Below are 72,089 nucleotides of genomic sequence, written 5' to 3'. Positions count from 1 at the left end.
AAAAAAAAGCTATCATTTAGGAAGACATCAAGACTGCAGGCTTCAGCCAATTTGAGCCTGTGGCTGCAGTTTCAGAGTCACACCATATTTACCTTTCAAGTATTCTTAGAGCCATTAAAAGGAGCAGTATGGTTGCCAAAAACTTAAATTCTGCCTTTCCAAAGGATATATTTGACTGCATCCCGCTTCATATGGTGACATGCTGAAATTAAATTCCTGGCCATGCTTTGAGCATGTTAAAACCCAAGATTCCATCACACTGAAAGGCTCACCAAAGACACAAGACTCACCGTTATGTGTTATAGCAGTATGGAGCGCTGCTTCAAGGACAGCTGATGGTTTCATTCTCTATGGGAGATGCTTGGATGGAGTTCCTGAATAAGGGCCACTCCAGCCAGTCAAGAAGCACATCACAAAAACAACTAGTCCTAGAGCTCTGTTACAATCCCCAGAAAAGGAAAATTCCCATGGTAATGCCTTAAGAATTCAGCTGGGGAGAATGGGAAAGCGTGCATTATTAAGTAACTGTCAACAACATGAGCAAGCATTATGCATTATGCCAACTAGGAGTCTAATTATGTCTATATACACAGACACATACACAAACACACACAGGCATATATGTATACATCTAGGTAGAACAGCTTCTACTTTTCCACACTGCAACTCCTGCAATTATTTCCACTTAGGAAGCCAATGCTAAGATCTCTCTATCCCTTTTTGAAAGAAAAGGCCTGATTAAAAAAAAAAAAAAAAAAAAGGCACTTCCTGTTGTGAAAGTCTGTCCTGAAAAAATATATCAACTACAGCCTTACAGCCTGCAGCGTTAGACTGGAACTTCAACAGAAACAAACAATATATGTAGGTATGTACCTATACATATTAAGATAAAGATATGATTTATCATAGGCATTATGCTGGGACACAAGAAAAAAGAATCAATTATAAGAGAAAAACATTCCAAATACTGAATTTAAAAATCTTGGAGAATAAGGTCTCTCCCAGTCTCCAGAGAGTTTTCCCACCTCTGAAACGAATTACAGAAGCCAGAACACAAGAATTAGGAGATAGTAGAGCACTACTCTTTAAAACGCATTTGAAAAACTAACAGCCAAACTAGATTATGAGTGAACTCTACTACAAGAAAATATTTTCTGAAATATAACACAATGGTGACTACTTCTGAACTTTAAATAAACAGTACTACTTAACCGTAAAATAAACTCTACAGACTCTTGCAAATAGCTCCATCAACTTGCATTAAACAGCATACATGTCTTGTGGCAAGAGGTACACCATATTCAGTGCTGAACTTAGCTATTTTAAAAATTAATTAGGCAATTATACTCATGGGGAAACTGTTCTAGTAATTTAGCTGCTTAATCAAATCCCAGGTACCAAATTATGGACCTGATCCTGCAGTTCTTATTCAAGTCAAACTCCTATTGATGTCAGTGGGAGTTTTGCCTAATTAAAGATCAGGACATACGCGTGTGCGAGCTTGCTTTTAAACGACGGCTTTGAATTTAGTCTTAGGAATACGAGTATGGCTTTGAATCCCAAATCGCTGCCTACAAGTTTCTCACGTGAGACTGTGGGTATATTAATATATATTTTTCCTAAGTCTGGCTCAGATTAACTTCCAACAAAAGTCTAGAGATTTATCTAAATTCTTACAAGGCCCAATGGCAAACTGACCTAGTTTTGATTTTTTTTTAAACCAATTAGATCCTGTTACAAAGCAAGAAGAAGGTTGTAAAAATATTGACTATGGAAGATGCTCAGCAACACTTACTGGGTTTGTATCATTGTTCTGCTCATCTCAGTCCACACAACTGTCTCCACAGTGCTAGATCAGTAACTTTGCTTATGCTGCTCCAAAAGAGACCAGCTCAAACACAAGAATTCTGGGTGATGTGCCCAAGTCTCTTCGGAACAGGCTGTAACACCAACAAGCAAAGAGGAGTATTTGGGGGGGTGGGGGGGAGGGAGCAGTAGGAACAGGGTCCTTCCTGAAGCTTTCCATGCCAGTCCCCAGCTGCTCTGTAGGGTGCACTTTGGGCAGGAGCAGGCTGTGCTCATGGGGTCATGCCAGAGAACTATCTTCACCCCTGGCTGCTCATTCTGATGCTCCTGACTATATCACAGAATTTTCTAGGTTGGAAGAGACCTCAAGATCATCGAGTCCAACCTCTGAACAAAACATCAAACCTGATGCCTTCCGAGCGGCTGTACTGACATACTCTGCTGATCTTGCTTCTTAGATGCCTTGGTGATGTGTCAAGGGGCACACGCTGAAGCGTCACAAGCTGGGAAAAGGTAAACCAGATTCAGTCAACACGAGATGAATCTGGTGGAGCAGAAGATTGCTAAACACTGACAGTTCCCTGATTAGTATTAAATTCTTAAAGGGAAACCCCTGTCTGCAAAAAAGCATGGGAGTGGGCCTATATCACACATCCTTTCTGCTCAGTGGTGAGGAAAAGCAAACCTCTTTTCCATTTAAGCATAACAGGAACAGCATTCGCCAGAGAGCACTGGGTTGTCTGCTCACTTGCTAAGTTACATCCCTAAAGTGGGAAGGACAAGAGCTTGTGTGTCTGAAGATAGAAGGAAATCACACTTCTGTCTAATATACTGAGGCAATTGACCATGAAAAGGTTACATGTTAGGAAATAATTATCTCTAGACACAGCTACTGACAGGGTCAGCGTCCACAAGGATTATTTCCTCCTAACCCAGCGCCTGCTGCCTAGAAGGGAGGTGGGTCTCAACCAGCCATATCCTGCACCGCTCCCTGGCCCCACATTCCACTGATGCTAATGGCACTTGTGCACTGAGTGGCCCAGCAGCTGAAGCAGATAACCAGGAGTGAAGGGGTTAAGTGCCTGTCACAATAGAAACCTCTGGGGGCACTTGACCTTTTCACATTTTTTATTCAGGAATGAGCATTTTGTGCCTGTTTGAGGAAGTTCATCTACATTTGTCCTCATTCTTCACTCTGTTTGCGTATTGTCCCTTCCCTTCGCTCAATGCCCAAGTGTCCCATTAAGTACTGAGCAACCTCTGTTGATGAATATGAATTTAGGGCAAAGTTACAGGGGGGACACAAATACTCCACATTGATCAAGTGACTTGCAAGGAATTTTAACATATTCAAGGCATATGTTCCTGCTGAATAGCTTCCTACACATATAATACTCACCTGTCAGTACGTTCATATGAAGAGGAAGAAAATCACACTTATATGAGCAGAAGCACTACACAGGCTGGAACAAGACTGACAAGAGCATTAGGTGTTAAAATACTGAAAAATTCTAGCAAAGGGCACTGACTTTCACATGCAAAACAGTGTGCCCCTCAAGAGAAGGCTCGATGATACCTGCCCTTGGTCTTTCATTCAGCAATTAGACTATGAACTCCCCTGTCCCTAGAGAGAGGGTCTGCAAACCTCTCTGGCAGCAAATCAGTCAAGGAGTCTAAATCCAGAATGAGTTTGTCACCGGCTGTTTCATTTAGAGGCAGATATTCTAAAAAGGTAAAAGCAATATTCAAGAGCTTGATCCTGCTGGGATCAAGGAGAATTTTGCATTGGCTTAAGTAAGAACGGTCTCTAGTCTCAAAGCACGTGTGTCCAATTTGTTAATGTTTTGGGTTCAAATAAAAAACAAATCTCCAGTCTTCCCTGCATGGGAGTTTTAACCACATTCTTCCACTTGGGGAGAGCATCAGGGCTTAGACAAGAAAGAGTTTCTGAATGATCTAAGTGAATTGTCCTGAGGAGACTGGCATTACTGTGAGCTTTGAACAGAACTACAGAGGGTCTTTTATAGATGTACTCCAGAGGGGAGATCCTTAGATGGGTCCTTTAATGCCTGCCCCCATATGTAATCCAGATGAAGTTCTTTATCAGATGGGGCCCGGATCTTGCTCCCATTAAAAGTTCTGCCACTGAATTCAGTGGAACAAATCTATTTGTCTTAGATGCTTATACAGCTCCCCTTATCTCAGTGCCTTAAAATAATTACCCTTCATTCTTTCAAGGAAAGCGAATATTATTTTCTCCATACTTGGCACATGGAGCACAGCCAGGCCAGGTGACATGGCTGTGTGTGTCATGGACATCCAACACCAGGAAAGGACTTCACTCCAGGTCTCCCAAACCTTAGGCCAAAGTACTATCCCTCCCCTTGCCACCAGCAGGAAACCACCTTTGCTAAATTGAGACACAGAAGTCAGATTAGAGCAGCCAGCATCCTTCTCCTGTTTGGACAAGGAGGAACAGAACTACACGACAGGAAAACATGCAAGTATCTCTCACTTCTTATTTCAAGTACAACTGGTCTCCTTAAGGGTACCATGTCCCCGGCCTTTCTCAGGCACAGATACATGAACAGGAGTTTGCCCATGTGCACTAAATGATGTCATGCTGTGTTAACACACCTGCACACGCAAGACATCACAGCACCTCCTGGAGAAGCAGCGGCATACTTGGCAGCTTAATGGCATACCTGCCTATAAGCTATCCAGCAGGCTGCTGCACCTGACAGCTACTAATAACCATTTAGCCCATGGCCACTTGAGCATTAAAAAGGAAGGCATTCTGAAAGCAAAATCACCTTCCTGAATGTTTGTTATTGCTTACACTTCTGTTAGTCCCCAGAGGGGCTCTAACTGGGAATCGTGCCAGCTGGTCCCTGTGCACTGGAGGTTTTGTGTGCACAAACCCAGAGTGAAGGCTGTTAGCATCAAAGGGAGCCTGGGTAGGTGATGGAGGGGTTGCCAGCAGACTTCAAAGCAGAACCCAGGTTCCCCATTTCCAGTCCAATACACTGCCCAGTGGCTCCCTCTCCATTTTCAAGAGTACTGACCCAAATACATAAATGAAAGCAAGCACATGTTGTTTATTTCCAAGTTTGAATGGAATGGTTTCCCCTGGGCTCCGTATTTCTTGGAATTATTTGAACTGGAAATCAATCTGCCTGTATTCACTATTGATTTATTTTCTAAAAATCTCTCATCCCTAAAGTAACAGTGCCTTTCCATGTCTCAGCCTGCTGTTTAGTGACACAGTAATCTAAAAGCTATTGATCACTTGGGTCTCTACAGCCATAACACATCTTCCTAAGTGCCTTCACATAGGACTATATTTGCAACATGAGTACTATAAACGGCAGGGTTGCTAATACAATCAACAAAAATATTAATATAGATGTTAACACTTGTGTAGTAACACAATGTGGACAAGGGACAACAGAGACTAGCATCAGGAGGAAGCAAGTATGGGCATTACGACTGAAGCTGCATTTCTCTTTGAACTCAACATAGGTTGTAACCTAATTTCAGTCTAAACAAGAACACAAGGCTGGACATTCATCAAACTTCCCCCTACCTGAGCAGAAAAATATCAGCTCTGGAAAGACCAAGACAGCCTCAATCTGCTCCAGCAATTGTAGTTGATTCCAAGTTTACTTGTAGTTCCCATAATCCTGCATACACTTCTGCTTTTCTACATTAGCAGCTGGGGTTGGTGTCCCCACAGAAGCCTGGCTGAGCAAGCAGTTTACACCTCCCAGGAGACCTGCTGTTGCAGAAGTGCAGTGTCCTGCACCTCTTACTACTTTGAACAGATACGGTTAGAAGGTAGCATCTTGGAAGTCAAGATCTTCATTACCTTTTTTCATGCTTCTCCACAGAGTCTACAACCACGAACATGAGAGCTCACAACTCCAACTGATCTAAAGACGGACAGCACAATAGCTCATGTGACCATCAACATTACTGCCTCTGGGCCTGCCTCTGAGTCACTCAGAAAGAGCCTATGCTACTTAGACTTGGTCCTGCTCAAGTAGAAATATGAATAAGTACGTCAAATTAAATCAGAAACGAGGTCTCCAGGGACAAGCATCTAGTGCATGACTCCAGCTGAGACATCCCAAGAGATACAAATTCAAATTGGAAACATTGCCCAACAGAGAGATAATGTGTCTACAAGTCAATAGCTATCAGTGTTCACCACCTTACCCAACAGAGCAGCAGTGAACTGCAGCTGTCCAGTCCTCTCAACCAACAAGAGCTGAGATGTGCTTATTTTACACAGCATAACTCAGCTCTGCAGCCTGGACTCTGCTCCATGCTCTGTGCGCAACGTTGCTTTAGTGACCAAAACAGAATATTTTCTCCAAAATGCAACACTGATCATAGCATCAGGACAGCTCTCCCTGACACTGTTAAGCAGTATGCCTGGAGACAGCCTTGCTCAGTAATTTTTCCAGAAGCAGCTTTCAGGAGACATTTGTAACCATTTAAAATTTCCCACCCAAGGAGTTTTGCACTTGTCAGTTTACCTTATGCCACAGGTTTTTAATTTAGTTGTACGGGAAGAAATTTTATATGCCTCAAATTTTATATGTTAATGCCAGATGTGAACACACTAGCACGTGTTCTCTTGCTCCCCCATGCTGCACTTCTTGGGAAAGGATGCTTTAATGCTGCAGCTCCAACTACTCAGGCAATCAGTAAAACTAGTGGCAGACCTGGAGGCAGAAGTCCCTGTTCCTCAACATTTCTCAGTGCCCTGAGAAATTCCAACTGGCAAGACAATCTGCTGGCACATACCTCCTAACCTTCTGAGCACAAAATACCCCTAGATGCAAAGGGACTGAAAACTAAAATTTGATTTATTAATTATGAAAGTCAGTAAGAAAACTGCTGAAGATCGTGTACTTTCTATTGCACAATGAGAATGCATTCTAGGTGCTTCTTTGTACTGGGAGAGTTAAGAGTATTAATGCAAGCAAGCTTTAAATAAATGCAGGTGCCAGAATTTTTCTATTATGTAGACCTGAAATGAATGAACACTAAAAGGTGCAACTTTTTTTTTGAGTACCATTTTCCTGCTTTAAATTGACTACCTTCTTTGTGCATTTTATTGTGTTTTTGTTTGTTTCTTGAAGAAAAATATTTTTGCAGCTCTTCTTGGTTATTAAAGTGTAAGTCAATATATGATACCATTTGCTTTTCTGGACTTCCAGCATTCTTCCCAATGCATCCCTGAAGAGGAGCCATGCAACTCCAAACTCCTATAATACGATAAAGCATCGGAAATAACAATGCTTGTTAATGGTGTTTATAAGCTTGCACATGTTAAACTACATGCAGTGTTTTCTTGCTAGCAGCAGTGACCAAATATTGCTGTCACTAGCAGAGTACCAAAGCCTTGGCTAGAAGAGACGGCCTGCCAGGAACTCTGCCTTCCCCAAATGCACCTCTCATTTTCGCGTTTCTCCTTTAGCAAGAACTGTCCCTGTGCGTTCTAGGAAGCCGGACAGGCCCTGGGGCCAGCCAAGGTGGGTGAGCAGGCAGAGCAGACCTCCCTTCTGGCCTCACTCTGTATCAGCAGGCACCCACGACCTGCCTCTGCCCCAACTTAAAACACTATGAACTAATCCACTTCAGAGCAGAGTCCATCCTTAACAGGACACTTCTGCAATTCAAAAGCACATGTGTTTGCCTCCAAACAGCCTGCTTCAAGTATTCCATCAGCATTATAACCTTCAGCAAAGCGGGGGGAGAAGGGGCCCAAGAGCAGCTCAGCATGGTAGCGCAGAAGCCACGGAGGGGCCCATTTCAGTTTGATTTGTTGCGGCACTCTAGATGCAAGATGAAATCTGAGAGATGAAATCTGAGCAATTTCTTGCTTCTCTTCTTTCTGGACAGTATATTAACACTATAAAGAAGGCTGAACAGTGGGGCTTCCCAACTCCATTATTGTCAAGGCTTTCAAAGGCAGTGGCTGAAATGCCCAGTGCTGTCTTTGTTGCTCCTGGACTCAGGTCTTCGCCATGTTGCTCTCCTGTCAAACCGCAAGGCCGAGCAAATTAAAAATAAGCTTTCTCTGGAGGGGTGGAGGAGGGGAGAGACATGAGAAGCACTGCCTGAGCCTACACACAGTGCCCGCCACATTCATGCTACTCTCGGGTTCCTTATGTAAATAGGGGAAGCAGAAAAGCCTCAATAGATGCCAGTTCTCCTACCTGAATTCCTGCACATGACTTTCTAAGGCACCAGTGTGAAGCCATGCCGTAGCCCAGGGTGTAAGTGGGTACTGCTGCAGTCCAACCAGAGCTGTCAGTCAGTCTGCTGTACCTACCACCAATCACTCTGGTCAGAGATAAACACAAAATGGGTTATTTTCCACCTCTAGGAGAGGGTTTTCTTGTCCCCAAGACCTATGACAGGCTTGTTACAGACCATTTCAATTCGAATCAACTTGTCAAGAAAAGAAAGTGGAGAAAACGCATTAATTAAGTAGCTTTACTCATGCAGAAAAGCTGCCAGCATGAGCATTTTAAATTACCTGGGCACACCTAGTGGATTTGCATTCCCTTGGCACAGCTTTGCTCTGTCCCACAAAGCATCATCCACCTCATACTTCCATCTGAGCGAGGAACAAAAGGGGCTGACAGCCCAGCACCACCTTCCCTGGTTGGGGGCTAGTGCCCTTTCCAAGGGATTTTGTGTTGGTTTATGCAGAAACCTCGCTCCTGCTAGATGCAGGGAGAGGGAGTTTGGATTCTTCTGTAGAAGTAAAGACTGAGGCAAAAAGAGGCCTTCCAGAAACAAAGGAGGTGGAGCTGTGGCTGGCAGGGGGGTAACTGCATGCCATTGTTAAATATTAACATAAAATAAAGCAGTAGAAATGGATGTCCATCAGCAGAATTAGAAGGAACTAAGTGAGTTTAAGAACAAAAGGTTTACTTATTTAAATTACAGGAGATGAAAAACAGCTGGGAATGCAATTTATAGCACAAAGTACAAAGCTACAAGACTGTTAAATGTAATTATATTTCAAAGTACTTTTTCCCCTCCATTTTAAACTAAACATGTACAATCATTTTAACTAAAATAAAGCTAATGACAACATAGCCTTTAGATGTTCCATCCTGTCCCTCAATTGCTTTTCAAATTCAGCTCATCCGTTTGCATTAACTAAATAGTTTGAATCCCCCCTCCAAATAGAGGTCGGCCTTTCAAATAGGAGACTAAAGCTTGAAGAAAGAAAACCACTATAAGCAGATCATTATTTTTAAAAATTACCTCTTACTATTCAATTCATGGACCTTCGATTATACTTTCATATTTGTCTATCACTTCTCTGCACAAAGGACGAATAGAAAAGTAGCTGACTAATTAACTTTAGTATATGTTACATTTGATTTGTACATTTGGTCACAGCAAAGACGCCTATCACTAAAGATATTTAAAGGTCCAAGTTCTATTTTCCACTCAAGAAAAAAGAAAACCAACATTCAGTCTCTGGACCAAGAAGGGCCTAGCACTGAGATGTAGCCTGCATCAAGGACTTGGGTTTCACAATCACCCTGTACTGCCTTTATTGTGCCTCCACTATTACCTTCAACAAAGCCCTCCAGGTGAAAATTCTACATCCACCTGAGACACTGGTATGGTTTTTTATTCTGGAAAGCCACTGTTTGGCTCCACTGCCCTCAGGAGCAGCATACCAAATCTTAACTGCACTGGGCACCAACCAAAGTGAGACCTGTCTATTAAAGCTATTTTTCATTTCAGGTGTTTCCAGCACTGAATCACAAAACTAGGTCCTGCCCTGCAGAGCACTGCACCCCCTTCTGCCTCTTTAAGTTGCTTCTTGTGCCTTACCTGATGAGACCCTTTATTTAGAAGACAGTGGGTTCTACCTCAGCATAACAAAGGGTTTATCACCATCCTGCAGTGTGCATCTCTAATGGTCACTGCTTAAGGCCATAAGAGTTTTAAATTTAGAGCTAAGAAATGTTTTCCAGCAAATCAAAATGCCAGCATCACCAGCTTTATCATGACATTAGCTTTTCTGCCACCACCACCACCAACAACAAAGTTCAGGAACTCTTATTACACAACAATATTTTATGTTCACTAAAGTTTACTTCCAACATAATTTTGAGGCTTAAAATATGTTCAAGAGCTAAATGAAACCCCTTTTGTTCCACTTCAAAATTGTTTCTTTCAAAATGAAATTGCTTGCAACTCCTTGCTGTGACAAACTTTTTCTTGTTTTAGGACAGCTTAAAAAAACGTAACTTGCTTCAGATGCCAAAGAGCTGCCAAAGGGAAAAACAAAGTCAGCTACTTGGAGAGATTTTTTTAAAGTTAGGACCATACTTTGAATGCTCTGGGCTGCAACAAGCCATTGGTTCCGATTCACCTAAAAGAATACCCAGTGCTACCAGCTTATGCTAGCAAGCTATGAAAAACACGTGCACACATAAATTAGTTTGCTCTTGTTCTTGCAACAGCCCGTACCAGATGTTTCAGAGACACAAGAAGCCTTGAATTAGACAGATGTGAGATAATCTACCTCCCACTATGGGTGTCTTCCTAATCCCTTAAAATCTGAAGCAGAAGGTTTAGTATCCTTCCAAAAACACTGCAACAGTTTGTTTGCCTGAACTATTATGAAGTAGAAATCTAGCTGTGACACATTTTACAGGTCCTGTTCTCAGTTACTTACAGCTTTGCCAAACTTTGGAATGAAAGTTTCATTCTAGGTACCTTTCTTGGGCTAAGTATTTGCATTCTATTTGATAGCTCCTGCGAGAGATATGTAATCCTAAGAAAATGGCTTGAGAATTGGACATCACTCCATAAGCACTTTAACAAATTCTTGCTTGCCATTTTAAAGCACAAACAAATTCCCAGCAAAACAGTCACTTAAATTACACTACAGGGACTTAGCTGTTGTCAGGGCTGTGCCTATTGCTAATTTGAAAGAAAGGGAAAAAAAATAAAAATCACATTTGTCCAGGTTATAAATCTTTGGGGAAGAGAGATTCATCAGAGCTCTTTTAAAGCACCATCTGCAGAGAGCAGTCTCCAGCCTGGCTCAACAGGCTGAGCTGAATTTTCTCTTCCCCAGCTCCCCACAGCAGCAGGCAGAAGAGCTGAGGCTCTGGTTGTTGCCCCTCCCAGGATCCTGCTGCTTCTGGTACCAGCACAACATGAACAGGCTGCAGAAAATATGGGCAGGGAGAACCACATCTGGGAGAGAACAAATCAGGGAGAAACACTGAGCAGGATAAGTTGGAAGCTGATAACTGCAGATGAGGGATTGATGCTGGGGCTAGGAGAATTGCCTGAGCAGGTCTCAGGGACAGCATTCATGAGAGAGAAGAGACACAATGACATGGTCACGATGACTGTGGACAGGAACAGATGCAGCAGATACTTGGCTACAGTACTGGGCAAAGAGCATATGAGAGCATGGGACAGGACTGGCACAGGGAAAAACTGTAAGAATCATGGAAAGAGGACAAAGCTCAGAGACAGGGAGTGCAGCAAGACCACTTTACTGCAGGGACCAAGATGGAATCAGAGGTTCCTCCATTAGAAAAATATATTCCTAAAAGGTTTCAATCCTCCTTGGCCAGTTCACACATTACGGTATTCGTGTGTTTTTCAATTTGTTCTATTACAACTACTGAAGAGGCATATAAAGTCTGTCATAATGTGCAAGTCTTGATTACTACAAAGTTGCAATACATTGATACAAACTCATCAAACAGTAGCCCCTGAGAGAAAAAGCCTCATCACCTAAAAGTTACTGCAATGCCTTGCATAGAGGTCATGTCAGCATCACATAGACAGCCCCAATGCTGAATGTTTCTTCACTTCCATACAAATAACAACAACAAAAATATCTACTGTTAATTTGTCTAGGCATTTCATTCGATACCAAGATCTTGGTAGGGCTCACTTCCAGCCACTTCTGGTGGCCATGGTTATACACACAGTTTTACTAGCTTAACACAATATGCCATCTTAGATCACTTCAGCCAACAAAAGTAAAAGGCTAAGCAAACAATGTTTTTGTTTAAAGTAAATCTTAAACAGATTAGGAACTGGTTAAATTTAAGATCTCTGCTGGGCTACTCCACAGAGTCTTTTGGTTTAAAAGTGAAAATACACACCTAGACAATCCACAAGCAAGACAGTTTAGGCCAACATACTACAGTAAATAAAGAAAGCTGGATACTGAAGTACTTGCAGTGACAAAAATGGAAGTCAGTTCCTAAAGTTTAACTGCAAACAACATGTGAACAATGTAAGGAGGTTGAAAAACAATTATTATTGCCCTGACTGGAAAAAAAATATTAGTTCCCAAATTACTGCAAGGAGAGATATCATGTTATTAAGACATTGGTAATTTTGCAAAATGAACTATAAAATATTCAGTATAATAATTCCAGATATACTGTGCTCAGCAAAGGAGAGTTCATGTTGTTGTTTATTTTTTAAAGGGATGCATGTTCTTGTTTGTTTTGTTTTTTATTAGGCTTGTTTGAATATTAGTTTGTTTTTAAAAGCCACAGCTCTATAGAAGTCTGACCCAGCGATGGCAGGGGCACAGGCCCAAAAGCACACGCTGCCTTCCCCACCCCCCCATGCTGCCAGGCCACCAGGTGCCTCCAAAATTCCTTTCCTGAAAACAACAAGAAAATAGATGATGGGAAGGATGAGACTATGTGGTATCATATGGTAACAGGATGAGGCTATATAGTAACTATATTGTTCCATCCTGGACAGCTACCAGCCCTAGCACTGATACCACTATTGTCAAATTGTGCAGGGCGATTACTGTAAGTGGGACCACGATCCTTGTGTAGATTACCTGGTGAAGAAAAATAGCTTTAAAATGTCCTTAAATGACATAGACTCCACTACTATTGAATAAAGCTATACTAGGTTTCTCTGAATTACACTTACACTCCAACATTTTCATGTACTTTCTTTTAGACGGGTACTTTTTTTTTTTTTTTTGCCCTGGCTACCTTTTAAAGTTTATTGCTAATTTTCCAATTTGTTGCATCAAAAAATCCCTGCAAACACTGTTACAAACCATAGCTAAGCATCTGCAAGTTATAAAATATTTAAAAGTTTTACAGTTTAACCTATCTATTGGCAATAAAACATACTCCAACACAAATGCACTATTTGAGACAGATGTTTGAAATATGAATGAATGCTTGAATATTCAGTTTTAAATACTCATGATAAAAGAAGCTGCAGAGACATGCCATTGATCTAATACTTGTTTGCACATTCCTTAGGGCTATGCATGAAACATAATGGGATTTCTATGTTCCTAAACAACAAAAGGTGTAAAAATGCCTTTTCAGTTGCAAACTTTGTTCATTTATTCTTGTGGCAAAAGAATGCAAATCTTAAGTCATTTTTTGTGCACTGACATCAAGTCTTTCTCACACAAAAAGTTACTTAAAGAAACAAGAAGAAAGTTCAGAATAAAGTCATGCTTCCTCCCCCACTTGTCCCTTAAAGAAAAGGAGAGGGGGAGAGAGAGAGAGAGAGAGAAGGAAATTTCACTTAACTCAATTGTACCTGCCAGCTAAAAGTGAAGGCTGCTTAAGTGAATGACCCTAAGCTATTAGGCCTATATGTCATTAATAAGAATGGGTTTGCAAGGTCCAAGTAAAATATTTGGTTCGGTATATTTAGGGATTCAGTACATCTACTGCATGCATTTATGTCCCAGCTTTGTAGTTAAGTGACAGAACCTGCCCACAGACAAATGGCAAAACAATTTTCTTTACATTAAAGGCATGTAATAGCTGGTAGTTTATAAACATGAGCAAGAAGTTACTGCATACCGAGTAACATTTGCTGTTAATCCCTCTAATTTTGCTTTTTCAATCTTATTCGTAGAGTGGAAGTGGAGGGAAGGGGAGCTTTTTTTTTTTTTTTTTTTTTTGCTATGAAACTGCAGACATTTAAAATTAATATTAAAGGAGGAACTGAAGGAATGGGCTGGTGGGATGTGCTTGCAAGGAGAAGTGTAGGGAAACAGTGTTAATGTCAGAATCAATCCTTGAGCTATGAATAACTTAACTTCAAAGCTGATGTTACTGTCTGACGGAGCACCCTATGTCTTCAAGGAAGATAAAGCCACATCTGCAGTCAAACCAATGTTTAATTCAGATTACGCAGAACAATACAGAATCTTGACTGCAGCCAATTAAACTAAGCTTTCACTGACTGATAAAAATGTCATTTTGAGTCCTTTCTGTGCACAACAAGAAACAGTTTGAGAGTGTTACAGTTCTGAATCCACACTTATTGACCTAAGACATTTTTGTACTTAGTACATCAATACCAGGATTTCAATTATGACATTTTATATTCTCCTTTCAAAATGGGAAGGATATCTACTTCTATAACAGGGGCAAGCTCTCATAGCTCTGTAGGGACTATGCAGAAGTACTAGGAACATTTTCCAATGAAAAATGTAGTTGCTGTAAAAACGTTAAAATAAGGTAAGGTGATACTTGGAAAGTGTAAAATACTTTGCTCAGGCATTGTCCATACATTGAGGTGCATTTCTCCGATCAGTCTCACAGCTGTAATTCAAGAGAGGTTGGCAAATCCAGGCTCTGGTCCTGCACCCCAATCACGCACCCGCTGATCTGTGGTGCCCCATGGGAGACACAGTCTGGTCTAGGGCCCGATCATACATGAAGAACAAGGATGGTTGTCTCCCAACTCACACTCCTACAGAGTAACACACCACATGAAGTGGCATGTAATAGCTGTGCTGTTCAGAAACAAAACATTGCAGGTTAGCTTTGGAAATTGTAATGAAGCATTTCAGTTAAAGACTTCAGAACGAAGCACTGACTCCACTGAGTCACGGTGTTTCAGAATAACAGTTACCGGCGCTGTCAACAGTAAACACAAAAGCATTCAAATCCAAGAATTAATGGTTAATCCAATTTAAACTCTGAGATCCATTTCCATGATAGCAGAACAAAAAATCATAGGTAACACATGGGTGTCCAGACAACTACAAGTTAGCACAGCTGTACATCAAGACAGGGTGGTCACAAGGCAGTCAGATGGAAGTGACAGCACCTGAAAGTTTGAAACACTGCACTTCACCACTGCAGAAAGAAGCTAAATGATTACACTATTGATCACATTCAGCTGCAACTCTTCCTCACTGCCCTATTTCTAAAAGGCTGGCCCCAGTATTCTTGGCCAGCTTGTTGAAGAGTTACTTTCCCTATGCCTCAGACCCCCACCTGTAAAACTAAAGGAATTTCATCCCTGCCCTATTCACTGCTCACCTGTCCATGCAACAGCAAACTCTCTGGGGGACAAGGACTGCAGATAAATCCTCAAATTGGGGTTGTGGCCTTTACGAGTACCAAATACAAATAAAAAAAAAAATCATACGGAAGTAGTGAAAGACTGACCAACACCTGGAAGGGAGCAGAAGTGTGAAAGCAGCTGCATCACCTGAAGTCTAAACTTTGCCATTGGTATCAGACAAATGGCATGCAAGCAATGTTAACTGCCAGCAGTAAACTTCACCCATCGGCAGCCAGAAGTGAAGGGAGGGAACAATTGAACTAGTTTCCATAAATCCCGGGATATTCTAGCTAACCACGCAGCTGTACAATTGTAGTGTGCAGGCTGGTTTCTGTGATAAGAGAAAGACAATGTTACAGGTAGTCAACATATTTCAAAACACACTAGTGTATTTCTTCAGTATTTCTTTCTTTCACCCTCATCCCGATTCTGCTTATCAAAATGTAAAACGCACGCAGGTGACATCATTTCCAGGGGCAAGGTGTCCTGGCCACCGCTCACACCTCAGCCAAGCGGAGCAACTGGCCGTGCAGATGTCCCAGTCCCTCTCGTTGGGGCACACACGGCAGAGGAGAGCAGCGAAGAGAGGAGCCGGCTTGCTCAGGAGCTCTTCGAAACGGACAGCGCCTGACGCGATACAGAGGGATAAAAGGAGAGCGATAAACGCTGTTGTTGTCAAGAAAGAGAAGAGTGCTTAAAAAGGCTTTCAAATAAGCAATTTCCCCTCTCATCAGTATCCTCTTGACTGCTAAGCTCTCTCTTTTGTCTCCTACCTTGAATGGTGATCAGCAATGCATGATTGGCCAAGGGGCATCAGCTGTAAGTCTAACACCAGCCAGCTGAAGCCTCCGCAGAAAGGAAGACTGCGCTCCTTAGGACCTATCCAATTCGTAGAGAAGGAAGAAAAGACAAAGCGTGACAGCTTCATCTGCCTTGCTTGTTTTGGCAAAGGATATAGGATTTACCATCCCTTATATTAGGCTTGCTTAGCATCCCATCTCTGAAACTAATCAGGCTTGAATGTGCAGGCGCCAGAAACCGCGCTGCCAAGCAAGTTTCCACCCTACAATCCTTAATGAGATTTTGGCTTTTATCCTTAAGGATGAGGGTCAGTAGCTCTTCCACTTTGCGTGCATCCTGACTTCATACAACTGCACTGCAACCAAGAAGTTTATTCCTTGCAAAGCATGTAACATCTTCTGGTCACATTTGCCTTGTGCTTCAGCTGAGTAGCACATGCCTAATAGCAGCCTGAGCACAGTCAGAGCACGCACTGAGCTAAAGGTCAGCAAAGATCAGCTTTACATTGAGTCAGAAGTGCCATGGCCAAAAGGTGCCAACTCTATCCTAGCAAGCTTGGTTTCTCACTAGGATCTTTCTCACTAAGATCAATTTGCTTGTGATACTTTAACATTGTTGTTTAACCTGGCTGCATGCTGAAGGGCTTTCCAGAGTTGATGTTAGCCATGCAGAGACTCTAAATAACTTCTTCACTGATCCATATATATTCAAGTATAGGGCAAGCAACAAAGTGGGAGAGTTTTTATGAAGTGTTAGAAATTTGCAGTAGTCATCTTACAGCAATCAGAAGGCACCTCTTTTCACAATACTCAGACAATGTGTTTTTGGCTATATAACAATTTTCACACAAGATTGTTTTGACATACAGCTGTCTCCAGTTCAAGTAAGTGAATCATCTTGGACTGCAAAGCAAACCCACTCTTCAGCCAAGGAGCCACTTTGCCCACCACAGAGTTGATCTTTACCATAAGGTTTTGTTAACTGCATGTATTATTGTTATTACTACAATTACTTTTAAGTTTTGGAGCGACTCCTTCTGCTGTAGCAGCTTCAGACTTGGCAGTTCCCTTTCCTCCAGTAGAGCTGCACCTTATTTTTGAAGCGACACAGGGAGGTGGAAATGAAGAGTAAGAGTGCTTTTCTGCACCTTGGAAGGCCTATAGCGTGAAGAGCCTAGAAGTGTTAACAGAATGATAGTACAGACTGTACAATGTCAGTAGATGCTTCACAGCATAGGGTTCTGACCAAAGAAATTCTACTTCTGGGAGAAGACTGGATGGAAAAAGGGATTTGAAGGCTACCAGAATGTGTACCTATCTGCAAAACAGTAAGCAATTTGCAGGACTGCTGAGTACTCACAGAAGCAAATGAGACCAGTGAGGGATCTGCTCCGAGCATACCAAGAGTACAAATTAGTACAATTCTGTGGTCACACACATTCTGTTGGACATCCCCATGGGTTAGCACCATCTCCACTCCCTTGTTTCTACACACTGTGTTATCCTCTCAGCTCAGTGTTGGCATGAAGATTTATACTTGCAGAGTGTTTACAAGCCAGAAGCATTTGAAAAGAAAAAAACTTAGTAACTGTCCACAGTCCAGGATCTCCATGGCATGCTGTAGCAAGGCACAAGACCACATGTGGAGTGAGAATAGAGAAGCAATGAGCGCTTACACAGCCCATATATACCAATCCTGTTAGATAAAGAAATCTGGCATGTGAGCCTTGCTCATGGCTCACACAAGGGGGCTCACTGACAATTGCATAGGCAAACTTAAGTGATTGATTTAATGCAACCCTAACATTTGATAAATACTGGGAACTGTCTTCAGTATTGCCCCAATAAGGTAGGCAAATGCTCGGAGAGCTGCCAAGTTGCTGAACTTCCTCAGTTCAGAGCTAAGCTGCATGCTCAGCTATGAGGAACAGCACTATTTTCCTCAGAGTATTATACCAGGAGCTAACTGATTACCAGCCTGTTGCCATGTTATTTCTACCAGGGCCACAGTCCCCTCTCCACAAGTCTTAGAAGACAGAATAAAGTTTTAACTGGAACCAACCTTGCTACCGGCAATACCAGCTACTACTAAAACTCAAGTGAGATGCTACATTTGAAGAACATCTTCCAGAAGGCGCACTTTGTAAAATTAAGAGTGCCCTTTGGTCCAAATCCCAGCACATGTAACTTCAGTTCATGCCTTCACTTCAGACTCTAAGATTTTATGTACTCAAAAAACAAACTGCCTCCTCCATAGAAGGTTCTTCATCTCTCTGTTGGTCCTTTCACAAGATACAGCTTCCAAAGATTGTTTTTCCTGATTTACACAGATGATAACCACAATTACTTATCATTCACATTCTCATAAAGCCCACAGTGCTATAGGCTACATACAGACCACCACTGTACAAAGCAACACAACATCAGAGAAGAGACTCCCTCCTCCTCTAGCTCCTCTTCCAAGTATCATGGTGTGTTACAAACAAGGCTCTCCTTGCTCCTTCCACTAGGCATTGGGTGGAAGAGTTGCACAAGTTCGCATCCCCATACCTCCCCCCCAAAAAAAGGACACAATTGTGCTTTCTAAGTTTATGTTCAGCTTTCTAAGTTTATGTTCAGCTACACAGAGCTCCCAGATTTTCTTAATTATCCTCCTGAAGGGCAGCAGTTCAGGACACAGACCCTTTCCTTTACTCTTCTCTAACAAACATTTATTTTCAAAGGTATTTTGCCAGGGGAGGGAAACAAAAGGAACACTATTTTTTGTTTAGAAAACAGGAAAGAAACCTACAGAGTTTATGTAAAACAGAGCAGAAATTAATAGTCTGCCACATTTTGTGTGGTCATTTTTTCTAAAGAGAAATGTTACCAGGATGATTCTCTGAACAATTACAACTTAACAGAGACATCACATATCCTATTTGCACAAATAATTACACATCATTTAGATATCAGTCTTCCTTCTCAAGGCATCACAAGGGAGTCTGTTCACTTTTTGAGCACATACAACTCCCATTAACATTAATGAGAGTTACTCACATGTACCGGATGGACAGTAGATCTCTTGAGAATCTCTTCATTCACCATACCATGGCTAGGGAAACAATGGAAATGTAACAAAGGCAGACCCTAAATCAAGGACAATTCAGCCACTGAACTGCCATACCTGACTTCCAGTGTTTCTCCTCACTGTGCCCCCTGCCTTATGAAGCATTGCTCTGGCACAGCTCATCATGCTCCCTAAGAGCTCATCTCCATCTCTGCACACCCCAGAGCTGGTCCTGCCTTGGGTTTTGCTGGAAGAACCCACCACATTGCCAGTAAGTGTGAATCACTTACTGGGGATCCTGTTTCTCAAATGCTAATTAGTGGATCAGATTCAGATTTTCAGATTATAATTTTTTATTTGGACCTTTTCAGATTTTGCATCCACTGACAAACAGAGTACCATAGCTAGCTATTTTTGCCAGCAGTTTCTGTTAGGGTTATGTCAATCAACATCATTGTTCCTCTGTGGTGTTAGTGCCTTGAGAACTGACATATGCGAAGGAGAGCAGAAGTGCTAATGCTTTTCCACACGAGCGTGCCAGTCACATCACACTGAGACAGTACTAGCAGGTCTCTTAACCCCTCCTTTTCCATCTCTGCAGCCCTGTCACAACTGTTGAGTACTGAACAAGCTGCTGTTCTCAGCTATGCCAGTGAGAAAAATATATTTCCATGTGCTATACAAGCCTTATGCCTACTTATAATTCTGCAGAAGCTCTGAGGGAAGGAAGATGGTAGTGTCACTGTTAGAGCAGAGGAGCAGTTATCAGGGGTTTTAAGCCCTACACCCACTCTCCTGTTGGGAAACAAACCCTTTTTTTCAGTGTCTCAAGCTCTAAAACCGTGATTGCACTACTTCTTGTTTATTTAGAAGAGTACTGAGAAAGCAAACAGTATTTGTGAAGGGTATGTAAAAAGTAGAAGTGCTTGGTATCCTTGTGTGTCTAAACTACGACTTTTATAAATCCCTTACAATACCCCTTTGGTCCCTTGCTTCTGTTTCACATCCAAATCCCTGAAATGCAGCTCCAGCTCACTTGCCAGCAGGAAAGTAAACTTCATAGGAGTTCACCAAATCAACAGAATTTTGGTGGGAAGTGAGACACTTCAGAGTCACTAAAGATGTCTTTATATAGTAGGACATGCTAGAGCCTGAACCTCACAAGCTATTATAAAATTATCACACTTAATTCTTCGTTTTTGTTAGTAGGCTCTGTGCTCAATAGATAGAAACAGCACTGACTTCACAAGCTGCATCTTCCTGCACAAACTGGATCCCTCTCTACAAATGCTGTCAGTGATATGCAGTGCTGTTTTGTGTCCTAAGAAGTCCTTCACTCACATAAACTCCTAATCTAAATATATCACTTTCCATGTCTAACACTAGTTGATAAATTGTGTTCCCTTTATTTGTGCCATTCCACAGACATGAGACTTGGTAAAGAACTTTCTTCTGAGCAAGTTAAGCCAGATTTAAGCTGCTTCAAAATGCTGATTAGGCTTGCTTGTAGTTCACCCCTCAGAGGAAAACAATATTGTATAACCTAAGAAAACATAATTGGAATAGACTCCAAAGAGAAATAGAAGCAATGTTTACAAAATCTACTTGGCTTGTCTTTTGCTGGTTATCACAAAAGTAGAGCTTACCTTTAGAAACAAAATAAAACATATGCCAGAAAAAAAAAAAAAAAAAAAAAAAAAAAAACAGCTTCCAAGATCATGATGCCATATTAAATTCTTTCCCAAGCTCAATAAACTATGACTTATAAAACTTGTAAAATCTTTACTAGACTCTTGACAGCTCCACATGTGTCTGTGGCAAGAAGAATGGAACCTTTTGCTAAACATCTGCTAAACCTTGTGTCTTGGCTAGAATGACTCTACCCAATAGCAGCAGTCTAATGCGTGCTGACTGTGGTCCGGGACTGTGATGGAATCTGCCTTTCTGCATGAAAACACCACGCTGCTTTGCTGTGGTGCTCTGTCATAGCCTGCATTTCCAGCAGCCAATTCCAATAATAGCGCATAATGGCACATCTCTTAGGGCAGTTGTGCTCAGCATTGATGCACTGTTCATCACGGGCTGAAATCATACAGCTGGCAGCTATGTTTTCAAAGAGGATGCACACCTTTTTTTGAAGAGCCTCCATTTGTACATGCTGCTTTGGAAGAGAGGAGCCCAGTAGCCTTGTTTGTGAGCAGTTAGGGTACAAATCTAGAGGACAGCTTAGGAACTGCTGCTAACTTTAGCCTAAATAAATTCCTGAGAAAAATCAGAGAAGAGAACTTAAATATGCTAATTTGTGCAATATATACTAAATAGAGGAAACTCTCAATTATTTAATGATATTCTCCTATTCTACACAGTGAGGACTTCTGTTTTTCCAGGACATGCAAACACATGTATGTTAAACAGTTCTACTCATATATAACCAAGTATTGTGATTATTATGTCTCATCTTATTAAGTTCACAGTGTCCTGTCATGGCTTGAAACCCAGAGTACACTCAACCAGGAAAACTCCCCAATTTTTCTGGGGGCTCTCACATCTCCTTCTGAAGTATTTTGCAATGGACAGTGCCAGAAACCAGGCATCTGGCTAGCAGCAGCTTAGGCGTGGTCTGGCATTTCCTATTTGATCCTCTATGGGAGATCTTCAAGAATATTTCCTTCATACAATTGTCATTTTCCTTAACTGAAGTTGTTCTATAACTCCTGACAAACCTCCCAAAATTTAAAATAACTTTATTCCCCCATTGTAAAGCCTTTTATTTTCTAAGGCCGTTCCCATCCTAATATTGGAAAAAAAAATATATATAAATATAATCTGAATACTTTACCTGGGAATACAGCAATACTTAAGATAATCTTTCTGGCTTGTTCTTCAACATGTGATGCATCATAGGACATGAAATTCAGAAGCATTTCTCCCTGTATATCACACATACTTTCACTTACTGGGATGTATTTTGTTTGTTTGTTTGGAAACTGGTATGACATCTTGACAGCCTCCTCAAGAATATCTTTCAGAAAAATGTTCACTATACCAACAATGCTTACCCCCCACACCTCCCTCCTCTGGAAAGCAAGAAGATTGGAAGACAAAAAGCATGTCTGCATTCTTGCAAGGAAAAAAAAAACTCTCACATCTAAAAAAGAAAATACCATGGCAATCTGGGAAATCCAGTGCACTGGAAGATGAAAGATAAATTGTGTTATGTGAATGTTGCACATGTTGTTGTTATTATCTCCAAGAGGAGGACCCCATTGTGCTTAATACTACACACGCTCAAAGTAACAGGCAGTTTCTACCCCAGAGGCCTCATAACCTAAGATAAAAGCAGTATTGTTGTCCCCTTTTTATAAAGGGGAAGTGGCACACCAGAAGATTCAGCAACTTGAACAAGTTACTCAATGAAATGGCGGATCAGAGAATTGAACCCAGATTCTTATGTCTTCATCCCCTGATTTAATCCACACATCATTACTCAACCATTTTTAATTAAGCAGCAACATCTAAGCTTCAAACAAGTACCCATGATTATTTCTATGTAATGAGAACGCAAAATGCTTTGTCTATTGTTCATTCTACCATTACTTTTAGGTTCCTGTAAGAGTAAAATTGTCCAAAAGATGCTACATAGCCACAATGGAATCATTTGTATTCAATTCACATTCAACTCCTGTGACACATAGAGTGCATTTCTAAGTGGAATACTTTAGTTCTACCTTGGTATTTAATTTTGTAGGCCAGTGTAAAGGATTCATTTGAAAAGATTTATGCAGTTAGTAAAACATGGGACATGGTTATAAGACACTGTGAGAGCTTTTAACTGCAGGGACATTAAAAGGGGAAGAAGCTCAAAAATGGCAAAGATTAAAAAGTAATGTTAAACACAAAACTAAAGGTGTTTGGTAGGTGAAGAAAGGGAATTTGCTGTAAGAGGTACAGAAGCTGAGGAGACAGAAGATGGAAAGAAGATACAAAGGGCAGACAACAGCAACTTGAGGAGAAAGAGGAGAAGAGGGGAGTCCTGGTCTGAACTGTGTAGTACACGGGAAGTAAGGATGCAAATACTTGAAAGTTCTTGTTGATAATTTACATTCCATGAGTCCAAGTTTAATTGTGTATTGCCATGTAATTATTGCCAAATGAAGGAAGAATCCCTCTCCTAAAGAGTCCAAATGAAAGGCTGAATTGTAAAGAACAACAGACTACAATGAGAGTGGGTGCCTTGGGACAGCCCCCAAGAGGGAATACAAAGACTTCTGCTTCTGTGTTACTATTCGAAAAGTTACTTCAGGCAAGAGAGCTCAGAAGTGATCTGGCCACTGAGTACAAGTACAAACGCTGGTGGTGCGCAAAGAACTGGGACAGCATTTACTGCACGAAGAAATGAGAGTGCCCAAAAAAGGCTTTGCTAAAGAGAAAGATGAGTCAAAGGATTGGCCTAATAAAAACAAATTACTTACATATTCAAATTCAGAGCACTGACATCTATCTTTAAACAGGCATGTAAAAAAATATTACATGCAAGTATAAGCAGCAGCGATATTATGATTCACAGCTGGTCACAACTTAGAAAAAAAATTACAACCACTGGGAATAGACTAAGAGCAGCTATTATGTTGCCCAAGAGCCTGACACTAAGAACTCAGTTGATCAAAACTTTCTGGAAAAAAAAAAAAAAAAAAGGCAGCACGAGCCACGTACCTTGAAAAATTATGTATCTTAACAACTATCCCAGCCAGCAGCTTCAAATTCCCACTTCATCTCACAGTATAAAATAAGCTGTGAAATCACACACTTAAGAAGCTACCTAAACATTAGTCCATTTAATATCTGAACCCAAATCAACATTTCAGGAATCTTGAAAATGTTTTCTTATCTTACAAAATTAGAGAAAAAATAGGACTTAAAACACAGGAAGGATACAAGTTCTCTGAAAGCGCACAGAACTGTATTAGGCTTTCTAAGCCTAAAATTAATCTGAGAGCAAATTCACTCATGTAGAACAGCTGATGAAACGTACAACATGAAACTGCAACCTTAGAAGAGTTAACCCTGGGCCTAATAGAAAAGCCAAGGCAGAGGATGACATTTGAACAGCAAGAAGGCTAGACAGGAAGCTATACCCTGGGGAACTGTGAAGTTTGTACAGGACGAAGAGAATGAAAAATCATAATGAAGTTCAGATACTTTCAGACAGGGAAAAGCAATACAATCTTGCCAAACTGGATGGGTTTAGGCTGGAAAACAGCCTCTCACAATCCAAGAATTGCTTGAATTGCAGCAAATTCTTCCAGTGATTTTAAAGAAAATACAGACTGAATTCTACTCTCATACAGTGAGCTTTACCTTCATAAGACAGCAATCAAATTTGATTTGCTCTCAATATGTGATCAGAGCTTTGTTTTTGGCCCTGTTTGAAGACAACTAGTCATAAAAGGTCAAACGTATAGAAGGAGGGTGTAGGGTTCTCCCAGCAGACCAGACTACTACTACTTTAACCTGGAGGTCACCATAGCAATCGGAGCAAAAAGCTAAATATGTTTGAGAAAACACTGAATTCAACTCTTAAGAGAACTGATTTTCATTCCTCCATCTTGAGCAGAGACTGGGAAGTGCCTCCCACTGCAGCTCTTGGGACCTAGGGGAGTAAGAGTCAAACAAAACAGTATCAGAAACTGAGATTACATTGAATATTTTGGAAGTGTACGCGAGTGGACCATTATTTTCACTGGTGGCATTAAGCCATTCTCCCAGCCCAGTTACAATCACTGAGTTTTAAATCACTGAGTTCCATTTATTTCTATGGACTTTCACTCTTGAAAGGGTAAATTTACTTCCTCTGTTTTTACGAAGAAAAGTAGATAGGGTTACATAATAGTGCTAGACACCATATTTGGCAAATTAGGGAAGGGTAAAGCTATGTTGCATTACTGAAGCTGTACAGGAAAATTTCTTGGGTAATGTCTAACATTCAACTTTATCAGTTCTGACAACTGTCTAGCTTTTCAGCAAGAAATCCTAAAACAAATATTTTAAATTGCTACCTCAATAAAATCAAATTTGGAGAATTTTTTTTGGACAAGCCTTTTAAAAAAAAAAAAAAACACACACCACCACCAACAAAAAATATGTTTGTTTTCTCCTTTTTAAAGAATAGAACATTTTCTTGTTAATTTTCTTCAAAGACTAGCAAACATTTTTCTGAGAAATTTCAACTAACTCTAGAGAGTAGTTCTGGAAAACTCACTCTTCCTATGCAAACTGCTATTCAGTATCAGCATCCCCACATAGCTATCTTAATCCTCTGCTGAATGAAAGTACACGTGAAAATTAACAGAAATTTCTGTCAATACATTCGTTTTCTCCTGGGAGTGCTGCAGCAGCTCGAAGTCTACCTTCCTTTCTGTGTTATTTTAGTTATTTTCTGGATAGCAGCATGTAATTTTTCGATACTACTAAGTTTGAGAGAAAGATCACTCATCTCTCAATCTTCTCCTTGATAATTTATCATCTAACGTTTGGGAGGAAAAATAATATAAAAAGAGAAAAACATTGTATTCTCTCTGGAGAAGTCAGATCTGGGACACTATACTAGGAAAAAATAATTGGTCCCATTATTATCATTGTCTCTAGCTTTACACTTAAGGGAGAAATATGTCTGAGTAGCTGGTTACATCAGCAATGGAGATAGAGAAAGAAGAAATTCCCACAGTGCGAGCAAGGCTTCACACACTTAGAGAACGTGACCACACACAATACACATTACAGTGGAGAAGAACAAAGCAACCTCAGGAAATGTCCCTGATTGTTTTCAGATGATTAAGGACATATGCCAACAAGCCTCTCCTTGTTCAGGGAACCTTTGCAACTTGGGTAGGTCAAATTTACATAACACAATTAAAGATATCGAGTGGTTAGGGTCTATATAAAACTTGCATTCAGAACAATGTCAGATGCAAGTTTCAGACAATTTTGTTGTTTCCGTCCAATTCAACCCAGGGACAGCTTTATCTCTCAAGTTAAAAGAGCCGGGAAGAGATTAAAAGTCAGCTTAGCTAATGTAAATAGCCAATTTACATTAACGTCAGCCATTTGTTTCAGAATCAAAACACACACATACTTCAAGCAGTAACAGCAGTTTTAGAAAACAGCATTAAGCTGGCATGAATGTCAGGCTTTTGAATAAAGATGCTGCCTCTTCTTTCAAAAGCCTCTGCACAAAGACCTAGAGCTTTCTGGATGAAATAATATCCCTCCAAAAGCTGCCCTGAGGTTAGCAGGAACTCTCCGGGTTGTTGCTCTTTGCAGCAGAGCAGCCAGCACTGCCTGCACCAGGTGCTGAGCAAGAGCAGCCATTGCCAGCCCCAAAGGCTTCCACCAAGCTCCACAGCGGGTGAAAAGAGCGCTCCTCCAGCCACTGCCGATTCTGTTATCGCCTCAGAGCTCATCCATAGAAGAAGTTTCAACTTGAGTTAACCTACTGCCAGAATCACCTTGGTGTTAGGTCAGGAGTGCCAAAGGCAGGCTTCGAGAACAACTCACCTCTACAAGGATTGTTCACGTCTCCTCTCCCTCCCCTGGTCAGCCAGCCTAATAGAAGGTATTATAGCTCCCTACAAATCATTCAGACTTCTGTAGAGAAGCATTACAAAAATAATGCTTCAAATGCTACAAAGAAGCACTAAAAAAAAAAAAAAAAAAAGATAAACTAAACATAGTACTTGGAGAAAAATGTAAGGCTTCCTGTAAATTAAACTGAACCTTTTTACATAATAGATCGCTCACAGCTATTTGTAAGGAAGTGACAAAGCTGCTGCAGATCTTAAGATATTGTAGCAAGGTTCACAGATGCACTTATGTAAATATTTTCTGACAACTCAGCTGCTACTGAAAACATTTTTGAAGTTATCAAAAAGAATTTAAAGTATTTTCCACTCTAGTCATTAACTATGCATTTGCAAAAAGGCTCCATCAGAACTGCTGAGCAAAGGATCCCTTATGCAGAAGGCACAAGTTAAGACAGCAATGCTTACAAACTTGCCACCAAAACCCAAAACCCAGCACTGCTGTCAGAGGGCAGTCCACCATCAGCTCCATGGACCAAGCCAGCAAGAAACAGGTTTTCACATTCAGAGTGATATCACCCACCACACAAGGATCCCCCTCATACTATAAACTGGTTGGGCTGCTAAACCGGGAGGGGTTTCCCACTCATCAGGCTGCCAGATACAACACTAGGCCAATTCAGCCAAGGTAAAGTTATACAGTCAGAGAGCAAGGGCCAAGGCCTGACCATGACCAGCTTTTGCCACATGAAAATATTGAAACAGAGTGCTTTACCCCAACACTGTTATCTCTTTCTTGGCATTATAAAGCAGAAATACTACATGGCCTGGCAGTGGTCCATTAGCATATGTATATATACCGTCACATATGCATTGCCAGTCAGCTGCAGTTTCTTTTGGAGCTTTTCTCACCAAACACTTAAATTGAATAATTTTTACTGTTAAGAATGTACAAAAAAGACATTTATTAAATAAAGACCATACAAATTACAGACAATGAAGAGCAGCCCATTAATGGTTTGTTACCTCTCTAGCATTCCTCCAGGAATCATTGTGTGGGCACACCAGATCCAAGACTATTAAATTCTCTATTTAGGTCTCAGATTCAAGACAAAAAACTTTGTGAAAACATGTCTGCAGACAGCTCTCCTGACTGGGTACGCTCCAAGCCACCTCAAGCGTATGAGACAAGATATTACTGCTGTCAGCAGGAACTAACATTGCTAAAATGAGTTTTGCTATAGCTCTGTTTCAGTTGGCACAATGACTTGGTGCTTGAGGCTTGATACTGGTTGCCTGTTTTTTGCCCAAACAGCACATCCTTTGCAGGGTGAGGGCAAAGGATGGGACATACCCGCACTGATAGGGAAGGTCAGGTGATATAAAATTGCCAGGAGACCACATCTGAGGTACAAAAACTGCTTGACAGCTCCTCAACCATGTAATTCATTCATTTTCTCACAGCTGCAGAACGCATATCTCACAGCAAAACAGATCTTCAGGGCAATCTGCTTTCAGAGTTCAATACCACATTGCACTAGGGATGCTTAGAGAAGTGTAAAAGACAACTGGACATATTTACAGCACCATCTCCTGACCAAAGTACCCAATTAATGATTAAAAATCATACATTACAGCCAAAAGAAAAAAAAAAAGTATTTAAATCAATTTACCTGTGTGTGTGCAGTCACGTTTCAACCCCATACAGAGATTTGTGCAATGCTTGTTATTCTACTAGAATTGATTCATGTCTTTTTACTTGGTTCCTTTTAATTGTTATTTGATTTCTCTGTATGGGTGAGAAGTATTTATAATACCATCCACTGCACCAACAGATCAGGCAGGTCATGCCATCCTGGGGAGATGAAAGATTCTTCTCTCCAGAGAAAAAGCCACATTTAAAGCCAGGGAATGGTCCATTTCTTAGCACACTCTCTCCTGACTATAAAAGGGAGCGTAGGGAGTTTAACCCTACAAACACCCCCCACCCCCAGGCTTTTCCTGTGTTGTCTGAATATGCGCATACAAGTTTGAGTGCTCTGGCACTGCAGCTGTGACACATTTTTTCTATAAAGGTGCTCATGCTACAGAGCAGCAGCAGCAAACACTGCACTGGACATACCTCCAAGTCCTTCCCCACAGCGATGGGAAGGAGTCTTCATGTTATTGAAGTCCAAAACAAATTCGTCAGTGACTACAGTGGGGCTTGGATTTCACCCTAGTTTTAAAGGAATCTCATTTTTGGCTGGCACAATTTCAACTCTTTAATTCCCAGAAGCTCAACCACAAATCCCTCTTCTCCTCCCACACAGCTGCTCCAGAACTCCCTGAGCTCCTCTAAGGCAGCAGCTGAGCAGGCCTCCTCAGGAAGACACAGGGCTTTGCTTGCAGGAGATCCCCATCTCCCCAGACCATCTCCCAGCTCCAAAAAGCCAATTTGTAAAAATCTTCACATTGATTAAGAACAGACACTCCCTGTGAGCTTACCAAACCTCCACCCTCCCCAGGCTCTGCACATCACTGCCCACAGCAACTCACTCCTTGCTTTTCCCACACCATGTTCAAGGGAGCATGGGCAGAACGGAGCATGTGGAACCTGGCACAGGCAGGGCCCCTGAGACCACTAGCTGTGAGAGGAGTCCTCAGCCTAGGAATGTGCAGCAGTCCCATGAAGCCACAGCACTGGGTTCTAGCTCAGAGCCTGACCCTCCCCAACATTTGTTTTTAAAGAAAGCAGGTATTAGAAACAGATAAAATGATCACAACGACAAGAAGAAGATAAACCAGGTACTGCCCAGCCAATAATTAAGAACCCTGCCTTTTGGTTTCCCCGAGTCTTGCAAATACAGAGCTTATCCCAAACATCTGGCCATCAAGCACAGAGATGAGACAAACAGCCTAACAGAGGGATAGATGTCAGAGACCAACAAAGCAAAATTTAACGTGGCAAATAAAAGGTCGAATGCAGCCTCCTGAGAAGAAAGTGTCACTGTGACTGGGAGGAGAAAGGAATGGAAAAGTCAAAAGATGTTTTCAGACTGAGAGCCTAGAAATACATCTACCAACCATCCTCATGCATTAGCACGTTTATTTTAGGTGTCTTTGACAAAATCTGGTAGTCCCAACAAAGCAAGCAGTTGGCATGTCAGGGAGACAAGGGCACAGCACTGCCTGTAGGAGCAACCACCCCCAAGAAAACCATGTTGTTTGCTTTAATGTGGCTGGACATCACATTGGTTACAGCAGCTGTTGGTTTGTTCATGAACCAAGCACAGCTCTAACTGGCGGGTCATGGAGGAGTTAAACCCTCGTTCTGCAGAGGCTCACCATGTACTTTACACTCAGTCACCCACTGGCTATGGAAATACTCCAACACACGCCAGTCTTTAAGGGATGGGGGACTCTGTGCAGCTCTGTCTGCTAGAAAAATCAAAATTCCTGGGGCTTTTTTTCTGGCCAGTCTCATTACTTTTTCCTCATGGCGCAGTAAAGCCTAGAGAGGTTTCAGTCAGAAACTGCGGCCATTATGCACTAAATACTGCTACACTCAATAGCAAAAAGGCAACCCTTGACCGGAGCACTTCCCTCCCTAATATGAGACACTGGCACAGGGAGAGTCACAAAATCTTTCTGGAAACCCTTGTTCTTCCCTTGGGAAGAACAAGATGAGAAGATTTCGTAGTTAAAAAACATAGCACACATTGTAATAATACACAGGAGTCGACTCTTAACTGTTCTGTTACGACCATAATAAGCCTCCCAGGCCAACCCAGTGTCAAGCAACACACTCCAGTTGGGCACTGGCAGGACTTCTTCACCCTTTATGTGCTCAGAACAGCACTGTGCCACCTCTAGGCCCCATCCCTGCTGTGTTACATCAAGGGCTGTTTGCTGCCATGTCCTTGCTTCACCCTGAGCCACACATAGGGAAAAAAAAAAATTAAAAATCTACCCGTGGTGAATTTTTTGTCCCCTGTGGGCTTCCACCCACCCAGCAGTACTGATGTCCAGTCAGGGTCAGTCAGCTTGTATCTGACCATGTATTCTTACCAGTCATGTGAAAGATCCCCACAAAATTTCTTTTAATAACTTCTGCTTCACAGATGTTACACATCTTAAGGCCCCCATCACAGCACAGCATTCAGCAGGGAGCTGCCATCTCATTCAACACACAACAAAACAGCAAAAGTCATCCTGTTTGAAGCAGAAAAAAAACATCCAAATCACAAAGCACTTCTAAATAGGACCCACACAGCAGCTCCCAGGGGCAAGACAGGGCACTGAACCCTTTATGAGTCGCAGCTACCTGTCTGCATGAGCGAGGGCAACTGTCCCCAGAGCCTTTGCTCAGCAACATGGTGACCAGCCCCCTGGGATGCTATCCCCCAAGGCCGTTGCAGCTGTGGGGAATGGACTTGCCTCAGTAAGAGCCTGCCACAAAACACAAGCCAACATGCAGCCCCACAGACCCTGGGCTCCAGCCACCTAACCTGGCTCTTTGTGTAGAGGACACCCCCACTGTGCCTGCAGTCCCATGTGCAGAGGAGCCCTCCGTTGGCTTGGTGCCTTCTACCTTCCCTGTTTGGAGCTGTGCTACCACTGAGGAGGTGATTAGGTCCTTCCCGAACCCTTTGCAGGCTGCTTTCATTGATGTGCCCCACAAACGTATTCTACCTCACTTGCCAAAAACATACAAGAGCTATAAAAGAGGAAGCCATCCTTCAATAGCTCCTAAAGTGACTTTTGCTCCCTTCCCTATAAAGCTGCAACATAAATTAGGGCAGAGATGGGCTGCTAAGGGAAGCTCCTTTGTCCCTGTTACATTAGAAGAGAAACATAATTGTTGGCTTTCCATCAGCCAGCAGGAGCAATGGCTACAGTGCCATGCCAAAAGGATTAGCACCTCTCTGTACTTCTTTGTGGACAGCTATGATCTGCTGTTCTCCAAGTCAGTGTTTCTTTATTACAGCATCTATCAAAAGAACACCATTCATTGTTTAGAATATGCTCCTTATTTCACATTGGAAAGGGAAAATGATAGGAACACAAGGGCTCAAAGTTTGGAAGATGAAAAGGAAAACACAATAAAGACAGTCGTCTTTGAGCTTACGAGACTGTGACATGTCACAGCTGTAAGCACTGAATCATCTCCACGGTATACCTTGTGAACCACTTCCACTTCAAAAATAAAAATAAAGCGCTAGGTTTCTTTATGTGCTTGATAAAATCTGCAGTGCATGGCATTGAGTTGTGTCACGTTATTTCCCTCACAGGTGACCTGGGAGGAGTTTTTAGAAAATCGATTTCTGTTTACTTTCATATGTTTCTTTACAATGGATAAATAAAGTCCGAAGGATCCTTCCCTCCCTCAAAATCTCCTTCCGTTCTCACCCACTGCCCTCAACCTACTTTATTTTTCAACAGCATTAGGAACATTAAATACAGTCTCACACCTGTATATTGACTGGTCTCACACACATGTTTTGATGTGTTCCATTGGATGGAAGGACTAGGAACAGAAAGCCAAAATTTGTCTTTTCCCATGCGTTTATGAGAGCCCAATATTACGGCTGCCTCACAGGCTATCAGCCAGCTCCAGTGCCTCCCGTCCAGCCAGCCACAGCAACAACTTGCACAGCTCCTGCAGGTCCTCCCGTGCTGCATGGCTGCTGTGATGTCTCACCATACCAGCCTGCAGGCAAAGCAGTTACTGTTGCACAGAGCTATGCATATGTCCACCCGTTCAGATTTTCAACTGCAGGAACTACTTCAGGTGGGGTACTAGGCAATAAACATCCAGGGCGAGCCTACCGGTTCTTACTAGTAGTGGCAGAGCTGATACCTGGAAGGTTCCTGCCTTTGCTTCCAAGGAAGAGACAAGCATACAAAAATCCCCCAAACCAATGCAACATCCAGAAAGTAAAGAGTTAGCAACTTGTGTATTTCACCTGGACATTGAGCTTCATTATTTTTGTGTCCATATGACTGTGAGGTAGAATTGGCCCTCTCTCCACCAGAAGGTTCAGAAAGACGAGCTCTGAATGCTCACATGGAACCAGTGACCACCATGACAGCCCAGCCTTCACTCTAACAGCAGCACAAAGGATTTCTCACAACCCTTCTTGCCCAAAATCCAACAGCAACAGGATGAGCATATCCTGAGCCTCTACAAGTGGGCCTATAGATGAAAACATTCTGCCTTGACACTGAAATTTTGAACAGCAATGAATTCACCATATTCCTCAGCAAAGGATTCCAGCATTAAGCACTCCTGATATGAAAGATGTACCTTTTTGAGTCTGTATATTCCTACCTCAAGGAATTGGGCTGCATTATGCCTTTCTTCACAGGGCCAAAAAGCATTCTATTATGAAATATCTGCTCCTATGTAAGTAGGTGCAAACTATAAGCATCCTACAGAACCTTAGTTTGTTTGATCCAAAGGTGTCTACCAGCATTTTACGTGCTCTCACAGCTGCTCTGCACCTGCTGTAGCATCCTTCTTAGAGGGTAAGCACCAGTACAGCGTCACAGCAAAAACTAATCCAGTAATTCCCTATCTGAATGAATGCCACTGGCTGGTAGCCTTTTCCAAGAATTAAAAAGGTGCAAAGACCTCAGTCATTTGGATTCAAAACTTGCTCCTTTACACAAGAGCAGGAAGCCAACAGGGTTTACTAGGTTGGGTGGGCAAGTGCACTCAAATCCTGAGTCTTGGTCTGTTTCCCCAGTGACTAGCATTTCTGCTCCTCCCTCATTTCTGCTAGAGATGAGGGAATTTGGGCTGTTTGAACCTGCCAGCTGTCCCTGTTAATGGTATGCTTTTGGGCTGCACCTTCCCTGGGAGCCAAGTCACCCGCACTCAGTGCGCTGCTCCCCACCCTGCCACCATGCCCAGACATTCAGCCTTGCAGCAGCCATTCCCCGACCTTCTTCACCGATAAGTACAGGTATATCCAGGTCTCCCTAGTTTTGTTTGCAGGGGCAGCTGCTGTCTCTGTATGGGTTTACCCTGGTCTAATCAGCAATAAACGGCCTAGAGGCACAGACCCACTTGTCCCCACGCACCATGAAGCGGGGAGCTGCAGAGAAGGGCCCGGTTGCTGCTGGGTCACTAGCCCAGGGCTGCCCGCAAAGCGTGGCAGGACTCCCCCGGGTGACTGGCTGAAGGAGTTCTGAGAGCCAGAACAAAGCCCAGAGCACTAACTATCTAACTGGTAATTACTTTCTGGTGAAGACTGAAAAATGGGTCATTAAAACCATATTAAACCGTTTTCATTAATACAAAAACCTGATTTACATTTTTTTTCCCACAGAGCCATTATGTTCCAAACACACTGCACGGATGATTTGTTTAATCACAACCACATGGAATAGCAATTTTAAGGGCCTGTGACAATCACTTTTTTAACCAGGAAACCTGGTTTGCAGTAATTGTCATGTTTTCTGTTAGCCACCCTTCCCACTGCTGTCATAAACCTGCTTCTTTCTAAACACACTGCCTTCCTAGTTGCACATAAAAGCAGCACAATCCACTGATACAATTAATAACACTGAATATTTAGGTCAACGTCAGTTCTATTAATTTTATCTCTTAAAGACTCGCACATTTTCTAAACAAGTCTAGCCCTTTGGGGGGTTAAACTGTAATTTGCAGTCTGGTTGCAAGTCCCTATCACATAATAGATCAATTAGGTTGAACACTCTAGTATATTAATCTTATTCACACATAGTAAAGGCAAATATGGCTAATTACTGTATTACAATATTGCCTGCTTTTCCCAAATATGTATTAAGGAAAAGGGGAGTTTATTACATTGAACTATCAAATAAAATTATCTTGATATTAAATTGACAGTGAAGATGAATGCTTGTATTAATCCATCTTTTTTTCCCCCTTAAATCAATATCCATTGGAAGATCTGTTTATCATTATTAATGTGTTGGATCTTTAGGAGACTGTTTCATATCAAGAACTCAGCACTTCCACTTACAGCAGTTTCATCACGGCATTCTGTTAAAGAGTAGCTCAATTTCTTTTACCACATCTATCACCTTTACGTTTGTATTTTCAGGTTATGAATTAATGGGTATGATTTCAGTGACTCCAGAGAAATACAGGTAGTTATCCAAGCCTATTTTCTGTGACTCTCCCTGCAAACTTGCATGGCCAGAGGGCTTGTCTCTATGATGAAATTAATTGAACTCAGTTTTCAAAACTTCCAAGTTGATCAAGATTGGCACCACATCTGAGCGGACAGCGGAAACAAGGAAGACTCATGGTCAGCATTAAGTTTACCCAAGGAAAGCTGAAGTGAGCCTCATTGGGACTTGTCCTTGTCTGCACTCACTGATTAGCAGATATCAACTAATTCCATCCACGGGCTCATAATAAAATGGGACAAAAAAGTACTGTAAGTAGTCACCTAGTCTGCCTCAAGGCACTATGAAAAATTAGTTTAGATGCAACTAAATATCCTATCAGAGACCTAATTCTACTCCCTGTTCTGTCTCTGATCTGCTGTGAGACCAAGTCACTTCTTTTTCCCCTCCATGGTGATTTCCCCAGCTCATCTCACTTCATTCCCACTCAAGACCCCAGAAGGCATGAATTCTCCCTCCCACCTGCATGGCACCTACTACAATGGGTCTCAACAGGAACTGGTGCTCTAGGCATCACTGTTGTCAGATGTTACACACTATTAGTAGCAAAGACAGAACACAAATTAAAAGGATGGCTTGCTTAGAGCTTCCTTTAATGGTTTGCACATTTGAATCTTCCAGCAATAGCTCACAAGCTGTGAATTTGTTAAAGTGGAAACCAGGCCAATAAAAATAAAGACAAAAATCTAAATGCTTCAGCTGCTGCAACAGAAGTCTTGTATGAAACACCTGACAAATGTGGAGATTAATTTGTCCATATAACAGACAGTAAACTCAACAAAAATGTTACTTAAAAAAAAAAAAAGGTGCTATTTCCTCCACCCTGCTGCAGCATATGGAACAGCTTGGGTTTCCAGACTCATTTTGTGGGACACCACTGAAAACAGGTTTAGTTTTTCGAAGAACATGCAAGTGTTTATGATAAGCACCTATACATCCCAGAAGCCAGTCACTCTAAGACAGCCTCTACACCACACGGAGCACGTTGGTGTGATTATTTATAAGGTTCCAGATACATGCATGCTCCCACATGCAGGAAAGAGGCACAGCCATGGAGGATGCAGGAGCCAAAACATTGATTTCCTGTCTTTGGCTGACATCATGGGTTTACTATCTGCTGTTGGAAACATCCTTGCTTGAAAGCATTTACCAGACTTCTTGTATCTCTTCTTTACAAGCTTTGTGAAGATACGCTACTCTCAGGTGATCCACAAAATAAAATGTTCCATAATTGATTCTGTTGAGCTTACACAGCTGCATGCATTATAAATTATTTCTGCCTTGAAAAACATTATAACATAGTCTGAGGCTACACTTGGTCTTTTCCACTCATGACTGGAGCTGTTCCCAGCTAAAGCTGCTTCAAACATGTAGCTGTTCCATACGCAAATCTCATTTCTAGAGCAATTCATCAAATGTCAAGGATAGGTGGGGTTCTCCTTCTCCTCCCACAGGCCCTCAACTTAAAACCCTCCCTAGATTTATTTATTTTTAATGACTATCAAGTCTAAAGAGTACATGGCCAAAGATATCCAAACGTTTGCTGTGGAAGACCCAGAATACAAGTAACAATGCAGAAAGCTTTTGCTATTTGTTTACTTATCCTATTTGTTTACAGAGGAATCTGATGATCTCTGCTCTCACTTTATTAAGAATTGATTATTCAGTTAAATCTGTTCTGCTCTTTCAAAGAGTAATCTCAGAAAAAAAAAAAAGTCAAGTTCTAGAAAAACTGTGTAAATAATCTTTTTGTTTCCCTTGATTGGACCAAACTGCAAAAAATGAATAGTGTAATCATATATCATACTAAGCAAAAGCTTGGATTAATCATTCTGTGGCAGAAGCATGACCTGCAATAAGGTTATTGTCTTCATAGTGTCAGAAGTTCCAAAGGACCCAGATTTACCCCATTTAAAAGAACTCTAACACTTGAGGATGCCTGAAAACAGGATAGCTGCTCCAGGAGAACCTCCCAGACATGGAGACATCTCCCACTTCCCAGAGACACTTCTGCTGGGCAACAGCACCCAAATGTGTTCATTGCTGAGCACTGCTGTGCAGGACAAAATGGCTGTAGGAGCTGAAATTTGCTTACTTCCATCACTGTCCAGGGTAAAAAAGTAATCAGCTCCACCAGATTTATATTTTCATGCAAGAATGCATGCTCTCTTCTATAGAGAACAGCATTTGGGGAACACCAAAGGCTTTCTGCAGTTACAAGCATAGGGTTTGCTGATGCCAGAGTACTATTAGACTTTCAAGCTTCTGCCTTGGCTGTATTCACTTGGTTGTATATAGCATCTGTTTTCCTTTGAATTTGGCATCTTTTGCATAACTCAGGTAAACCCATTCTACACTGATGAGTGTCAGTGAGCCTTGAACTCTATGATCAGACAGGGATGAGTATATCCAGTAAGCCCTTGGCCCAAAACAACTGCAAGCAGACGTTTAAAAGCAAGGTACACCTGTTAAAAAGTTAACTGGTTTTGGAATGGCAAATATTAGGTCTTTGTTTTTTGTGTGCACTTTTACAATTAAAATCATTTGTCATCAAAATGATTATTTGCAGACCATTTGCTTATGACACAGGACCTCTGAGTCTTTCCCACATTTTTTTCAAGAAATGCAAGAATAAAACAGGAAAGACACAGGCATGCAAGTTGTTGCTACTGGACATTCAAATGGGCAGTTTTCAGGATTTACCTTTGCTCTGCAGAAGTTCTTCATTGCACGTTATTTTTAAAAATACAAATAACCATCACCACAGAAAGACATTTTTAAAGACTCCAAAGGAGACAAGCAGACCAATAATCAGGAAATCAAAGATGATTCATACAAAACACACAGGAGATCGTTTGGGGGATTTTGTAAAGTATCTTATAGAAGAAAAATTAACATTCAAACAAAAGTTAAACTAATGTGAGTGTTGGCAAGGAACTGTAAGAGTTAACATTCTCTTCCTCCATTAAGCACATCAAGAGTGTTCTTTTCCTAATGAGTTAACCTCTTATTATTCAAGTTTAATGGGGACACATTTGTTTAACCCTATAGCCTCAGGAGTCAGAATTTCTGGTGTTAATTATATTGCATATATGCAGACTCCTGGCTGGCAGTGTGAAATGGCAGCTCCTGCTAAACCTTGAAACTAGGAATCTTCAGTAAGCCTTGGTCTATGTCACAGAAGAAATATACCTGAAGGTTGTAGCTCCCCACAGTTCCTGGGGATCCAGACATTGTCCTCAGAGCAGGGTAGTGAGCAGCAAGCTTAGCACACAGCTGTATTCCTAGTTTGTCTAGCTGCCTAGTTTGGACTTGCGCAAGTTGAACAGGCATGGGGCTGCCAGGAGAGTGCTTCACAAGCAACAGGGCAATGTTGCCTTTTCTTTGTTAGGAAAGGGAAGTGATCCAGACAAATCACACACAGGTGTAGAAATTCCAACTGGGACTTCCAATGTTAACCCAAATGCATGCAGAGCACGCTTCTCTGCTAAAACATCCCTACTAGTTTTGTTTTCTCCTTTCAAGACAGAATTATTTAGCACCAGGCCTCTCAGGAAGAGCCCACACTGTAGCACCACAGAGATGCTTAGGCAAGCAGCCAGCCCAGGAGATCAGGAACCATTAACTCTGTCAAAGAAAGAACAGGGATACTTCTGGCCTGTATCAGCTCTGACATGGAGGTCAGGCTTTTTTCTTCACACATTCCAGCTACTTCACATAACAGTACTGAACAGAAAATGCAAGGGCTCAGGGATGAAGACTTATCCAACTCTTCCAATGATTTACTGGAAAAGATTGGACAAATCCCTTTTCTTCTCCCATTCTTTACATCTCCTACTTCTGGGGAGTGCAACACTTTTTCATGGAGCTGTCTTTGTCAAGGCAGACAAGAAAAGTGCAGAGTTTCACATCTATCTTCACACTGCTGACCTCACAAGAAAAACCCATCTGATCCTGTGTGGGCCTGAAGACAGTTCTTGTGCTTCCAAGGACTTAAAAGAAAAAAAAAAAGAGAGAGAGAGAAGGCCCAGCAGAGCAAGGTGCTGCATATCTATTTCCAAGATGCCTGAGCTGGAAGCAAGACTGTCCCAGAGCACAGTGACAGCCTTCCCACAACTCACTCACCAGGACATGGATATATGATCCCAACTGACAGGTGAAAAGGGGATGCACATGAGATATGCAAACACACACCACATCAAATAGTGCCAACTGGAGAAAGTGGAAGGAAACAGCCCCCTCAGAAACCTCCTCCCTTACTTTTTGCAGATAAAAAGATGACATCTTCGTAAACACAAAGATATTCAAAGCCAAGGTTACACTGGTTATTCATTTGTCTGATGACCATACAGACACAGAAGAGCCTAACACCTGTGATAATAACATAGCAGATGAATGAAAGATGTAGAGGGATATACACAGATGAAGATGTAGCAGTTTCCTAAAGCCACTACTTGTTATCCCAACAGGGGAAAAAAAATAAATGTAGATGTGACAAGTTGGGAACAGGGAGCACACAATAAGTAGGATATTTCTTTTTTGTTTAAACTGACTTGCATCATGAAACAAAGATCTATAGTTGCCTTTGGTAATGTCACAGATTCAGCATCTCCCCTCTACCTTAGTTCTTTGCCAAATCTCAGAGCACTCAAAAGAAAGGAGGCTATTTGTAGTGAAACAGGAGTTAGCAGGAGGCTGATTTTCCATGTCATAGTGTGATAATTTGAAAGGACAGCAAAGGAGAACAAGTTGGTATTAAAATGGGAGATCAGGTCCAACTGCCTCCAGCACACAAACTCTGAGTTCCTCTCCATCAGGGAAAAAGCTGTACTTTAATCTCTGGAAGCCAAACTGCACCCTGCAGTTGTATCCTCCTTCACCATTTTAAGCTGTATACAGGATCACCCAGGAAAGCCATTCAATATCACAATAAGTTTAAGATTTTGTTTCCATTCCAAAAGATGGCTGGTACACACACAAGACTCTTTCAATCAAATCATGGAGATGTTCCTGGGCCTGGAAAGGCAAAACTTTTTCAGATGCCCACCAGCATAAACAGATGAGAGCTGCAGATCCAGAAGCTCCTTCTTGCGACCACCACAAGAACCCACTGTACTTGCACTCACTTGCAGATCAGCTGAGTCTACCATAACCCTACTGTTTCCACTCTGCTTATTGCAATGAATAAATATATCAATAATTAACAGCAAGTAAGTAGATCATTTGCACTTCTGTAGGGCTCTTCCTCCAAGGAGCTCGTTAACAGCACAACAGCCTTGCAAGAGCCATTGTTGTCCCATTTCACAGATAGGGCTGTCCACCATGTCCAGCAGTGAAGTGCCACCTCTGAGGACCCTGAGACAACCCACCAGCAAGGACAAGTTGATGCTGAACACCCATGCTCCACCCACTGGGTAGCACTTCATCTAAGGGAAAAATGCCAACAGCACAGGCTGCCTTACCAGCTCCCTTAAAAGCAATAAATTACTGTAAAGCCCAAGAGACTTGTGAGAGAAGCAGATTCCTTTCTGTTGTGCAATGCTGTAGAAAGACAAGGTTTTTGGGGTGGTAGGCAGGGTCGAGCACCAGGGAAAATTGGTTATTTCTAAATAACTGTACAGCCATGCATGGCTTGTGAACCATGGTTAATTTAATACCCACACGTGCTCATTAGAGCTATTCAAGCGCCCACTGCAATCAGCTTGTTTACACTCTTATCAATGACAACTTTCAGATTATTACTTTAATTAAGAAAGCCCCTTCATTCGTTGGGATTACCAAAACACTTTCTCTTCCACTGGGGGAAAACAAGCAGTTACTGGAAGATGACAAGCTAGTCAGTGCAGCTGCAAGGCACAGTGTGGGGTTCATGCCTTGTGGAGAAAGGCAGGGAGACAACACCAGATGCCTCTGCCAAGAACAGCAGAAAACAGGACTGCGATAAACTGGGACAGACTAGCTGTGGGTGGCTTTGTGACCTGCAGTCAGCGCCCAGTAAGCTTGACAGCAAGCCCTGTTGCACCATGTTCACTTCTGAAGACATGTTCTGTCAGAAAGAGCCCTGCAGCATCTTTCTAGCAGGCCCTGATGCTCCCAGCAGTTCCTGAGTGTCCCACACAGCATGGCACAGAAATGCTCACGCTCAGGCATCCCTGAGTTTCCTCTGTGGCTGGACTATTGTCCTCATGCATGCTCTGCTAATTGGGGGCAAGGCAGGATGCAGCTAGAGCTGCCTTCAAGCACTGCCCTCCTCATGGTCTTCCCACCTCAGTGCCCTTGGGGACCACAAGCACAGTACTGTTGGTGCAGGACTGCTGGCAACGTGGGACTGCCCAGGAGCATCCCGGCCCCAGAGCCTTAAGGACCGGGTGCAACAGGGCTCAGCCACCACAGGGGCATCAGTGGCTCTGGGCATAGCAGCTGCCTCACTCCAGCACCCACAGAAGGGACTCATGAAGAGCAAGAAAATGCATGCAGAGGCAGCAGCAACTGCCAGCTGTGGCCAGGTCCCAACAGAGACATGCTCTCAGCCCTGCAAGCCAAGAAGCAGAGAGCAGGCTCAGATCCCGCCAGCTACAGGGGTGCCTCCAACCCATCAGAAACAGGCACTGGGGCACCAGATCCTCATCATCTCCTTATGAAGGCTCCCCAGAGGCCTTGTCTCAAGAGGATGCCCTTCAGTGATGCCAGCAGCATCAGGGCAGCAAGGATGCTAGCCAGAAGCAATCTGTACCCACCATCAGCCAGTGCTTCTTGCTCAGGCCCCACATCCCTCAGCACCAACCCACTGGTGACCCACCAGTAGATGAAAGTTTAGTTTGAGTTGACCTGATTTTATCACAGTAATAATTCCTTACATATCTTGTTAGATACTAAGTTCACAACAAAACTGCTTGCAAGTCAAAAATAGCATCCAATTATCTTCAGTTTCGGATGGAGCAGCACTCAGCTGCAAATGAACGACTGATTAACAACTGGTTAACTCCACCAGCATTTCATAACATCCTCAAGTACTATCTCTCAGTGGCATATGTGCCATTATTTCCCAGGAGGGGATTTTAACATTGTTACCATTTTATAGAGCTAAAAAAGCTGTGTTAATAAAATACATAATTGAAATGTACCCCCCTCTTTTCACACTAAAAAGCTATAAAACTTCTGCACTCTGTCCTAAATATTTTTTTGTATTGTATGGTTGTAACTGTTCCCTGAAACAAGCTTCAAACTGACACATAAATCAGTATATTTCTTTAGTGGCTATTTCTGTAAAGGCAGTCAAGTTAATCTAGGTTATGGCATCTGACTACAAAGTATCCTACAGATTGCTTTTATACATTTGCCAAATACTTTCCAAAATGCAGCATGGAAGAAGTAATAGATAAAGACCAAACACTGAAAAAACACTAAAAAATAATATCTGTCTATTTTTCCCAGCACACCAACTTTGTTTTTTTCCATGTGTAGTTCCAATTTTCCAGTATTAATCTCAAAATCCACTTTCTCCCCATCTTTTTTTTTTTTTTTTTTAAATTGAAGCCTCAGCTAGCAACACAGAGGAGATTCTCTTATAGCCTCAGCAGACACTGTAATAAAAAGTTGTTGAAAGAAGAAACCTTGTACAAACTGCTGTGAACGAAGAAGCTCAGCTCTGAGCAGGCTCTGCACAGCCTGGGTATGAGCAGAAGTGCTTCAGCCATCCACCCGGGCCTCTTCAATCTCTTTTTCCTTTACATTATCCAAGGTTTGTTCTACAAGCTAATAGCCAGAAGAAGCTAAATAACTGACTCAATTTCCCTCCCTTTACAGATTTTTGCTCATCTTTAATGCTGACACTGAAGTCACTGAACTACCTGAGCAAGTTCTGCTTTACTGCTCCAAACCACAACAGCTTGAACTCAGTGGTAAAACATCCCCTGATTTTAGAAAGTCTCTGTTTCTCTCCACACTAAACAGCAACTGCTCCAAAGAATTCACATCCCCACATCCCAAGGGAGTAAGCCAGAGGCCCTCACAGAGTACCAGCTTTTGGAGAAAAAAATATTAAAAAAATCACGTTTGTTCTCTGCACAGCCAAGCCCTGTCAAAACCTCTTTCCAGGTTACTGGTAAGTGGCCAGTCTCTTGCAAATACATGTCTATGCTAATACTTCAGGCAGAAGAGATTCTAGAGAAGCCCGCCACAGATAATGTGTCTATAGCAAGGCCCGAGGTGTTAAGGCCAGCCAGATTTGCCTTCCAGGGCCCCACCTGCCTTCAGGAAGCACCCTAGACCTATTATCTCTAGCCCAGGACCTACACTGATATTCAAATAAAGCTCTTCTCATTTCAAGGCTGTCTCTTATCATCCATTCCTTGGATCAGGGCTTTGTACTGAATTTACAGAAATTACAGTACAGCCTGAGGTTAAGGAGCACTGAGCAAGAGTAGGAAATCAATGAAGCCTCTTCCCTCCCTCTGTGAGGCAGAAACCTTGCACAGTCTCCTTTCACCTGCCTCCCCCCTGGCACCTGCTGCTGGGAGGGATGGCATCCTGCTCACCTGTTGCCAAGCTGCTGTTCCTGCAGGAAAGGCAAGAGCTTCATGGAAAGACCATGTGCACTGGCATTTCATGCTTAGACTCCTTGTTAGATACAAAACTTAAACAGCTTCTGAAAACTTCTCAATTCCTTGTCAGGTAGGAGAAGAGCAGGAGTGAGTTGTCATCACCAGGCTACAGGCATCTTCTGACAGAAAAATCCTTCCATGGGAGTTCACTAATGCCCAGGATCTGTAATTCTGGTACCATGGCCTGGAAAGGGTGCAGAAACACCAGTCTGAAGACCCTGATGGGCAGAACAAACAAAACATAAATATAACTCATGTTCCACAACAGAACTCCCAAAACAGTCTCCGCTGATCCAGCCTGCTCCTCCCATTGCCAGCGGGAGCTCTGCCATCAGCTCGGACAGGATTAGGACTCAGCTTTAGATAAGTAGCTGAAGTGGAAACCACAGTACATGCGTTGCAACCGGAGACATTGGAACTGCAAGGCAGAAATAGAAAGCTCCAGGCCAAGTTATGTCTCCTTTATTCAGCCATCCTTCCCTCACCTCAAGCAAACACAATTCTAGCCACAAAAACAACCCATTTGCTGCTTAGCAGATTCTTAGTTGTTGATGCTGGATACCCAGAATTCACAAGCCATGTTTAGATGTAACTAGAGATCAGTCTCAAGGCAGGATCACAGAAAGGCAGACCAAGCAAGACAGCCCAGCACTGATGGCACCAACGTGAAAATAGGGTAACAAACCAGTGCTGGCACAGTACCAACACCAGCACGAAGTGCAGCAGGAAGACTAAGACCCAGCAATGAAAAATGTGTAGATGCTGTGGGCACTTGCAGTGTCCCAGATGTCCAAGTGGATCAGCACCGGAGTAGCAGGGATGCTGCGATCCTGGCGTAGGGCTGGAACAATGCAGGGCACAGACAGAGCAAGGGCTGGTCATTAAAGCTTGAATAGGCAGAAAGGAAAAGGAATCTCCTAATCATTTCCTTTAGCCATCTCAGCTCCCCTCCCATCCTTCCACCCCCCTACCCCCGCCTCCTGGCCTTTTGAAGATGCTTGCTAATAAGTGTTAACGAGTTGCCTGACAAAGGAAAGGAGGGGGAGGGGGACGACACTGATGAGGAAGAAAAGGGACCAGACGAAGGTCTAAGAATGCTACAGTGGATTCTGGATGTAAAGGATCCCCGGGACAGGACCCCTCGCCCTGGCAGGTCTATTTCAAGAGCTGAACTCTGAAAGAGTTTTCTTCCTTTTTAATGTTTTATTTTTTGCACACCACATGTCTCCTTTCCTTTCTTCCAGGCCATCTGGGACATGCCAGCAGCTCACACACACCAGCTCACTCCTGTGTCCGTGCTGCCACCTTCTTCAATTCCACCACTTGTTTTCTCTCTCTCTCCATTTCAGACCTCTCTGATGTGGGCAAGGACACAGCTGCACACACTAAAAAACCCTAGGCTGCCCCATCTACCCTGTCCTTTCTGGCAGCCACAAGAATACAACTCTCCCACAGCTCAGGCAAAACTCACAAAACAGTCTGCATTTTCCAATTATCTCTACAGCAGCTGCTTCTTCCACCTTGGAGGATTCATCATCTTTGCCATACTCACACCATACTGCCTGAAATGCTAGTGTTCCCATTCCCCACAGCACTCACCATTTGTATAGAAAGACTGCAGCTCCTACCGGAGCTTTCCTCTGGGCACCATATACCGCTATTCCTCTGTCCCAGTAAGAATCATTGACTTAGCATTTCATATCCCTTTTTCACTGAACCAACAGCTACAGAAGGTTGTGAGACAGCAGAGACATCCTTTCCCATAAGAGAGAGCTTATCCCATCCAGGTTCAGCTCCATTTGGATGGCTCCATCACACCGGTTGAACAGCCTGCCTTCCTCATAAGGAATCACAACACTAGGAGGGGGTGTCACAGAGTCCAGAGACTACAACCACTCCACTATTGTCTTCAAGATGAGAGCCTTTAATTGCCAAGGACCTTCTCAACCCTTTAAGAAGGACCACTATAAAAGACTCCAGAGGAGAATGCAAAGAATGGTTTATCTCAGCCAAGTTCATAACAGACTGAGCCACAACTTCTTACAACCAATACCCCCAAGCAGCAACACTACCTCTCTATAAGGGTTTTCTGCTACTGCAGCCTTATATATACCTCTCCCCCACCTCCCCCACCAGCAACCAGCTTATTTCTCCCAGCTGGCCCACCTCTACTCTCCACAGATCACTACCTGCAGCACAGAACTTCCTCCAGCTGGTGCTAAGGGGCTGACTAACTCCTTCCCTTCCAGCCACTGGAGGTTTGGAGCAGCATGTGACAGCCCTCATCTGCACTTCCTCTTTCCAGTGCCTCTAAGATGAAAAAGGTCTGGGCTGCCGTAGACACATAAAAGGGCCCTTCCTACAAAAGAAGGTTATCTGGATGTTCACTTCATTTGGCTACTCATTGTCCTCATTTATATTCCTAAAAGCAAATTCAAGCTTCCAAATGCAAACATGGTTCAACTTTTAAATCTCAGCCCTGAGGAATCTCCCCCACCTGCAACTGACTCCTGTTGACTACAGACCTCTCCCCACTTCTTGTGCCAGCAGAGAGAAGGCAAAGCTCTTACAGCATTAGGAGATATTTGTGTCAGCTGAATCTAAGTTAAATGGAGTTACACAGCAAATGAATTTGACCTATAATTTTGATTCCCACAAAGTACAACTGAGACCCTCAACATATGGGTCTTTCTTAAGGAAGTGATTTTCTGAGAACAATAGTGAACTTGAAGAGACTGACAATGTCTCTTTAGTGGTTTGGCTAGTAAAAGAAGGTTATCAAGTTGTCCCGGGGGGGCGGGGAAGGAGTGAACTCTGAACTAGACATTCAATTTTTGAACTGCCAAAAAACATCAATTTAGTATCTAATCAGATTGTTGTGTTTTTACTCATTCATACTCAATTCATCAAGAAAAGTGGTTCATTAACCTAAAGAACTAGGCATAAAATTTATATATTGACTACTCTGTTTTATTGCCAAAGCCTACTGTACTATACTTCAGTTTTATGTGCATTGTAATAAAAAGCATGTGTGAATTCTCATATTTGAAAACAGTTGTGCATCCGTGTGGTTTGAGTTAATGCTTTTGAAAACATAGTCTCCACACGATGCTATCTGAAAATAGAATCTGCTTACGATAAAACTTTAACTCTTGAGATCTGGCATAATAGCATTTTATGATAAAAAGAAATCAATTTTTGGAAAAGGAAATTTTGTCATGTGCTCAGAAAATGTTTGTGTGTTTTTTTTTTTCATCAAACTTCTAAGGAGGCATAATAAAGATATTAAAGGGACCGATTTACTGCAGTACAAAATAATTTCACCTTTACCAAAGAGAAGAAATACCTTAGACATAACAGCATGGGAAGAATTTGGCAGCCCCAGTCAGATTGAATTCAAAAAATAATTCTTATATCCTACCCTATAAAGGAAGAAAAAGATATTTCAGCCCTGGTACAGGTTAACACTATTCTACAGTTGCATGTGTGTATTATATACTGGGAAACTGGAAATGTGCTGTTGGCAAATGGAAGAATTAATCTCTGCATTCTTCATACATAATGAAGTCTGTAGTTGCAAGAGGATTATGAATCAAACATTTGTTCCCATTTAACTGAATCTATTTATTGACAGCAAATATCAGCAGCAGAGATATGAATAATATTCAGTTTGTATTTTTCAGAAAACCATCAGAGCACAAGACCTCCTGCAATTAATGAAAAGAAGATGAAGGTAAATGAAGCTGTAAATATTTGTGCAACATCACATTCACATTACTTATGTATGGAAGAGTAGTACTTATGTCAAATGATGGGTATAATTTTAACCATTCAGATCTCCATATTTTTTTAGACTAGCTCTGTGTACTTTGAGGATGTGCTAATCCAAGAAGCAGAATGTTTACATTGCTTGGGGTCTAACATATAAATAGAAGTGATATATCATCTTCATTTGCTTCACTTGTAACAGGTGCTACCATCTCTAGTCTTCACCAAAGGTCAAATGCAGCTTTCTTAGAAACACTGGGCTCTATTATGTTAACAGACTTAAATGCAATTTTTTATTTTACTTTATTTTTTTTCTGCTAAGGGAGACTTCTGTTTAACAATCAATATCACAATATGGCCTATTGTTAGAACAAATTACCCAGTCCGTTAATTACACAGCTATCTTTCCATCAGCTAGGAAAAGAAAAAAAACACACACACAATTACATACACATCCCAAGTAACCTGTTGTCACAGAATGGTCAAAATGAATGGTGATGCAAACTAGTGGTGTAACTCGCTCCTGAAATTAACCAGAATACTCTGGGCCCATTTGTCCAAAGAAGTCAGTGGTCTTCTCGTGTGACTGATTTTCAGTGACAAATCCGAAGTAGTTGTCATATTCTGAAGTCACTCACCCTGCCCTCCAGGGTAAGCCTGTCTGAATTAGTATTTGGGTCCAGGTAACAGGAGCTTGACTCTTCTACTCTCCAACCCTGGGGTGCTGTACCAGTGCTGAATCGCCATCCTGATGAGCTGGTTTGGTTGTTGCACCTAGGCGCTGTCATCATGGATGTCCTTGAATCAGGCCCCTGCTTCTCAATTCTTCCTATGTGTAAAAAAATTCCTGTGATTAAGGACCAGAACCTGGAGCTTCCCTTCTCCAGGAAAGACACCTGGGCTCCTGCATTCATACTGGATCAGTGTAGCAGTATTTAGAGACACTAAATTAATGATTTGGCAAACCAGCCATCACATGGTGACAGAAACTCCAGTCCCTGGTGACATTGTATCTTGACTTCAGTTTTCTTTGAGTAAGTCAAAATAATACTCAGCTATATATGGTCATCTTCTGAATATTTCTGGGTATTTCCAAATGAAATAGCAAGGGCCATACATCCTTTTTCTTGATTTTGTCAGACTTCATTATTCCAGCCAAAAAAATGCTGGAAAAACAAACAAACAAACAAGTTTTTATATAGAAAGATCAGCACAGATTAAAGCATAGATTGGATTAAAATCATTGGAAGAATGAGGACCTCATGAAAAACAAGTGTACGGTCCCCCTGTGACAAGATATGAGAATTCCAGCAAAGCCTGGAAAACCTTCTGTCGCATCTGCTTACCTCTGCCCCAGACATGTTCCCCTTCGGTGTAAGTGGGAACCTTTAACCCTAACCTAAACCAGGGATCTTTCACACCGCTTGGGCAGGATCTAGTCACACAGCTAAGCCAGCCCAACACTCCCCCTTACACATTCAGATCAACAGATGAACATTATCAATGGTATGTCTGCAGGAGGAGGCACAGACGTTCTCCTGCCCCTCAGAGGAGGTTATTAGCTCAGCCCCACACTAAGTTAATTCTTCTTGACCAAGGCTGGCCTGGGTTTAACCAGTTCAGAAAGGTGGTATATAGCCAGTATCCTAGAAAGACTTCAGTCTATATCAGATTTGCATTTTTGGGACTGGAGCTTCCAAAGTGGCAATGGACAAGTAACAGCCTTCATCTGATGATTCCCAGCTGGACTGACTAGAGAGTCACACGATGAAAACATGCTATAGAGTATATATGTTGGCTCTGATGTTGCTTCCCTTTGCAATCTCTCGTCGGTTAAATGTTGCCCTTATTGTTTGCTGTTAACAGCTAGGATACAAATTGTTTGCAGGCGTCTATTTCAATCAATCTTGCTACAGCTATGTGGGAGGATTCACTGCTCACAGAGCGCTATTATTCAGGGAGTTCAAACACCTGTATCACAGCACTCTGCCTCATGCCAGGTCAAGACAAACAAGCTCCAACAAATACCTGTTTTGGTCTTGGTTAACGTGTCTGTTCAGAAAAGCTGGAGACATCAGAAAGATTTAAGCGTATACATAACACTAAGTGTACATCTAAGAGTTTTCCTGAATACATGTCCCTCACAGCCTTGTGATGATCATATATGTATCTTTGCAGAAACAAAATGTTAATGAGTATTCATCAGAATCCTTTTCCCTTCACATTAAAAATACTCTTTGTGCAAGTGTTCCCAGGAGAACAAGGAAGAGAGGATGGAGATTTCACAGCTCTCTGAAGGCTTTTATACAGCATTCATCCTATTTTGTCCAACTCAATAGTGGCTTTTGCTTCAACCACAAGTATACGTCACCATTGCCACTAACCCCTAAAAAGGCAGATATAGACTCACACTAAAAATGACAGCAATGAAGACGAACTTGGCTGAGTATCATGTAAAAAAAAGACAGAAAAGACTGAATGGAGGTCATAAAATAAAAATGGTAGAGTTACCAGGATTATAAGAACACAAAGAGAGCAGAAGGCCAGAGCAGAAGGCCAATCACTTCTTAAATAAGCCCAATGACAATCTCAGATAGAGAGTGCTTTTGGGCAGAGGATGAGTGAAAGAGGCTTGAGGTGGGAACAAAAACTGCCTCAACATTTTGCTTAGTGAGGTGTCCAGGAGCTGGTGCATCTTATTGATAAAGATATAAAATTACATCAAGATCACATCTGTTTCCCATCTTGCAATCCAGCAATCTGCATGCCCCAAATATTGACTAACCACCTCCTCCAAAGCAGCAGCACTCCAGAGCAGGCAGGCTGAGAGGCTGTTCTTTCTCAGGGAGCAGAGGTAACACTGACTGAAGTCTATACACACTGAGGCCAAAGAGAGTCTCTGCATTTGGATCTCAGGTTCATGCTCACACTGAAACAGGTTTCAACACGAACCTAAGACCATATGGTGTCCTTGACTCCAGTGAGTCATATTTTACTGGACAGTCAGTGTGACACCATCCTCTGGCACTCAGCCACATCCTGGGGCTGTTCAGATCTCCTCAGACATTTGGGTCCCATAAAGAGCCAGTCGTGTTTATTAGCACTGGCTGGGGGGGCTCCCTGGGGAACGCCCTCCACCACCCTTCCCACGGTGGGCAGCCTACACTTTCCAGCTATCACAGCCACCTTTGAATGCACAGAAACTCAATGGGCCCTGAGTTTCAGACTTTGGGCTTGAATGAATGGCCGCAACTCCCTGCTAATTTTTCTATAACCATCACATAGGGAAATTCACCAAAAGGGCAAACACTTCACCGAATATTCCAAGGGCTATACAGCATCTCCTGACAGGCATTAAAAATAGAAATGGTTGAAAGACAAACTGTGCTTTCAGAAAGATTGTCTGTGTTGCTGTGATGACACTGTGTAGGCAGTATCTCTCCATGCTGCCTTTAAGGCAGTCCAGCGGTGATGCAGGACACATTGCCATTATTAGCAGCTCTCCAAAATATAAGAGACAAGTTATTGTCTGCTAATAATTACTAACAGCGAGAGCATGTTGTACTCTAACATTTTTGTTTAAAATCTCACACTGTACAAAGATTTTGAATAAACTCACAACCATAGCCACAAAGAGACACAGGTACTGATGTGGCATTTCTTTGAAGAAGCTCAAACTCTAAATGTTGCCACCATAGCATGGTGCAAGCAAAGTAACCAACCTAGTGTGTATAGATCCTTTTTATTTTTTTTCAGCAGGAGGGGCACTGGCAGCTCGATCACAGCCAGCATTGGTGGGCTCAGGCAGTGCTCTCGTTTGCTGTCTCACACAGATGAGGGCTTTGCCTCTTCCCGTGGCCAGGACGCTGACTTCCAGGCCAGTCTCCTAACCACAGGAGCGTGGTGCCCTCCCCACCCCTCTCCCAGCACCCTAAACTGACAGACAGATTAGATTTGTGGAGTGAACTCAGTTGCTTTTGATCTCTATTCAAGGTGCCATCAAGGGACCTTAATAGGTAGTATCTTAGCAAACACTTTAAGGCCTGAAACCATCATTAAAGAAACTCCTGATTCTCACACTTGTCTGAAAGAATAGAGGAGCAAGCTGGCTTCAAATACCAGTTGACAGATGGGAAGACATATGGACTATAGGATTGCTGATCTAAAGAGTCAGAGCCATGGTCAGGCTGAGGAAACATACATCTTTATTTTGATGTTGACCTCAAAGGGAAGAGGTCTGAGTCAACAGAAAGGGGAAAGGGCAGAAAATATCACAAGTCTGAGGCCAGGATTGCTTTGAACTTGAGGACAAATATACTAAACGGTACCAAGTTGACAAAAAGGCTTCCTGACACTCCGTGTCTACAAATTTAGCAGTCTGACCCATATAGCTGCTTGATGCATTTTCAGTAACGAGCCGAGTGAGGATCAGTAACGCTGAAGCAATCTCTTGTGGCACCCAAGAAGTTTGTCATTTCTTCCAGCCCCAGCTGTTCACAGAGCCGTGTGGCAGCACAGAGGGCCACTTGGGTTGAAGCCTTTTGCCCATCTTTGCAGGGGTGACAGAAGCCCAGGATCACACTGTGCCACACATCAGTGGGTCCCTGCAGATCGTTCCTCCTTGTGTTCCGTATCCGTTTCTTTACTGGCTCTATATGGAAAAACGTATGACCCCTTCCCAACTCATTAACATTGCACATAGCATTTTCTATAAAACTCCCCCTGGGACATTTAACTCTATTCCTTTCCAGCACTGAAAAAATGCCCAGGATAAAGTTTACACATTTGGAGCCTTCTGCTGAATTTCAATGGCTGCGCGAGGAATCCGTGAAACAAATGAAGAGACAGATATCCTATTGTCTTCCCAGAAAAATGCAGGGCCTTTCAGTTCACTGGCTTTCTTCATGTCGCTTTTTTATCACAAGTGTGCACTGATGAAACTACTTTAATGCAGTCTGTTCCAAGAGATTAAATTGAATGTCTGTGCAGAGTTTCAGTGCTCAGCAGCACAGCGCGGCAGCTTCGTTTCACATCTCTGGGACACTGGGCAGGCAGAAAAATAATTGCAGACTCAGAAACGATCAAGGAATGTATCCCGGCTGCAACAGATGCTGTATTAAAAGGAAAGACAAAAGCCAAAGTGCATAATGAATTTAAAAAGATTTCTTTATCAAACATGTCATTTGTTTGAAGGACTGAATTGCTGGCATCAGATCTGGCAGATCAGCTTGTTACCAAAGTGAAACATGAGGACTGCTATGCAATGGCAATTGATGAGTCAATTGAAATTACTGATGTTGCTCAAATGCGCATCTTCATTTAATATGTCAATGGTCAGAAGTTAACCAAAGACCTTCTGTTTTTGTCAATACAGAGGCAAACGAAAGGCTACAAAATACAGTGTGCTAGCACTGAATCTCAGAGGTCATATACACTTAATATATACCGATATACTAAATGTGCTTAATGGGAGCTGACACTCCAACTACCGTTGTCTGAAAAATAATTTCTGACATACCACCAACAACTGAACTTGGGCTCATGAGCATCAGTGCCTTGTCGATCAAACCACTCTCTGAGCTGAAGTAAAAGCAAGATAGTAAAATGGAATTAGATTACCCAGAAACACAGTCGTCTGTCTAAGGCTGACATCTATTCCTTGTGCTGATTATTTCAGCTTTCTCTTCATGGGGATGTTGTTGAAGGTAACAGTTTGCTAAGCGTTCAGGTGTTGTGTTGATTGATAAAAATATTCTTTGGTAAAAATAGAAAAAGCTGTTTTCAAAACTCCTCCACACTCCAAAAACAAAACAGAACAGAACAAAACAAAACAAAACAAAACACATCCTTCCTAACCATTTTAGAGGAGAACAGTTATCTGGACTGAATTTCTTGCTCTTTATACAGCAAGCCCAAACAATCTTGTAGAAAAATCTTTATAAGGTTAATTTTTCATACATTAGAAATCCAGAGAGAAAAAGCAGAAAGGGTGAATTTACACAGGACAACTTTCAAGAGAAGCACCAATCTGTATTTTCACTAGAGAAAACAGCACTTTTACGGAGAGAGTGTAAAATCTATCTCAGGGTCTTTGGGATGTGTTTTGAAGATTTCATCACAGAGAAGAAAGTCTCCTCTGAGCTTGGTGAATAACCCCCCGGCCAAACTTGCTGGGAACGCATGGGCAGATTGAACCAGGCAGGAAAATCTTCTAGTGCGTTTGCTCTATGGGCTGCACTGACACCGCCTCATCTGCTGGCTTTTTTCTGCCCCAAGATTTCATCTCCCCTTCCACCTCCTGACTGCAGCAGAGCAGGAGCGAGGGGTGATCAGCCTGAGAGGCCCCCACTGACTGCGTACCAAGATGGAGAGTGGGCCCTCTGCCTCTGCCCGCAGCGAGTGCCCAGCCCCAATCCAGCTGCAGCATGATGCCTGGTAAGTGCTCTGGGATTTGTTAAAAATGAGGCTTTTCTAATATGCTGAAGATGACAGACCTCAAGTTGTCATAGATTAAAATGGTGTGTACATTCCTTCCTCCGAGTAACCAATAATGGGACAAAAATCCTTGCCAACTCCAGTCTGTCCCTCCTGCCAAGGATTGTTTGAGCTCAGCTCATCCCAAGTGCCCCATCGGGATCCAGATATAGATTAACACAGTTTTGAAATGCAGAAGGGCCACAACCATGCAAGGCTTGATCCAACCCAGACTGGAGTCCTTGAAAGGTCTGCATTGACGTAAGCGCACAGGGAGCAGCACCAGCACGCCTGCCCCGAAGAAACCAGCCCCGGGTTGGGATTGCCAACAGGCTCTGTCACCAGCCACATCCCACAGCCCCAGCACTGGAATGGTGCCGGCAATGCCCACGCACTGCAGCCGGCCATGGCCCTTCACGGCTGTGCCAAGGGAGCCTGGGCTGGCGTAGGACTGCAGGGTGCCTCTCCTCACACACCGCACTTTGCTTTGCACAGGGCACGTCCCCTGTGCTCCTCCAGGGACTCCAAGTTTACTTCTCAGCCTTTGGGATTTGCTGCAGCCACAGTAGCAAGAACCAAAATGGGGAAATACCAGTCTGTGGCACTGGTACAGCGCTAGCTGGAGACAGCATGAACTAGGAGGACAACATCCATGTAGGCACTAACCCTCAGCTTGGGGCCTTCTACTCTATCACGGCAATAAAAACTGCCCATTCAAGTCCTTTGTCTTTAAGATTTCCATCCTGGCTGCAGCAAGTGCGGATTTATTGGTGGGAGCAACTGCAGGAGGAACAGCAACCAGCAGGCGCGTGCGTGCGTGTGTGCCAGCGCACGGTACGCCCTGCCTCTGCCCAGTGCAGCAGAAACACGCCACAGCCAGGATTAAATATATGACTAATTGAAAATGGGTTTCCTGGTGCATTAAAAAAAATAAAAATAAAAAAAAATCATTTGGCATGTTCTTCTGCGACATACGCTGCATAGCCAGAGAGTTACGGGGATATAGTGACCAGGAAGGACCAAAGCCAAGAGAGACGGCTGACTACATGGGATCGCAGGAATCAGACACCTGCCTTATTATGAACAGTGATGCACAGCGTGGCCCCAGCTTTTTCACAGGCCTCCACTCACGCAAGCAAAATTGCACAACCCATACCCGCTGAGGCTCACCACGCTCCTATTTAAAGGCACAGACTCATACCCAATGCAAAAGCCCATGCAGGGGCAGAGCACTGGCTCCCTACCCCAAAATTTCCCCTGCAGCCTCCAAACCCTTCCACAGAGGCCGAGAGAATGCTTAAACACTTGTTGACACTTCAAAACAATACGTTAATAATGATAAAATCAGCTACAGCATCTTTTGTTGACTTCTGTAGGAATTTTGCCCGAGAAAGGATTGCAGGACACAACTCCAAGCATGCTGAGTGACATCTTATATTTTCAAAACTGTCCTTAGACTTTTCATAACATCTAGCAAGAAAGTTGCTGACAGGAGCAGGATGGTTCCCAGTTTGTGGGGCAAGAAAACTGAGATTCAGTAGAATACCAAATTTGGTAGAATGTCTTCCACTTTGGTAGAATATATTACAAACAACTGTGCATTTTAACACGTTTTCGTATTACACATCATTCATTTTGGGGAGGGGGTGGTGATCATTTTCTGCAGACAGCTAGCAATGTTTCCAAGAATGAAAATGTTCATTGAAAGATAATGAAAACCAGACATTTAGTAACATTTTCATTTTGCATGTTTAAATATTTATAACTATGTTCATAAAACCACATGTTTGCTCTCCTAATGCTCTGGTGATTGTGTTTATGAAATGCAGTATTTCTCTTATGCCCCTTCCTTGCGTCAGCTCCTCTGCCAGGCACGATTTACTCGCGCTGCGGCACTGACGACGAGCTTTTATGTAAAAGGCTGTCCAAGATTAAAACCAGAAAATTACTGAAAAGAAGAAAACATATTTTCAGAACACTAATGTTTCACTGATGAATATGTGATTTTAAACTTTGTAGGGGGCATTGATGCTGTCTTAATTCTTTCACAGCAATTTATTTTCAGCCTAAAAGGAAACTATTTCTTAACCTACAGTAAAACAATGAAATCTAGAAATGTAAGTGTGATAAAACTATGATGCTGATGCAAACCATTGTTCTATCTAGAATTTTTTTCCTAAGTTGGACGAAAGATAAATGACAGGAAAGAATTTTGCTTTAATCCTGCGGGTACTCGAGTTCCTGTTATAAATTTCTAAAAAGCTGGTCAAGTGGCCACAGCCTGAAGTTGGGACTGTTACACTTAACAGACCCAGATGTGAGTATACTGTATTTTTCTCAGTCCTCTGATTACAGACATCACAATACAGCTTACACGGTCCATACTGGTATATTAAACATACAAAGATACTACGAATGCAAGGCAAGGCTTAGAGAATTCATCCACACAGCCAGGGACCCAGTACAGGTCTTGCAGAAATCACTGACAGGTTTACACATAGCACACTAACTTTTTTATCAAGATCATAATTCATAAAATGCCATGGATCTGCTTGTGCTTTTAAAAAGGAAATAATGGTTATTCTTCCCCCCTCCCTTTTTTTTTTTTTTAAACACTGACAACCTGAGCTTTCTGAAAGGGTGAGGGAACTCCTCTGAAACAAGTCCTCGGCAACATAAAGTGAGCTCTGGCAGAGTATTTTGATTTTAATCTCAGCCTAACATCCTCCCAAAGGTACAGGGAGTATCTTCAAGGTGCAGTTTCAACTTCTTTGGTCCTTTGCCTGCCTTCTCCTTCCACATCAGCAAAGAACGAAAAGGAAACAGAAAACAGTGTAGATTGCAGCGTCACATTGGCATCTCATTTTAAATACAAATTGAGTGCTTGTGAAGACATTAAAGTAAATCATTCCACTTACTGCATTATTTTAAAATACTTCTGCAGGCCAAGATTAAAATTTAAATATATATTTTACAGCTGCAGCATTGCCAATTCTTACAATATTACCAGTAGCTTCACTTTTTTAAAACTATAATTTAAGCTCCAGAATCAGGCAATTACATGAAATCTCAGGCTCCACTTTGACACACAAGTGTATGACTCTTTGGCCTTAACAGTTCAAAAAAAAAAACAAATTAAAAAGGCAAAATAAAATCTGACAAGTGAGGTTCACAACACTTGGGGAAAAAAAAAAAAAAAAAAAAAGAGAGAAAAATGATTAAAAAGTCCACTCTCTTTGTCTGTCTATATCTTGTTAAATTACGCAATTAAGCAATTCTGGTTTCAGAAGCGCAAGATGTTTAAATATTTGTGACTGACAGTCAGCAAGTTGCTGCAGCATCTTCTTTCTAGTAAATATAAATATTGTGGGAAAATGTGCATTCTGGGGAATATCTGCTTCCCCCAACACCACTAGCCCATGCGCCAGAAAGTAGCGAGTCCGATCCATGCAAACTCGGCATGCAGCTGAGAACTTTATTCACAGAATCTGCTGCATAAAGATCTTTCTCTGAATTGCAGATTGTATTTGAGTCGAAACTCCGACTTCATAGTTAAGACCAAGTTTCTCTCTGAGACCTCAGCACAAGTTTAACGCTTTTCTTGAGGTTATCAATAATTACTGAGAAGCTCAAGTCCATGGATTTAATGGGATGCTAAATGCGAACAAAAGAAATATTTATTTTTAGTGACAACACGGTGAGGTGGTGGAAACCCTAAAAATTCAACTGTGTTCTACTACCACAGGTAAAAAAAGAAACACTAGGAAAATGAAAACAGGGAGAAAAAGGGAAAACAAACAAACAATAACAAGTCTTTGACCAAAATAGTAAGAGAATTAAGCCATATAAACTACAGAAAGCAACAAAACTACTCAAAAAAAAAAAAAAAAAAAAGATTTTGCAGTATGACAATATTTAAGTGAAACTGGTGAGGAATTTAAAGAAGAGAGAAATAAAGAATAATTTTATTTAGGGCCAGTACTATATGCTGCTTCATTGCCTCTCAGGGCTTTCTGCCTGCAGCCAGATTTCCCAAAGTTGGTATTCTCCGTGGCATACAAATGCAGACAGTCCACGGCTAGCAGAAACCAAAATCCTGACATTTTCTATCCTGATGTGACCCCGCCAGCAAAAGGCCACGTCGCAGCCTGCGGATAAACCCCAGTGCTTATTTCTGTCCCCAAAACCTTTTTGTCTCCCTTTGAAGGAGCAGCGCCTGCCCCGCACCGGCCAGGCTGCAGCACTCAGAGCAAGGCAGTGCCCCCCCCCCAGCGTGTACCACCACTCCTTTCCCCCCACACAGACCAGTTTGTGCCCGAACACCAGCATGGGAGCTGCTGGGAGCCCGGCAGGGCACAGCCTCCTCAAGAGCTTCAGCATCCCTGCCCAGGCCCCCGTTTGCCTGCCAAGCACCCAGCAGAGCCGTGCAAGAGCCATTTTGTCCCTCTGGGACTGCCACAGGCCCTCACCAGGATTATATGACGCTCTGGGAAAGGACAAAACCATGGGAACAGCCCTATGCTACAGGCGTCCTATATGCTCCTTGGGCATCCAGCCCCTCCAGCTCCCCCCGCCAGGACTGGCCCTGACTTTTTCCCTTCCTAAGTTTTCTGGGTGTCTCAGGCCAGGCTACCGTGCATGCGATGGGGGGACCTCAGCGTGGACACAGTCTCCTGGGAAGGAACTTCGTGTATTGCCCATTCAGCCATTTCAGACCAGCCAGGGCAATTTAAAAGCTGACACTATTGTACAAGTTGCCAAAACAAAATCATTCAGCTAAACTCTTTTTTTTTTTTTTTCCCCAGCCCTTTATATTAAAGTTTCTTTTCACGCAAGCAGATAAAATGGAGAACCGCTACCAAAGTGTTACCTAAAAGAAAATCTAAACAGAACACAGCTTTATCTACCAAGAACAAAAACTCGCATCTTAACATCAAATTTCTCCTGCACCTCCCTGTCCAACTCCCTCCATCTGTCCCTGCGGAGGCTCTCCCACCGGCAGCACAGAGCAGATGTCTGTAAGCCTTCCTGCAGGGGCTTGCGCCGGGGCTGTGGTCAGGCCCTGTTTTTGGCAGCCTCCCTCACCAGCGTAAGCTCTTACGCAAGCACTTTTACTGCCTTTGCTCACACGCAGGTAAGTAGGCACTCGCAAAACGTACATTATGTTTTTAACCCATGTAAATGGCATAGCAAGGTTAACCAAATGTCTTAGTCCAGGGAACGCGCAGATAAGTCAATATGACACAAATTATTTCCTTCTGCTCACTGCACAATCCAATTAGATTTCTGTAAAGAATTTAAAGCTTCCTCCAGAGTTTTACCTCTCCAACACCTCTGCAGAGGTATTTTCCATATAGTTTGGTCATACCGAAAGCATAAATAAGGGGGATAGTTTATCAAAAAGTCATGAAAGTTAGGCTCAGAACAAGCTGGTGTTAGTGCCTAATGCTTTTAATCTGAGAACATTCCAATTTTTATTTTTATTTTTTAAAAAAGGCAAATACACAATACTACAGCCCACTTACTGCTTTGGAAATGGAAGCTTTACAGCCGACAGAGTTACTATAGGAACTTAATTCCTGGAGCTGTAGTGCTGAGACACTTGAACACAACCTGATCAAATGCCTTCAGGACTGCCTTCACACTGCATGCAACCACTAGCTGTTAATGGCACGCACAAAGCTTGAAAAAAATATATTATTTTCATAGGATTGCACCAGACATAGAGACAGATATGCAAAAACAATGACAGCAAAGGAATCAAAATATTCATGGCTCATAAAGCGTGGTAGAAAAGGAATGGCTCCAGCTCATCGCCTGCCTCTGCTTAGATTCTTTTTAACACAATGAATCACCATTACCCCTTTTAGAAAACCATCCTGAGTTCTGTTTATTTGGGGACAAATCCATCTAATCCCGCTCAAAGAAGCGAGTACAGCAACTACAAGGGGGCTGCCAGTCTGAGAGAGGACAGCAGAATACGGCCCCTTTTTTGTGTACAGTCCTGGGACTCTTCTGGGGTGCGACACAAGATCCATTATTAATGACAGATGAAAAACTGAGCTAACATGGCACCTGCTCTGCCAGCGCCATCCTGCCCTGGCCGGCACACTAACGAAGAAATCTGGAGCTGCGAGCACGGGGAGTGCCCGCGGGCCCTCACTGCCAGGCCCCGGCATTGAAAATCAGGAGCTGTCTCACCCCAATGCACAAAACAGCCTAGGAGACATGGGAAAAGGGTAGGAGCTTCCTCACTCAGGGACTCTGCCTCTCTCTGCAACGGGCAAGGGCTAGGAATGGAGACTTTTCACTTCTTTTTACAGAAAAAAAAAAATAAATAAAAACAAAACAACAACAACAAAAACTTCTTAGCTGCCCACGAGTGGCAGCAGAGTGAGACAGCTCTCCCCTGGGCCGCACTGCAGAGGTCTCGGGGCCGGCAGCGGCCGGCAGGGCAGAGGAGCAGCGCCCACCAGCACAGCGTGGGGGACACGGCTCTCCTGCCCCCTCCTCACGGTGCTGGCACCAAACCCCGTGCTTTGCAAGCATTTCACAGCCAAACAGGTCACCAACCTTTTACACACCCATCCCAAACATACCGTCCATCCCAAACCACGCACACCCACCCCCAACTGCCCCTGTCCCATCCATCTCCCTTTTTGGGGGGGCTGCAGAGCGGCAGCCCCAGCATGCTGTGCTGAGGGGGGGTGGCTCCGACCTCTCAGCGGGGTGCAGACAACAGTTTGCTCTCCCCTTCCCCTTTCTGGGTGCAAGCTGCATGGCGAGACCCCAAGGTGGGGGACCCGCTGGCCACACAGGGGAGAGAAATTATGGAGGATGCTGGTTTTAAGCTCTTGTTATAAATACGGCTGGGGCTGTGCTACAAACCCGTGGAGACAGCCATCGTTGTGGGCCTGGCCCCATCAGAGCTCACATCCCAGACAACCCTGGCCTCCCAGGGCAGAGCCCCTGGCCCAGGATGGCATTTTGGGGCCTGACAGCAGCAGTCACTCCCGGCCCAAGGCACCCCCACAGAGCCTTGCACACCCCACACCCCCGGTTCCGAGCAAAGCAGTAAGGAAACCGAGCCTACCAGCACCTTTCCAAGCCTGGCACGGTCCGGAGCGACGCAGACACAACTCAGGTGGGTGTCCGAGGAAAACCCGATGGCCCCCGGCAGCTCTGTTCCTCCTGGCCCCGCTCGCCCCCAGGAAGAGCCCAGGCCAGCAGCACTCTGCGTCCAGCCCCAGGGCTCGGCTCTGCGCACAGCGGGAGAGAGACCTGACAGCGGCAAGAAGCGGGGATCCATGTCTGGCTGGGGCACCTCGGAGGGAAACCATTTACCTCCTTCAAGGGGACAAATTCAGCAATGTGGGGTGGGAAACTTGCCTTCAACATTACTGGGATTTTTTTTTCAGACATGCAGCACCACAGATTGCTCTACACCTCCCTCCCATCTTTTCCTGCCCGATATGCTTTTTAATTTTTTTTTTCTTTTTTTGAGGGCAGAGATGAGAAATTCATTTAATTTTTAAAGCATGCAAGGTTTCACGGGTCGCTTGCACAAGCAGACCCCGCGGCAGGCGGGAGAAGACAGGGCAGCCCCAGCCACCCGCAGCGCCCCAAGTCAAGTTCAAGATGGGCCCGTCTGGGGCCTCTCGCAGCCAGCAGAGCTGGGGGGCCTGGGGAGCCGGGGGGTCCCTGCCTTCCTCCACCACGGGGCTCAGCCTGCAGCAAGGTCCCTGCAGTCGGACAGAGGTTGGGGGTGCAGAGTCATACGCCCAAATCGGCAGCACTGGAGGAGAGCCGCAGCTGCCGGCCCTGCTGCAGCCCCAGCTGGGCCCCCCCAGCGTCCCCCGCAGCGGGGCCTAGAGGTTTGCAGGGAGCGTTATCCACCGCCGCTCGGGTCGCTTGGGGCTCCTGGGCAGCACTGGAGAAGTTGTTTCTGGGGTGAAATTTCTCGGCTCAATCCCTTCTGTCTCTCAGGGATGGGGACGCTTTGCTGCATCCTGGTCAGAAATAAAGAAGAAGAAGAAAAAAAAAAAAAAGAAAAAAAAAACAACACACAACAAAACCAGACGATAAAGTCCAGCACGCCACGAAGTCACCCATGTCCCCTCCGGGAAGCAGCCCGGTGCCGACTCCCGGCCCCTGCACCCCTGCCGGCAGCCCCGGCCCGGTACTCACCGTCGGGGCCACCCCGTCGAGGCGCCCCGCTGCCCCCGGTGCTCCTCTCCCTCGGCGACGCCGCGCCCCGGGCTCCGGGCTCCGTCCGCTCGGGAAGGTCGCGGGGATGCGAAGCCGTTCGGCAGCGGAGGGCGGGGACAAAGGGGCAGTAGCAGAAGCAGCGGCGAGGAGCTGGAGGCTTTTTCCCGCAGCGCCGGCCCGAAAACAACGGCTCGGCCCCGGCGGCAGCGAGCCGGGACCGCGGCGGCACCCGCGGCTGCCCCCGACCCCCGAAACGGGGAGGACGGAGGAGGTTAAAAACGGCTCGCGGGGGCTCTTTCCAAAACAATAAACTTTTAATGCTAAAGCAGTTATAACCAAAAGCTGTACAGAGTTGATTTTTTTTTTGTTTGTATTTTTTTTGTTAGAAAACAATTTTTTCTTCCCCATAAATATTGTTCAGTTCCCGGCACTTTGTATCAATAATTAAATTACGAACGATAAATATGGCATCATGGATATGTATTTACAAAAAAAAAGTTATTACAAAAAGGCAACTGTTATACTAAACATCACAATCTGGGTAGAATAAACACCACATCCTCATCCTGAAAAATACTGACCGACCCCATCAGACGAGAATACATTCACAAGTGTAATGCTTGGAGAGAGAGAGAAGGAGAAAGAGGAGGAGAGCAGAGAAAGAAGCAGCAGGAGAGCTAGAGAGGAAAGTTCAAGACATAACAGGACTTTGGCACGGTTTAAGACTGTAAGTTTAAACAATCACCACTAAGGCGAAGGAGAATTTTCATCCTCATGTCAACATCCCACCGAAAGAAGGAAAAACAAAACAAATTAAAAATAAAAAGTGAGGAATCGGAGGAAGAGGTACTGGGACAGGGAAGGAAAAAAAAAGCCCAAACAAAACAAACAAAAAACGAAAACGAAAACAAAACAAAACAAAACAAAACAAAAAAACAAACAACAAAGAAACGACTGCGATTGCAAAAAAATGACAACAACAAAAAAAGAAATCCAATCCTGAGAAAAGGACATGGCTAGTCCAGCGTCTCGGCTTGCAAAAAATAGTAATAATTATAATATAATAATAAAAGACCCCCCTCCGGATCCTGGCAGTTAACTAGGTGTAGCCCTATGCGGTCGTCGGTGTGGAAACTCCATTTCCGTGGGAGTGAGCTGCAGTTGGCTTGGCATGTCCTTTTTTCCTTGTTCCCAACACATTTGGTCCAGTCTCTGGCTGGGCAGCTGCTGCCTTCACACATACCACTCGTTAAAATTGGGGGGTAGTCCAGGGTTGTGGCCGGGGTTACTCTGAAGGGCGGCCGGCGGCGTTTTAGTGGAGTCCTTGCCTCCGGCTGAGCCCACCGCCGGGGGGGTGGAGGACTCGTACCCCGAACTGGCTGCAGGGGAAGAGTCCGACCCCTGGGATTCGTGCACCTAAAACCAAGAGGCAGAGATGGGAACGAGCCCAGGGCCCCCCGCCACCCCGCTGAGCCAGGTCAGGATGCTGCCCCACGCAGGAGGGATACCAGGGGTCACCAGCTTGGTCCCCGCCTGGCAAGCAGGCGGTGCCCGTACTGCCGGTCACCCAGAGCACCGGCAGCTCGGTGCAATGCCTGCCGTAGCTCCCGGCCACTTCCCTGCGTTACAGGGAGCTGCAGCATCCCGGTGTGCGGGGCTGCAGCATCCCGGCGCACGGGGCTGCATTTGCACAGCACTCTGGAGCAGAGCCACGCTCTGGAAACCGGTTAGCACTTGCACCAGCGGCAGTGCAAAAAGAAACTACGCCATTTCCCCAGGCTGTGCTCCAGCCGTGGCCCAGGCACCAGGGACCGCTCAGGCCGTGCCGGGAGCACTGCGGCGGGCGCTGTGCAGCTCTGCCCTGTTCAGCCGCAGTAAAACGGGCCCCGAGCACGCCAACGACCAAGCGTCCGTGCTCAGGGAGTAAAGAGCTGGGGCGCAGGAGTGATTACCTTCATGTGTTTCCTAAGTGAGCTGGGGTGGGTGTAGGATTTGTCGCACACCTTGCAGATGTAGGGCTTGTCCGAGGTGTGGACGTGCATGTGTTTCTTCCTGTCGCTGCTGTTGGCGAAGCGCCTGTCGCAGCCCTCAAACTCGCACTTGAAAGGCTTCTCACCTGCGAAATTCAGAGAGGGTGAAGGAGGACCATTCCCCTCCACGTCCCCACCTGCCTCCTGCCAGGATGGCCTCTGCCCCGCTCAGTCCCCACCTTGGGGATGCACGAGGACCCCAAAAAAATGATGAAGGGGAGGAGGGACGGCGGGGTTTGTTTTGTGCCGAGTAAATTCGGGTCAGCCTTTGTTACTTTGAATTTGCCTCCCACCGGCCCCGCACCATGCTCTGGCGGGGACAGCGCTCGGTGAACCCGAGGAGGGAGAAGACCCGTGAGCAGTTCAGAGGCTCGGACAGTTTTATGGGACGTACTCAAGGATGCGAGCCGAAAAGCGCTTGCTTCCTGCCTTCCCCCCCTCTTCCCGCCGGCCGTGCGGAGGGCTGAACGGAGGACGGAGCTACAAATAAAAATACTTTGACAAAAGTATCGCTGATTTAATTGGGAGAGACGCCAATAGGGCCTAAAAATAAAATAGCGAGGAGAAGAAAAGGAGCGGAAGTCCCCGAAAACGAGATTTCATTAGCACTCGTACGGGTGCCTCCGCGGGGGTGCGCAGGGGGCCGGCGGCGGCGGCACGCACCCAGCCCCGGAGCCCCGGGGGCCTTACCTGTGTGTGTCCGCTTGTGGATCTTGAGGTTCTCGGAGCGGGCAAAGATCTTCCCGCAGCCCGGGAAGGGGCAGGGGAAGGGCTTCTCCCCCGTGTGCACCCGAATGTGGTTGACCAGTTTGTATTTCGCCTTGAAGGACTTGCCCTCCCGCGGGCACTCGTCCCAGTAGCAGATGTGGTTGTTCTGCTCGGGGCCCCCGACGTGCTCCATGGTGACGTGGGTGACCAGCTCGTGCATGGTGCTGAAAGTCCTGTCGCAGCTCTTCTTGGGCCGGCTGAGCTGGCTCTCGTCGAGCCACTTGCAGGACAGCTCTTGCTTGATGGGCTGCCGCATGTACCGAAAGAAAGCCCCGGGGCCGTGGTGGTGGTGATGGTGGTGGGCCGCCACGTTCATGCCCATATTCACGTTCATGTGGTTGTAGTTGTGGAACTGGGCGCCGCCGTAAGGGTCCGTGCGGGGGCTGGAGACGGCCCGGTACGGGTCCGGCCGCCCGAAGAGGTCCCCGCGCAGCCCCAGGTGCATCTGCCCGTTGTCTACGTGCCCGGTGGGGGACGTGTGGCTCGGGCTCTGCTCGTGGAGCCCCGGGAAGAGCAGGTAGCCCGGGGTGTCCGGGATGCCGCCGGGGCCGTGCAAGCCGCCGGGCGAGCCGCCGAAGAGCCCGTGCTGCGCCGTGCCGGAGGCGGCGTCCGCGATGCCGGAGCCGCGGTTGCGGAAGAGAAAGTCGCGGGGGGAGTTGAAGGCGGCGGCCCCGCCGTAGGAGGGCACCTGGCCGGCGTGGTGGTGGTGGTGGTGGTGGTGGTGGCCCAACGCGCTGGCGTAGCCGGGCGCTTGCGGCGTGAACGCCGAGCTCTGCCCGGCGGCGAGGTCGTGCGGGGCCGCGTTCAGCTTGAAGGCGGCGGCGGCGGCGTGCGAGGAGTCCCCGAAGGGGCCCAGCCCCATGCCGGCGGCGGCGGCGTCGCGACCCGGCATCTCGTGGTGGCGGGGCGCCGCGAAGCCGCCCACCCCCAGCGCCGGGAACTGCGGCCCTCCGTCCAGCAGCATCGTCATGGGCGCGGGGCCGGCGGCGCGGCGGCAGCCTGCCCCCTCCTCCTTACCTCCCCCCTCCCCTCCTTCCTTCCTTCCCTCCCGCCCCCGAAAAAGTGCAAAACCACCCCAAAACGCGCCCCCGCCCCCACCCCCCGCCGCGGGCGGGCGAGCGAGCACCCCCCGTCCGGGGAAGGAAAGAAAAAAAAAAAAAAGAAAAAAAAATTAAAAAAAAAAAAAGGTTAAAAAAAAAAACAACCCCAAGCCCCCGAGCCCACCACCACCACCCGCCCCCCGAGGCGCCCGCCCCCGCGCCGGGCCGGGCCGGGCGGCGCAGCGCAGCAGGGCGAGGGCGAGGGCGCAGCGCGGCCCCGCTCCCGCTCGGCGCCGTCGGGCACTGACGGGGCGCCCGCCCGCGCCTCGCACATAAACCAACGCCGGGGCCAGGCCGCGCCGCGCCAATGGGGAGCCGCCGGCCGCCGCGTCAGCTGACCCGCCGCCCGGGCCGCCATTGGCTGCTCCCCGTTTGATTGGCACGCGCCCCGCAGCCGTCGGGGACGGGGATTGGGCGTGCGCGGCTCGCAGGTAAAACGGGGGGGGGGGCGGCGGGACGGGGCGCACGGGACGGGACGGGACGAGATGGGACGGGGCGCACGGCACGGGATGCACGGGACGGGGCGCACGGGATCGGGCGCACTGGACGGGGCGGACGCAGCCCCCCGGGGCAGCCCCGGTCCCACGGACAAGCGCGCTGAACCCCGCGGGTTCCCCGTCCCCCCGCCGTGCCGTCCCGGTGCGCGCTGCCCCCTGCCCGGCCCGCTGCTCGCCGCCCCACGCCGCGGGGGGAAGGCCCCCAGGCGCCTCGCCCGGGGAGGGGGCAGGCGGAAAGCCGGCACGAAGCCGCCGCGCCGCTTCAAAACTAAACCCCAAGCCCGCCTGAGCTCGCAGCGGCGAGGCGCAGTTCGTTTTTTTAATTAGCAGCTTTTCGCCTGCATGAACCCGAGCCGAGCGTGGACAGCCCGCTCCTGCCCCGCCAGCCCCACGGGGCCAACTTCGCCGGTCCGAGTCCCCCCGCGCCCCCCGGCCCGCTCCCTACAGGGGACAGGGGCAGCGCCGAGCACCGAGGGGTCCCTGCTCGCTCCCTGCCCTCCCCGCCGGGCCGCGGAGCACGGCCGAGCAGCGCCCGGCGTGGCGGTTCCCGTGCTCTATTTTTTGTACACTCGTTTGTTTGATCGTTCTTTTTTTCTTTCTTTCTTTCTTTCTTTCTTTCTTTCTTTATTTTTTTCGTCTTTCTCTCTCTCTCTCTTTTTTTTTTTTTCGTCTTTCTCTTTCTTTCTTTCTCTTTCTTTCTTTTTTTTTCCTTTTTTTTTTTCTTGTTAATTTTATTTTTGCAAAGGCAACGTTCAGCCTTGGAACAATTATCAGTTGCAGACAGCGCTATAAATCCACTCATTTTCTGTTCTGGAAAGCATTTGCAAAGAACTATGGGGAGCAAGAGTGGAAATAAAAGGCAGAAAGAAAGATGGCTGTAATTGTAATATCCTGAGATTTGCTGAGCCCCCAAGTCTGTCTATTGGGCAGGTCTCACAGGCTCGCCGCCGGCTCTCTGCAGGAAACGTAAAATCTGATCAAGTTCAGAGACGCATTGAGAGCCTGCTTCAAGCAGCGCTTTATAACCGCGGCCCTTTCACATCGTTCCCCCCAATCAGCCCCGGGAAAGACTTCGCCTTCTTTATTTTAGGGTTTGCAGGGAGGACAAAAAAAAAAAAAAAAAAAAAAAAAAGCCACCGATATAAAATCTCCCCGAGAGGTAACACCAGTGCCCATCAAACACTCAAATTGCCCAGGCCACATCTGCCAAGAACAGTCCCAAAGTTGGAAGGTGAGTGCCTCGCTGCCGTTATGGCGAGCCCGCAACACGGCAAGAGGCGGGAGGGGGGGGCCTCCCCTGGGGAACGGAGGGCGCGCAGCGGCCGAGGACCGGGCAGGATTGCAGCCCTCCCTCGGGAGCAGCGGAGAGGGCCGGGGCTGTCCGGCCCCATCCTGCAGCTCCCGGGGCCCGGCGGCGGCAGAGGGCAGCGGGGCGAAGCCGTCCCCCCCACCCCGCCCCGGCGTTGCGAAGCGGCGGTGGCTCTACCTGCCTGTTTGCGGAGCGCTGTGGCGGGGTAATTAATTACCTCCCGCACGTGGTGGGTTTTCTCGGCAACTACAACCCAAAAAAAAAAAAAAAAAAGAGAGAGAAAAAAAAAAAAGAGGGGGGGCATAATTCAATTAGCCCATCAGCTGAGCGCCGGGGAGGGCCGCGCCTCTGAAGTCGCCGACCTGGAGCAACCGAGGGCGACTGACCCCTGCTTGTGCAGGAGGCCTCACGTGTAGCCCGGCGCATTGTCTGCCCCTAATGGGATGCGCCGGGGCCGCGCCGGGCCGGGGGCGGCGGCGGGTGCCCGCCAGGAGCCGCCGGGGCCGCGCCGCGCTGCGCGCTCAGGTGCCCACGCCGCGGAGCGCAGCGGTTCCCCGGGCAGGCTGCGCAGGGGGGTAGGGGGGCAACCTTCAGCCCTCCGGCCCGGGGAGATGAAGCTAGCGAGGCTCTGCGGCGGGGGAAGCTTGAAAAATAAAAACCATTTATTTTTATTATTTATTTATTGCTTAAAAAAGGTCCCTGCGCGCGAGCGGCAGCGGCACCGCGGGGCTTCGGGAAAAGCATCCCGGGCGTGGGGGGATCAGAGGCAGCGGTGGGAGCTTTGGGCGAGGACTCGCCGTTTCGGAGAGTATTTGGTTGCTTTGCAGAAAGCGGCGCCCGCAGCCCCGCCGTGCCGCAGTGGACTCGCGGATCAGGCTACATAAATTGACCTATAAATCTTTTTTATACGTTTCCCATTTCTACTCTGCCAAGTTTGTACGGGTGTGTGCGCCGAGCAATATCCAGACGGACATACAGACACTGTTAAAATCCGATCGCTTCCTAGCTGGAATCTGCCAGCTCGGGAACCAAAAATGGCATAAAACGCGTTCGTTTTATTTCAGCGCATTGTCGCTGTGGCCTATGATTTTTATTCTCCGTGCTTTCGTAATAATAATAAAATGTATAATATATTTTGCATATATTTTAACGTTTTGGTAAATTCCATTTTTATTCATTGGTATTTCTGGTCGGTCCCGATTCTTGCATTTATTTTTCAGAGGCGGGGGAACATCACATCTCTCTCCCTTTTAAATCTATCTCAATTGCAAACAGGCAAACAACAGCAACCGGAAAAGTAGTCTCGCAGGCTCTCCTGCTCCCGTCGTGCTCCCAAAGCAGGGGAAGGCGGAGAAAGACACCCTGCTTTACGTCAGGAACAGATATTTGTGTAATTCTCCTCCACCTTTTTTTTTTTTTTTCTCCCCCCTTTGGGATGATTTAGGAATTTAACAGCCACAAAAAACGCAAAGCCCCTTGGAAGCGGTGCGGGTCCCTCCGTGCCCGCTGCTGCCCGGTTCCCGTGCGTGCCCCGCTCGGTGGCCGGCCCTCCCCGGCCCTCCCCGCCGGGCTCCCCCCGTGCTGCCCTTGCCCTGCCCTGGTGGGCTCCCGGGGCCTGACTCTGCCCCGACCCAGCACCCGGGCACGGCTGGGGGAGCCTCGCCGGAGGGAAGAGCGCCAGGTCTGGGCCCTGCAGCGCCAGGTCGGCGCGGGAGAAAAAATGGTCCCCAGTGGGTGCCCGCTCCTTACAGCACATTTCGCAGCGGGGCAGGGCGGGCAGGGGCTGGGGGGGCTTCGGCAACGGCCCCGGGAGCGGAGGCTCCGCGGGTTTCCCTCGTCCCCTCCGCCGAGGGTGTGAGGAAAAGGCAAAAGGAGCCCGGGAAAACAGCAAAAGAAATCCCCCGCACCGACCTGCGAGCCGGTCGGCGAGGGGAATATTTCATACGCCCTAAATACCTTTTAAAACGCAGTTTATCGTGGACAAATGAATATCCCTAACAAGCGTAAAGACAAGTAGCTTTTCTTCTGCCATAAACATATTGCACCTCCGGTGTAATTAAATGCAAACCAGGAGCGAACGCGACGTTTCCATTGCAGCTGTCACTCAGCGGAGGGGACTCACATGTACATTTGAACTTCAGAGATAGGGGCTGGAGTAAACAGGTCTGAACTTCGGCAACAGAGGGGGCGAGGGGTGCCAAAGGCCGGCCAGGCAGAAAAAACGAAGGGGAGACAAAACGGTGGTGCCGCGGGGCTCCGTGCCGAGAGGGTGCCGCGGGAGCAACCAGCCCGGTGTTTTTTGTTTTTTTTTTGGACCCAGGTCGGGGATTTTCGCGTCTCTGCTGGCGGTGGGGAAAAGTTCCGCTTGCAAAACCGAACAGGAACTCAGCTGCGCGCTCAGCCGGCTGGGAAACACGCGTCGGGTTCGGAAGCGAGTGGGAAAACCACGAGGAGGAGTTGAAGCGGCTGCGGGATGAACGTGTCCCGTCCCCGTCCCCGTCCCCGTTCCCCTCATCCCCCGAGGGCGGCCAAGGCAAAGCCAAGGGGCAGGGGACGTCGCGGGTCGCGGCCCCGCAGGGTGCCGGGCAGCCCCTGCGCCGTGCCCGCACCGAGACGGCGTGGGGCGAGTGACCCCGGGCAGCCCCCCGGCAAGGGCGAAAAGCCCCCGGCAAAGCTAGGGGGGGAGCACGGGACGGGACGACACGGGGCAGACCCCCGGGCGGGCGGAGGAGAAAGCGGGGGGCTCGGCACCCCGGCCCGGCCGAGACGATCCGGGCCCTCCGGCCGCCCCCTTGAAATCGCCCCCTTGAAGTCCTCCGAGGAGCGGAGGGGGTGGGGGGAAGTGGCGAATATCTCAATCAGCGAGGAGGTGACCTGTGACCCGGAGGGTGGCTCTATTGTCCCGCTCTTGCGGGGGACACAGACTTTAGTCAGCCTTTCTGCGTGACTGAGCCCTGAGGGGCAACCGCAAGCCCCGGGCTCCGGCGAAGCATCCCGGGCTCGGGAACCGCCAACCCGGCATCAGCTGCCGGGGCAGAGCCGCCCCTTTCCCCGGAGTCCCGGGGTCGCCGCCCCAGAGCCCTGGCTGTTTCCGAGCCCGCCCTGCCCCGGCCGCCCCCTGTCCCCCCTTAGGGGGCCGGGCCGGGCCGCTCGGAGCATCCGCACCACGGGGCCACGAGGGACCGGAGCGGCCCACCCGGTGCCGGGCCCACCGAGCAGGGCCGAAAGTGGGGCTGCGGAAGCCGCCTCCACCCGCTCCCGCCCGGCGGCAGCTTCCAGCGGGGCCCGGAGCGGAGCCGGGCACCAGGCGGCGCTGCGGAGCGGCCCGGCCCGGCCCCCGACGGCTGCCCCGGGCCCCCCGGGGCTGCCCCGCGCCTCTGCCCACGCACGGGGAGCGATGGGACGCCCCGCACCCTGCCCCGCAGCCCCAGCGCACCTCGGAGGACGGGGCAACAGGGGGACGTGAGCCCCCGGTCCCCAAATCAACCCCAGCCCTGTCCGCCCCTCCCCGTCGAACCACCCCAGGGCCTCGCAACAGGTGTAAGCCCCGGTAATGAGCCCCTTGTTCGGGTGCAAATATCCCCGTTGGAACTTGCATCCCCAGGGGCCGGGGAGAGCGGTCTCTAGCTGTTGGGGGCCAAGCGGGGGGAGCTGCCAGGCTCTGGGGAGCCCTCTCTGGGCCCCCCCGTCCCAGCCTGCAGCAGCTCCCCCCAGGGAAGCTGTGTGGACACCTGCACCCGCGACATGGCCAGCCTGCGGTGCACGGGGCGCTCTCCCCGCAGCCGGGAGCCCTGAACGCGGGGCTTCCCCTCGCTCCCAGCTTTTATTCCCACCTCTGGGAAGGGCACGGAGACGGGGATCGGCAGTGTCCCTCCCCAGGACACACGGCTCCCCGCGGCCCCGGGCTGGGGGATTTTCTCCCGGCCGGGACTCCCCGACACGGAGCCGTCCCGTCCTGCCCTGGTGGAGCGGAGGGGCCTCGAGGGGACGGGGCGGAGGTGGGCTCCGGCAGAGGGGTGCCGGGTCCCTCCGGTTCCAGCCCGTGGGGTCGGGCCGTGCGCCCAGAGCCGGCTCCGACGGCGCCGTGCCGGGACACCAGCGCTTGGCACACCGACGGGCACACCGGCGATGGGAAAACGGGGGTGTCTCCCGTCGCCCCGGCATCCCCCAAAGGTGGGGACACGATTTCGCCACCCCAGAACGTGTTGGAACAACGTGTTGAATGCTTTAAGTCTTAGGAAAAAAAAAATCAAAACGAGGGCTGTGCCGTTCCCACCGCTTGCCTTTCGCTATCCTCCCTTCGGCCGCATCGCCCAGCGACTTTCCCGTCAACAGCCAAGGCTTTCCCCAAGGTGCGGGGCAGAGAACTGACTCCTCCTTTCCCCTCCGGCCCGGGGACCCGTCCCCACGGGTCCCCCAGGGGAGATCTGCCCATTCCCTTTGCCGTTTGCTTTTTTTTCCCCGGGAAAAAGCGGTGCCGCCGCAAAGCCGCGGGGTACAACCCGCTGCCGCTCTTTTCTCTGCCGGCACCATTCCCTTCCCCAGCGAGGGGGAACGAAG

At 45.8% G+C, this 72,089-nt stretch overlaps 1 protein-coding gene and 1 long non-coding RNA gene across 5 annotated transcripts; both read right to left on the bottom strand.

The window, feature by feature from the left end:
- Positions 1-13,987: 13,987 nt before the first annotated feature.
- On the bottom strand, positions 13,988-45,469 carry LOC137863719 (uncharacterized). Of its 4 annotated transcripts, XR_011101073.1 has the most exons (4): positions 44,975-45,469; positions 43,310-43,593; positions 42,386-42,520; positions 36,768-41,304 (listed from the first exon to the last, which is right to left on the bottom strand). It is a non-coding gene; the product is annotated as an uncharacterized lncRNA (long non-coding RNA). The 4 variants fall into 4 exon arrangements; XR_011101075.1 differs by lacking the exons at positions 36,768-41,304; positions 42,386-42,520 and adding an exon at positions 13,988-15,810; XR_011101074.1 differs by lacking the exon at positions 42,386-42,520.
- A 16,651-nt stretch (positions 45,470-62,120) lies between these two features.
- ZIC3 (Zic family member 3) lies at positions 62,121-65,652 on the bottom strand. The gene is made up of 3 exons (XM_068697174.1): positions 64,546-65,652; positions 63,778-63,941; positions 62,121-63,241 (listed from the first exon to the last, which is right to left on the bottom strand). Exons 1-3 carry the CDS (start codon positions 65,591-65,593, stop codon positions 63,059-63,061), a joined length of 1,395 nt encoding a protein of 464 aa, XP_068553275.1. The 5' UTR covers positions 65,594-65,652; the 3' UTR covers positions 62,121-63,058.
- Between the last annotated feature and the right edge of the window lie 6,437 nt (positions 65,653-72,089).

The sequence above is a fragment of the Anas acuta genome, chromosome 13 (genome assembly GCF_963932015.1).
Source record: "Anas acuta chromosome 13, bAnaAcu1.1, whole genome shotgun sequence".
NCBI classification, from domain to species: Eukaryota; Metazoa; Chordata; class Aves; order Anseriformes; family Anatidae; genus Anas; species Anas acuta.
The sequence above is the reverse complement of the archived record's forward strand: the minus strand, read 5'-3'. Positions and strand labels throughout refer to the sequence as shown.

Bases quoted from the DNA above. Each gene is read 5' to 3' on its own strand.
- ZIC3 (XM_068697174.1), bottom strand. From the start codon at position 65,593: ATGACGATGCTGCTGGACGGAGGGCCGCAGTTCCCGGCGCTGGGGGTG. The intron at 63,942-64,545 runs GTAAGGCCCCCG...TGAATTTCGCAG, and splicing joins CCACAAGCGGACACACACAG to GTGAGAAGCCTTTCAAGTGC. The intron at 63,242-63,777 runs GTAATCACTCCT...TCTTGGTTTTAG, and splicing joins CACTTAGGAAACACATGAAG to GTGCACGAATCCCAGGGGTC.